The following is a 72,089-nucleotide window of genomic DNA, read 5'->3' as shown; positions in this document are numbered from 1 at the left end:
TGTGTCCTTATAAGAAAATTCTAATAGCAAATACTCTCATGGTACTTACCATGTGCACTGTACTTGCACTTTACATAGATTAACTTAATTCTCATGATACCCTTGTAAGGAAGAAAAGGCTAAGTTTTAAAAAATTAGGTTTCCTCTAAATGTGGGCTTCTGTTTCTGGCAATAATGGATTAGTACGTTTGACTAAGTTTCTTGTTTAGGACAACTGGAAAAGCTGAGCTAAAAAGTAATAATAATTCTTTTAAAATAACTATTTAAAGGCACCAGAAAATTATCCAAGCATTAGAGAAGGAAAGCCATAAAGAGAGGTGAGCCTGACATTTGGGGTTATTTTCCCTCTAAAGGTATCTGCCAATTCTGGAAGAGGTGAAAGACAGTAGAATTCTGAAAATGGGTTTAACAGAAGAATGCTCTTAAATATTCCAAAATGGAAGAACCCTAGTAAACAATTCAAATTTTGTATTGAAACTGTGAAAGGCTATCCTCTAAGAATGAGGATGAGCCAAAACATGACCAGCCTTCACAGATTCCAAAGCCCAGTTTCAAAAGAGCTCATCCCTGATTGGAAAATAGTAAACTGAAATTGCTAGTGTCCCCATCTGCCCACCAGAAGCAAAAAAAAATCTTCTGTGGAAGAAGATACTACCCTAGGCCTCGACTATTACTGTAATTTTTCATATACAATATCTAGTCCTCAATCAAAAATAAACAGGTGCAAGAGAAACAGAACAGCACACTTGAAAACCAAGGAAAATCAAGAGTATAGCAACAGAACCATAGGGAATAGAGTTATATGGTACAGATGTTAAGATAATTACGCGTAATATGTTTAAAGAAATGAGAATGATATTTCCAGCAGAAAATTGAAAGTTATTTTTTTAAAAAATACAAAAATTCTAGTACTGGAAAATACAATAATAAATCAATAACTCAATAGCAGATAATGCATGTAAAGCACTTAGCCCAAAATTTGGCACATAGTAAAAGCTTAATAAAGGTTACTCATTAAATTATTACATCCATACACAGGGTGTTTGAGAAAAACACACTACCCCATACATAAACACACCACCTAAGGCAACTTAAGACTAAATCTCCCATTACATGCCCCCCCTCCAAAAAAAAGAAAAAAAAAACAGAATTTATGCTTTTTTTTCCTTAAAATATTATAAAAATTCAAACATATAGAAAAAAACCTAACACTCCTACACAAATATCCAATTCTACTAAGTCCAAACATTATGCCACAAAAGGTTCATGGTAACAATGAAAATATTTCAGACATAAAGAAGTGTTCTATATGCTTACCTGACACTGGATTGCTTCTACCCGATAAGGGTTAAAACTCTTATGGCATTTGCAACAGAGTTGTTTGAAATAAACCTAAAGAGAAATTTGTATTTTTTTAAATCCAAGTTTATATGTACCCTAGGCTCCCAGTTTTTAAGTAACTCATTCCTTTCCTTTGTACCACCAATACACATAGTTTTAGGCTTTGTACATTTTCTCGTGCACACTTTCTCCCTGCCTTACTTGGTGAACTCCTATCTATCCTTTAAAATCCTGCTCAGATATCACAATGCCTTTCTCCTGACAAGGTTACTCATCCCCTTCTGTGTTATTTCTGTGCGATGTCCATGCCACAGGTGCCACTGATTGTCACCAAAGCACATTGTGTCTGCGTCACTGCTATCAGTATAAATATCTTGAGGATGAGTTCTATGTCTTTGTATCCTTGTGTCTTGGAGGGTTTGAATTAAATCCACTGTTTTTCTTCTGGCAAGAAAAGGAAAGTACTTTTAGTTTAGTTTAAAAATCTATCTACCTTCAGATATAGTAAATGACTAGTGTGAAAAGTCATGCTTTCATTCAGGCCTTAGCACACCTCTCCCTCTACAGTTAGGGACTCCAACTCAAATGCTCATAATAGTTGGTGACATAGACCAGCTATAGACTGTTACAAAATGAAGGGAAAGGAGAAAGAAGCTGCTTAGCCCCAGCCTACTGTTCTATGATGTGATTGTGCAAGAAAATCTGAAAACACAGACTGAAATCTTCCCCAGTCTGAATATGCTGACAACTAATTCAAAGTAAGGGAGGAACCTCCTTAGCCTAAAGTTCTCTTATTGCCCCACCTGTGGACAGACAGTGGAAATTCCTTAGCACTGATGCCCAAACTTGTTCAAAATACAACTGAAAAATGATTACACAAAATCCTAACGTACACAAGAACAAAAGTTCATCTAAATAACCTGAAATGTGGTCCAACACAAGTACCAAAACCAACAGAACAAACACCAGGACATGGGTCAGCAGCCTCAGGAAGTCATGTAGACTGTCCAATTCAGTTCAATTCATTTACTGAGCACCTATTATGTGCCTGGCATGGAGGGTGCCAAGATAAATGAGACAATATTAAGTTATGCTCCATTAAAAAGTACTTTCTTCCTCCACTTAATATCTGTACCTGCCCCCACCCTCATCCATGTCCCATACACTTTTACTCACCTTACTAGTTCCAGAAATGCACCACACATAAGCACTCTCCCATCTAGTCTTACAATCCTTACAGTGAAAATAGGCATATTTTCGTTCCAAAAACTGAAATAAAAGAAGTGTCTTTTATTATCCAGGAGGGAAAAAAGCCAGATCCTTCTTTGCTTGTGTCTTAGTATAAAAAATATAAAAAGCCTCCTTAACCTCACTCACAGCTGTTCTCAAGGTTATTACATTAATTTAGTGTCTCATATCTGAAGGTTTACTCTGGGATTCTTCTACCTGCTGCCTCTCACACTTTTTCAATCCATTTTCCACAATGCCATAATCACAGTCTCTCCAGAATGAGATTATGATCCTATATTTCACAGACTTGAAATCCTTCTTCATCTCCTCATTCCCAATTAATAATGGTTGCCAGACTTCTGGTTTGCACATACTTAAAGCTGGCACCATATTTCACCAGTAAGTTACAAAACACAGAAGCCATGTAAAACACCAGTTTACACACCTGGCCAGGTGGTTCAGTTGGTTGAAGTGTCATACCACACACCAATGGTTGTGGGTTTGATTTCTGGTCAGGGCACATAACTAGGTTTTGGGTTCAATCCCTGATTGGGCATTATGTGAGACAACCAATCGATGTTTCTCTCTCTCTCTCTCTCTCTCTCTCTCTCTCTCTCTCTCTCTCCCTCTCTAAAAATCAATAAACATATCCTTGGTAAGAATTTTTAAAATAACATTTTAAATACAGGTTTTCATCAAATAAAGGGAGGAAGCCAGGAAGATTTTGTTCTTGTTGCCCCAGAAATGGAAAAGAGGAAGGAGAGAAAGGGGCCAGCAGAGGGCTGAGGAGGGAAGACAAAGTTCACCTGGAAGTTGGGTTTCCTAAGAGGGTGGGCATCTCCCTTGGCCTGCTTGCTCCGCCCAGAACTAGAGGCATCTTCCTCCCCCAACTTGTCCTGCTGCCAGCGTTCCGCCTGCTTGTCCTCTTGTGATGTTGGCAATGGTGATGACTTCTGCTGCTGCTGCTGGCTTTCCTCTGCGGGACTGGAAAGAGCATCCCACTCCTCATCCTTTCCATCCTTCCGCAGCCGGATCAAGTCCCTAAGGTCCATTGCTGGTGAATAGAGGTCCCAGGCTGGTAGGGGTGCCTTGGGGCCCCTGCAGCCCCAAACAGAGCAGCTGCGCAGGGTGAGAGGGCCCAGCGAGCACTGCACAGACCTGTCCACACGCAGGCTCACCTGCACGCCTGCCTCCTTGGTGTTGGCCTTGCACAGCCTCAGGCCCAGGCTGGGGTTCATCTGGGAGAGAATGGCCTTAAGCTGTGCCCTCTTGTAAGGGTCAGTGCAGTAGGCCCAGGCATTCGTGGGCACCACCAGCCCCGTCCTGGCCAGGAAAGTGGGGGCACCAGTGTTTTGCCTCCAGTCAGGCTGTTGGTGGTCAGAGAGTCCAGGTTGGCCCAAAGGCAATGTGTTCCCATAGTGTGTTCCCTGGTACAGGCCCTGGGGAACTCGGACAAAGCGCTCCATCTGTTGTCCAAGCTTAGCGCAAAATATCCTGGTATAGTTTGCTTGTGTCCTTATTCTGCCTTCCACCTTCATCTGCCCCTTCTTTCTCCTGGTCAAGTTGGTTCAGGTTCATCCGAGCTTCTCCATTTATTTCAGAGCTGCTGCCTATTACCTTAATTGAAGGGGGTGGTGGGAGGAGAGCTACCTACCTTCAAAGGCCTAAATGCCACCTGATTTGAATTGCTCTTTCCTATCCAATTTGCTGCTCCTAAATCTCTTTTCAACTGTTTTTCATTACTGACTTATTCACACACATGCTGTAATTAGCCATTCATTTATTTATTCCCATGGTAATGTACCATTTCAAGATCCTTTTTAATGCATATGATAAAACAAATGCAAGAAGTAATTTGAGCAGCTTTATACTAGAATAGTGTAAGGAAAAAAAAAATCATATTATGACAGTAAAGGCCAGAGGAGCAGGGAGCATAACATTATGGAAGGGGAAGGGTGTATATAGTGAGAGAAATATATTTCAGAGGGTTATATGACATGCCAAAGGCTCCTAGTAACAACCACTACCCCTCCCCAAAAAAGGTGGGGGACGCAATTGTTCTGATATAGTTAGTGAATACAGATTTAATAAAATGATAGTGAAGTACCTGAGGTCAAACCCACTTATTATATTATTTTAAGATTAAATGTGAAGCACAAAGCAGACTCACACGTTGAGTAAGTGGCAGCTATCCTATCTAATAAAAGAGAAAGATGGTAATTAGCCGTACCTCCACTACCCTTCCCATTGGCTAATCAGGACAATATGCAAATTAACTGCCAGCCAAGATGGCAGCCGGCAGCCAGGCAGCTTGAAGCGAACATGAGGCTTGCTTGCTTCAGTGACGGAGGAAGCCAGTGACGTTCCCCACCTGCCGCTGCCGGCCTCTGAGCATGCAGTTTGAAACATTGTTACAAATATAGAAGCTAAACAAAACCCCAGACCTGCTTTCAGCCAGCCGGGATATCAGAGCTGGAGTTGGAACAGTGTTTCGATTATAGAACACAAACAAACCAGATACCTGCTTTCAGCAGCAGAGGCCTAAGAGCTGGAGCCAAGCCTCAGAGCTAAAGCTGGCCCAGAATTTTAAAAAAAAGAAAAAAAGGAGTGGTTGGGAGCTTCAGTCACCCGCCAGCCTGAAAACAACCCTCAGCCCCTCACCCAGACTGGCCAGGCACCCCAGCGGGGACCCCCACCCTGAAGGGTGTGTGACCAGCTGCAAACAGGCATCATCCCCTAACCCAGGCTGGCCAGGCACCCCAGTGGGGACCCCCACCCTGATCCAGGACACCCTTCAGGGCATACCAGCCGGCACCCTCACGTGCACCAGGCCTCTATAATATATAGTAAAAGGGTAATATGTCTCCCAGCACCGGGATCAGCGGAGCCGCGAGGCTTCCCGGCACCGGGATCAGCGTGACAGGGGGCAGCGCCCAAACCCCCTGATTGCCCTGTGGCTCCGTGTGTGACAGGGGGCGGGGCCACAACCTCCCTATCCGCCCTGCTCTGTTCGTGACAGGGGAAGGCGCCCCAAACCCTGATCAGCCCTGCTCTGTGCCTGATAGGGAGGAGCTCCCCAACCCCCTGATCACCCTGTGGCTCTGTGTGTGACAGGGTGCGGCACCCCAACCCCCCCCCCCCACGGGCCCTGCTCTGTGTGTGACAGGGTAGAGCCATAACCTCCCCATTGGCCCTGACCTGAGTGTGACAGGGTGCAGCACCCCAACCCCCTGATCCGCCCTGCTCTGTGTATGACAGGGGGCGGTGCCCCAACTCCCCTATAGGCCCTACTCTGTGAGTGACAGGGGGGAGCTCCCCAACCCCCTGATCGACCCTGCTCTGTGCGTAACAGGGGGCAGCGCCCCAACCCCCTGATAGGCCCTGCTCTGTGCATGACAGGGGGTGGTGCCGCAACCTCCCCATCGACCCTGCCTTGTGTGTGACAGGGGGTGGTGCCCCAACCCCCCAATCGGCTCTACCATGAGCGTGACTGAGGGTGTCATCGCAACCTCCCAATCCGCCCTGCTCTGTGCATGACAGGGGGCAGTGCCCCAACTCCCCAATCAGCCCTGCTCAGAGCCCGACCAGGGACTGCACCTCGGGATTGGGCCTGCCCTCTGCCACCCGGGAGCAGGCCTAAGCCAGCAGGTCGTTATCTCCCGAGGGGTCCCAGACTGCGAGAGGGCACAGGCCGGGCTGAGGGACCCTCCTCCCCCCCCGAGTGCACAAATTTTTGTGCACTGGGCCTCTAGTCCTATATAATAAAAGCCTGCTGAGACCGGTTTGGCTCAGTGGATAGAGCGTCGGCCTGCGGACTGAAAGGTCCCGGGTTCGATTCCGGTCGGGGGCATGTACCTGGTTTGCGGGCATATCCCCAATGGGGGATGTGCAGGAGGCAGCTGGTCGATGTTTCTCTCTCATCGATGTTTCTAACTCTCTATCTCTTTCCCTTCCTCTCTGTAAAAAATCAATAAAATATATTTTTTAAAAAAAAAGCCTAATATGCTATGTATCTGGTCATCCAGTCATCCGTTCAACCAATCAAAACATAATATGCTAATGATATGCTAAGGGAGCTCAACCTCTCTCTATGACAAGCACTGACCACCAGGGGGCAGACAGTCGACGCAGGAGCGCCACTCAGACAGAAGCCAGTCTCACAGCTGGTGAGCGCAGCAGCCTCTCCCACCTCTGTGGCAGTTGGACATCCCTTGAGGGCTCCCAGACTGCAAGAGGGTGCAGGCCAGGCTGAGGGATCTCCCCCAACCTTCGAGTGCACAAATTTCATGCACCAGGCCTCTAGCTGTTAGATAAGGATCCCAGGCCTGTGTTCTTTGCTGTTCAGACCTAGGTGATCATAAGCTTTCATATTTTTCTGTATTGGTCAGCTTCCTGCTACAGCTGAGGGTTATGATCAAACTGAAATGACATCTAAGGAACCAAGTAAAGCCCACCCTTTTCTAATCCAAGGCTGCTTCTACTGCTTACTGCTCAAGAGCCTTCCAGAAGCAGCAGGGCCCATGGGCAGCTCCCACCTCCAAAACCCAGTAAAAGGCTTTCTAGGTCATAGACAAACCCGAATTAAGCCTTGTGGGCATGTCAGACCCTGTGCATGATGAGGACAGGGTCCTGCCTTCCGGGGAAGTTTGAAGGGGATGACAGGCTCACACAGGGGTGGTCAGTACCCCAAGACTGTAAAGGGCTCTAGGGCATCCTGCAGAGGGGAGCAGCTGACACCACAGGAAGAGTTACAGTGGATTTCCCATTTCTCAGGCAGGGAGACAGGCAAGTTCTTGAACCTACTATCTAAGAGCATCACAGGACTAGAGCTTCACATGTCAGGCTACCCACTCCACAAGGAGCAACAGCCAGAAATAGGTCATCCTCCTGAAATTGGACAATGAATGGATTTGGGCTGCCAGTCACTACTTGAGCCAATTAAGCATGAGACAGGGTTGAATCTTGTATGAGCATTTACTCCAATAATACTGGCAGCATGGGAGAGCGGCAGGTCATTCTGAAAATCTGCTCTGCCACCCCTCCCACAAGCCAGCTGCTTATATTGGGTACAAGGACCAAGATTACATAGGGAAGTAGGTAAAAGGAATAAAAATGGGTATAATAGTTACACATTACAGGCAATGCCAGGCTGGGGGTTGCAAAGGGCAGGCACCTCTGGGGACTCCATTGTTTTGGCAACAAAGTTGTTAATCTTTCCATGATAATGAGAGGAAGAACCAAGATGGCAGTTAGATAAATGCAATACTCAACACCTTCCACAACCACATCAAAATTACAACTAAAATAGAGAACAACCATCATTCAGAACCACCTGAAATTTGACTGAATGGAAGTCCTGCAACTAGAGAAGTAAAGAAAAAAACACACTGAGACTGGCAGGAGGAGCAGAGGTGTGGAATAGGCTGGTCCAACACCACATGTGGCATTTTTTAAAAATGGGAGAGATATCTAGGCTGTGGAGGCCACCTGTGAGGGGTTCCAGCCCCAAACCAGACTCCTCAGCTCAGGGATCCAGAGCTGAGAAGAGAAGTGCCTGTAACTTCAGGCTATAAAAAAATAGTGGAGAGTGGCTGAGGAGAGCCAGACAATTCCTCTTGAAGGACTTGCACTCAGACTTGCTCAGATTCACTACCTCTGAGCTCCAGCACTGGGGCAGAAGCTTGGGGGGATCCAGCGACATATGGGGAGAAACTAGATTGTCTGACATTGGAGCAAAAACTCGGGGGGGGGGGCGGATTTCTCCCTGACAGGGGTGTTCACAGAAGTCATTGTCCCTATGCTGAGACCTCTCTGATCTTAGAGATGACTGGCACAGGTCATCTCTGAGTCTCCACCAACCTGTCCCACACTGTTCATTCCTCCCTGTGATTTCTTGAGACTCTGCCCCACCCAATTTGTAGCCCCACCCAAGCTGTTTGCAGTGGCTTTTCCATATAAATGGCCTGTCCTGGCTCAGACTTCAGACTTTCCTAAAATCTCTCAGACAAGCAGCAGAAGGCATCAGTGTGCTCCATACCACTCAACAAGAGGCCCCAGGCCCAGCACTAGCAGCAGACTGCCATGCTTCACAGCTTGACCTCTCCTGGGCACTTCCAAGCCCAATACAAGTAGCAGCTATCTACAGATGGCTCTGTAGCTTGTGCTCAGTGGCCCCAGGGCATAGGTAGTGGCTGACTTTGCACCTCCAGGGTGCCCAGGAGCCAGTGCAGCTGGTGGATAGCTTCAGACCACACCAGATTACAACTCTACACATCCATGACTGACAAACTCAAAGGGCAGAATCAGCGAGCACCAAAGCTCCACTGAAGCAAATCCTGCTCCATAGGGGTACCTCCTGAGCATGGGCTCTTCTGCTGTAGGCACAGCTGGTCCTCACAGCTAATTGGACTGGGGTTCAATCCCTCTCAGTGATGCCAATAGCAAGCAAGGCTCAACTATAACAATGCACACAGCCCACACAGGGGCACACCTAGAGTGCCCATCTCAGGTGACTGGGGAGGCTAAGCCACTGGGCCCTAAAGGAGGCTACTCTACCAATTCCAGGAGACATAACAGCTCTACCTAATACAAAAAAAACAAACACAGGGAAGCATCCAAAATACAGAGACAAAGAAACATGCCACAAATGAAAGAACAGTAGAAATATCAAAAACAAAAAACAAAAACAAAAACAAAAAACCCTAAATGAAATGGAAGCAAGCAAACTACAGATACAGAGTCCAAAACAAAGATTATGAGGATGCTCAAGGATCTTAATGAGAGCTTCAAGGGACTTAGTGAGAATTTCAAGGAACTTAGTGAGACCATCAAAGACATGAGAAAGGACCAGTCAGAAATGAAGGATACACTAACTAACATGAAGAATAATTTACAGGGAATCTACAGTAGAGTAGAGGATGCCAAGAATCAAATCAGCTATTGGAATATGAGGAAGCAAAAAACACGCAATCAGAAGAGCAAAAAGAAAAAAGAATCCAAAAATATGAACATGTTGTATGTGTGTTCCCCCACGTCCCTCGTGGTTCAGGGTTCAGGATCTGGAAGAGGAACCGCACACAAATGAAAGAGAAGAGACAAGAGATAATTTGGAAATACTGGGGGGCCAGGTGGGCAAGTCCAACTCAAGGGGAAGGACTTCCACTGGTGCCCAGGCTTCGCCAGCCTTTTATTCACTTTGGTTAAGCATAAAACCCTTAGTCAGGCAGGTAATTGCAGTAATAGACAGGCTATCATAAAAGTCAGTAAATATTAGAAGGATTTACTCTGAGACTATTTGTTCAGGAAATAGCTTGAGCCCCCATTGTCAGGACTAGACAATTGGTGCATAATTCAGGCCCTGCTGTGGATTCAAGGATCACCAGCATTCTGGGATCCTTGTTTGCACTTCTCTGCTAGTGAAGACAATGGGCCGCCTCCTGCAAAGATAGTGTAAGGAGCCCCTAGGATAACTTCAAGCAACCAACATTCAAATCATAGGGCTGCCAGAAGAAGAGAGAGAGCAAGAAATCAAAAAACTATTTGAAGAAATAATGACAGAAAACTTCCCCTACCTGCTGAAAGAAATAGACTTATAAGTTCCTGTAGCGTGCAGAGTCCCAAACAAGATGAACCCAAAGAGGCCCACACCAAGACACATCATAATTAAAATGGCAAAGTTTAAAGACAAAGAGAGAATTTTAAAAGCATCAAGAGAAAAACATGAGTGAATATCTTACAGGAACTTCTAAGACCACAACTCTTGCACAGCCCAGATACATGCTCCACGGAAGCCGCCTGAAGCATGGTCCAGATATGAATGTCAGCCGAAGCCTGCAGCTTTCCCTAGGCACATAAAAAGCCTGCTCCCTCCCCATTCCCCACTGACTCCTTTCCCAGATTCAGTCCACCTGCACCCAGGTGCCTTCAATAAATATCATTTTGATTACACTGAGCCTTTAGTCCAGTGGTTCTCAACCTTGGCTGCACATTAAAATCACCTGGGAATCTTTTTAAAATCCTGATTTCTGGGCCTCATCCTCTGGAAATTCTGTTTCTTTGTTATGGGGTGGGGCCACAACATTACAGTGGGGCCTTGACTTACCAGTGTCCCAACTAATGAGTTTTTTGAGATACCAGCTGTCTCTCGGCCGATTTTTTGCATTGAGTTGATAGAGTAATTTGAGTCAACGAGCTCCTTAACGAGCTCGGTCTCGGAACGAATTAAACTCATAAGTCAAGGCCCACAGTAGTAACAAAGAAACGGAATTTCCGGAGGATGAGGCCCAGAAATCAGGATTTTAAAAAGATTCCCAGGTGATTCTAATATGCAGCTAAGGTTGCGAACCACTGCTTTAGTCAGTTCTGTGCGACCCTGGCCCAACCCAGAACCTTTCAGTTGGTGCTGAAAACCCGGGAAGGTCTGGCAGTGGACCCCAGAACAGGCCCTGACTCCCAGCAACTAGGCATTTGCCACTCCGAGACTGTGATCAACCGACTCCAGAGCAGGCCTCTTGCCCATGGGAGACACCCAGCCATGCTTACACATGGCTGAACTCCTGTTGGTTGCCAGGTGCCTGCCTAGGTCCTGCGACCCTTCCCTCACCCTTTTGGGCTGTATTGGGTCACACAGACGACCAGATTAGGGAGCAACCATTTCTCTGCCCTCCAGACATCAACACCAGACACCGAATTGCCTAGTAAGTGGCTTTAGTCTGTTTTCCTCCATCTCTCCTGGACTGTCCTGTCATTTTGGGCTTGGAGCCCAAATGTACAGCCAGCCCCCCGAAAATCCAGTGCTGGTTGGGACAAGTCCTCCAGGGGAACCAGGTTCCCTTGCCCACTCTCCTGATGAGGATGCCTGTCATGGAGGGAGGGCTCCATCCATTTCTTGTGAAAGTTAGGGGGAGAAAGGGACACCTTTCTCAGCCTTAACTTCACAGAAAATAGGTCTTAAGCCACAGCCCATCACCATGGGGAATTCTTAATCAGTCATTCCCACACCACACCCCTGGGGTGTTTCTATTGCGATACCTCTTGGCTGCAATACAAATTAGACAATGGGTCCCAATGGCCCGAGAATGGTTCAAATTCTCACTGATCTTGGCAACTTTTGCTGCTGGCAGGGCAAATGGTCTGAGGTCCCATATATCCAGGCTTTCTTTGCACTCAGGACATGACCCTCACTTTGTAACAGCTGCTCTCCCTCACAGATTTTCCTCCTTCATTCTAAGCCCCATGAGGATCTCAAATCCTTCTCCTCCTTCACCACTTTTGATCCCACCAACCATCACCCGGTCCCCCAGCCTATGGCTCCTCCGTTTCAGCAGCCTGAGAAGGTAGCCCATAAGGCAGTTAATTATGAGAAGCTAGCAGAAATCACCCAGGACAAGTATGAGAATCCAGCTGTTTTCCAATCATGCCTGCCTCACCCAGTCAATGAGAAAATACACCAATTTAGACCCCATGAGTCCTGAAGGTACTATAATCCTCATGCTCCACTTTATATCTCAGTCCACCTCCGACACACGGAGGAAGCTCCAACAACTAGAGCACGGCCCTCAGAAGCCACAAAGAGACCTCTTAAATCTGACCTTTAAGGTCTTTAATAATAGAAACGGCGAGACCCAAATCCAAAAACAAAGGTGAGATCAGGCCAAGGCTGAGGCCCAGACGAAGGCCTTCCAGCTCTGCCACCACTCTCGTGAACCCCAAACCAAGTGCCAACCAAAGGTAAGTCAGGGGCTAAGCCTCCTCTGGCCCCGTGCTTCAAATGCAACAAGAGAGGACACTGGACCAAGTCCTGCCCAAGCCTAAGGCCCCCGCCGAGGCCCTACCCAAGGTGCAGAAGGGAAGGCCACTAGGAATCAGACTGTAGTCTGGCCCCTCCAGGTCAGATCTCAGCAAGGCTGCCCTCTGGATCCGGTTTGGAGCTCCCAGACCTCCTGGGACTGGCCACCAAAGACTGAAGCTGCCCAGGCCCTGACAGGGCCCCACAGACTTACATCACCAGGACAGAGCCTCGGGTAACGACTGTGGTGGCAGGTAAGCCGATCTCCTTTTCAATTGACACTGGGGCCACTTATTCTGCCCTCCCCAAATTCGCTGGGATCCTTGTCCACTCCTCAGTCCCTATTATGAGGGTTGAAAGATTCGTCTCAGTCATTAGCCACCTCACCTCTATACTGCATCTTACTAAATACCCCCATTCACTCTTTTCTAGTTCTACCTCAGTGCCCAACCCGAACTACTGCACATCCCCTCATAAACAACAGTCACCTACCTCAGTTTCACTCTCACCCCACAAAGCCACACCATTTCTTAGACTGTACCGTAAAAGCCTCATCTCCTCCATCACTGTCCCTTCCTCTAAACAAAACAAAACAAAACAAAAAGAATACTCTCTTTTCTTGGACTCACTAGATACTCTTGCTTCTCAGTTCCCAACTTCAGTCTTCTCGCAAAGCTCCTCTATGACATGACATGGTGAAAGGACCCCCTCACTGAGCCTTTAGATCTCAAGGCCAGCATTCTCACCCGGTTAATGCTCTGAAAACTGCTCTCACCTCAGTGCCTTCTCACCTCCCTTCCCCCTTCCCAAAGAACAACTTTCTTCACTACAAATGCTTACTTAACAGTCCAGCTACTCTCAGAAGCTGATCTCATTATCACCCAAACCTTAGCATGTTATCTCTAAGGAAAAATGTGGCAGTTTTAAATCCAAGTGGCTAGAGGCCTGGGAACAGGCTGCTGGGCCTGCTCTCACCTCCCCCTGCCTTTTCTCCAGCCTCATATGCCTATACATAATTTTCCAAAGTCTTTGGTAACTTCAAGGCTTTGGAGCATTGCTGGGTTAAATTATAAACCTCTAAATATTTTAAAATCGCATAAAATATTGAAACATTGATTGCTAGACAATTAATTCACCTGCTCTTAGTTTTATTACAGAGGTCTCTTGTACTTTGTTTAATGTATATATTCTTGAAAGTAAGAGTGCGTTTAAAGTGTGTTCATAAATGTAAATGCTGGTTGTTTACTTTTTGGCTAAAGGTGGTTATTTGTGAATGGGTATAAGGTTTGTGTTGTCCAGTGAGTCAGGACTTGATCACTCCTGACGTCTGAAGGGACCCCTTCTCTCCTAGTAAGCTAAAGCAGCCCCACCCAGGCTCTCTCCTGTTGCTTAAGTCCTTATACCTGAGCCTAGACTTTCTTTATTTCCACCGCTCATTCATAGTCCTTGACACTGTCATTGAAAGCCTCAACAGGTCTTCCTGCTTGGTATTTAGGAATCTCTCTCCCCCTTTCTAACCCTCTTAAAAGTCAGTCACTGCAAAGGACACCAAGTCAAGAATGAGCCCATAATACAGGGATATAACAAAGAAGGCCAAGACAGTGGCTCAGAGGAAGCCTCCATCTCCCCAACTCTTAGCTATACCCCATATTACGCTCTACTATCCTCCAGAGGAACTGCAGTCCCTACTAACTCTTGGAGCCACTCAGGAAGATCCATGGGAAAATATATCCTTCCCCAGGGATGGGCCCTGTGATATCTTACGGGCTATCCACAATTCCCTACATATAGGATACATTTACAACTCCTAAAACCCCTCATCACATGTCCTAGCTTAACCTTCTACTAAAAGATATCACCAAAACCTATTTTACCTATTACTCAGTATCTCCCCAAGAATAGGTTAGATTAAATCTCCTTCTTTCCCCACTCATCAGTCAAGGGGCCAAATCCCTGGACAAGACTGACAGATTGACTTCACTCACATGCCCCCTATTTAAAAACACACACACACAAATATCTCTTAATCTTAGTAGATACCTTCTCAGGCTGGGTAGAAGCATTCCCCACTAGGTCTGAAAAGTCCTCTGAGGTCACACAAGCTCTCATTCAGCATATCATTCCCAGATTCAGCCTCCCCACCTCATTACAATTAGATAATGGACCTGCTTTCATATTTCAAATAACTCAACAGGTCTCTTGCACTCTGAACATCCAGTGGAACTTACACCACCTACCACCCCAATCTTCAGGCAAGGTAGAAAAGGCAAATTCCTTAATTAAGTCTCACCTAACTAAATTAACTCACAAAACAAGAGAACCTTATACTACTCTCCTACCTCTAGCCCAGTAGTTCTCAACCTTCCTAATGCTGTGACCCTTTAATACAGTTCCTCATGTTGTGGTGACCCCCAATTTCATTGTTACAAATTGAACATAATTAAAGCATAGTGATTAATCACAAAAACAATATGCAATTATATATGTGTTTTCCGATGGTCTTAAGCGACCCCTGTGAAAGGATCGTTCGAACCCCAAAGGGGTCGCGACCCACAGGTTGAGAACCGCTGCTCTAGCCCTTATGCACATCCTCCTTTCTTAGTCCCTTTGAACTCATGTATGGAAGACCCTTCTTATTAGGAAACTTCCCTTCCACAGAGACCCCTCTCAGAGACTATGTCCACATTTTAAATCTCATTATACAATTACTGAAGAACATGCTGATCAGGTCTTCCCTCAACTTTTACAGGAGACATCCCCCCTACTCCTCCTAAAGGAAATACATCAATAATTTACAGCCCTGATGGCAAAGCCCTCAAGTACTCTTAACTGCCCCATCTGCAACTAAACTATCAGGGCATACCCCATGGTTCCACCTTTCCAGATTAAAACCCATCCCCAGAACACCTCCATCACATGAGCTGGAGTCCCCTAAGTATTACAGCCACCAGATTGGGCCCACCAGACTCCGCCTTAGCCATATCCCAGAGGAAGAGGACAAATGAGTGAGCACCCCTGCACATGCCCCCTATGTACTGACCCTACCAACCCTGGCTTCCTGGAAAGCCCATCTCCTCTCCCAGTACAAATCCTACAAGTCCTACTACTGCCTTTGCATCAGGATTCTCACCTTTCTAGGGGACTTCCTTCTACAAGGGGCCTTCAGTTACCCATGGGTCAAGATTTCCTTCTAAGTCCAGAAAATATCCTTCAGTCCACCTCTTCTCTCTATACTTTTCAGCTTGTCTCAATGATCAGGGAATTTTCTTCCTCTGTGAAGAAAACACATGCATCTGCCTCCTCATCAACTGTTATAGGAGCCTGTTCTCTCGTCTCTCTCTCACCCAATGTAGGCATAGCCCCCAATAATCAGTCTTTATCTGTCCCTGTAACCCATCATATCTGACACAAAAGAGCAGTCCAGATAATCCCTCTCCTCATAACCCTTGGCATCACAGCAGGGGTTGGAACTGCCATAGGGAGCTTAACCACTGCTCTACCTATTTTAAAATCCTGTCTCAGGACCTACAAGAAAGCTGTGGATGTCCAACAAAGGGAAAAACTTGGAAAACAAAAACCTCACCCCATTAGCTTATTAGGTTATTCCATCCCATTAGCCTTCCTGGAAAAAAGGATAGCCCCTCTTGCATATCAGCCAACTGACTAATAAGTTACATACCCAGGCTTCCACATTCCTGCAGATTGTCCAGTGACAGCATTCCCCCACTTGGTGCAGACTGTCCCATCTGAACAGTGTAAGATATTTTCAAACTTATTACAGACCTCTGGCTCCAGGGTAATTTACAGGATTTCTCTCCAGATCACATCTATTTGTTTATCTTCATAGTGCTTCTGAATTTTGCAAATCTCTTATATCCCTGAAGTGGTCCCCCAACTAGCCCTAGACCCGTGGTCGGCAAACTGCGGCTCACAAGCCACATGCAGCTCTTTGGCCCCTTGAGCGTGGCTCTTCCTAAGCCTTAGGAGTACCCTAATTAAGTTAATAACAATGTACCTACCTATATAGTTTAAGTTTTAAAAATTTGGCTCTCAAAAGAAATTTCAATCGTTGTACTGTTGATATTTGGCTCTGTTGACTAATGAGTTTGCCGACCACTGCCCTAGACTATCTTTTAGCCAAAGAAGGAGGGATTTGTTTAATTGCTAACACCTCCAGTTGTTTTTATCTAAACTCTACAGGTCAAATAAAAAAAAAAAAACCCACAACGCATTCTACAGAATACTCAATCGCTGAAGGAGATCAGTCAGGACAGCACATAGAACAATCCATATGGTCCAGCCTACAAGCAGCTCTGCCCAAATTAACCTGGCTTTTACCCCTAGTTAGACCCCTCTCGATGCTCTTCCTGGCACTTATCTCTGGCCCGTACATCCTACGAGCCTTTTCCTTCTTCCTCCAGAACCACATTCAGGCAATTACCAACAAGTCCATAGGGGAAATGAAGCTGCTCCAGACCTCTATCAGATATCATCCTCTCCCTCAATCGCCAACTAACTAGAGACAGCCCTGCCCCCACTCCTAAACATACAGCCACTGTCACTATGGCTGATACTTAAAATATGACTTAACAAAAATTCCCTCAATGCCTAATCTTTTTCTTTAATCAAGAGTCCACGACGTCCAAAATCCCACAGGAAGTAGACCAAAAGAAAAGCGCCCTTTATCCCTCTCTATATCCCTCTTCATAACTATAAAGACGGGAATGAAAGGGTTAACTGGAGACCACAAGGCTTGAGCCTTACAAAAATCTAACAAATGTCAAAGGGAAACTCATTCTGTAAGCCTGAGCCTTGTAAATGTTCCCCTTGAGTGAATATCTTACAGGAACTTTTAAGACTGCAACTCTTGCACAGCCCAGATAATGCATCAACAGAAGCCGCCCAAAACACGGTCCAGATATGAATGTTAGCCGAAGCCTGCAGCTTTCCCCAGGCACATAAAAAGCCTGCTCCCTCCCCATTCCCCACTGACTCCTTTCTCAGATTCAGTCCACCTGCACCCAGGTGCCTTCAATAAATATCATTTTGAGCCCTAACCGGTTTGGTCAGTGGATAGAGCGTCGACCTATGGACTCAAGGGTCCCAGGTTCGATTCCGGTCAAGGGCATGTACCTTGGTTGCGGGCACATACCCAGTAGGGAGTGTGCAGGAGGCAGCTGATTGGTGTTTCTCTCTCATCGATGTTTCTAACTCTCTATCCCACTCCCTTCCTATCTGTAAAAAATCAAATATATATAATTTTGATTACACTGAGCCTTGAGTCAGTTCTGTGTAACCCTGGCCCACCTGGAACCTTTCAGCAAGGACCTACAATGATTCCTCTACCCAGTAAAGCTATCATTTAGAATTGAAGGTCAAATAAAGAGCTTCACAGACAGAAAAAGTTAAAGGAGTTCATCACCATCAAACCAGTATTACATGAAATGTTGAAGAGTATTCTTGAAGAAGAAGAAGAATCAAAACTATGAATAATAAAATGGCAATAAATATATATCTATCAACACTTGAATCTAAAACTCAAAATAAACAAACGAGGAATCTAATGAACAAAGTAAACTAATGAATAAAATCAAACCAGAGGCATGGAAACATGTATCAGATTGATGAATCTCAGAGGGAAAGAGGGTAGAAAAAGATTAAACAAAGAACTTATATGCATACTAGCGGCCCAGTGTATGAGTTCATCATGGGTGGGGTCCCTAGCCTGGCCAGCAATGAGGGCCAATCGGGGCCATCTCGCCCAGTCGTGATCAGGGCCCATCGGGCTGGCTTGCCAGGGGGAGGGACCATGGGAGGTTGGCAGGGGGCAGTTGCTGTGTTGAGTGTCTGCCCTCTGGTGGTCAGTGTACATCATAGCTTTTATATACATACTAGTAGCCCGGTGCATGAAATTCGTGCACTGGGGTAGGGGGGGAAGGGGCCCCTCAGTCTGGCCTTCACCCTCTCCAATCTGAGACCCCTCAGGGAATGTCCAACTACCTGTTTGTGCCCACACTTTTAACAGATAACAGCTCCATTGTTGTTTCTTTCTTATGCTTAAAACCATTGGAATTAGTAGGTATTCAAAGTGTGTATACATTTTGGGGGGACACCCTGTTTATCTCTAGTCAGCAGTGAAAGAAACCAACAGCAGATTTGGAACCCCAAGACAGGGAACCTCGCTCACTCCCCACATGTCTCCCCACTTCACTTTCCACCTTCGTGGGCAGCAGGAGAATCAACGTTTTCTCTCATTAATTCGGAAAAGCACATCCAGTCACCCGCTGCCCGGCAGGAGTGCGCTAGGCCCCAAGCAAGCGAGGCTCAGTCAGGGCAGCCTTCACTCATGGGTGCTGGCACCCAAAGTGCACATTCCTCCTCTACAGTCGCCCCGACTATCCCACTGTTTCACTGAGAGGACGGAATTCCTCTCTGCCTCTGGGTTCTTGATCTTGAACGCTGACCAAAGGCGCCTCAGCGAGGGCCGCCCATGCCCACCAGGTGTGTCTGTCTGCACCTGCTCCTGCCTCAGCACCTGCATTAACCCCCCAGAGGTGATCTCGTAGCTGCACTGGCCTCTGTGGGAACAGGGCATCACCACTCCGCCCTCTCACTGTCATCTCACAGGCGCCCACCCTCAGCACCCAGAACACCTAGACACTCTCCAAAGGACGTGAGCGGGTCAGAGGGGATGTGTGCACATCCTGTGGGGGTGTTAGGCATGCTGGGTTGATGGAAGTGTGGTGGAGAGGTGGGGGGAACTTGTGCATGCCTTGGTTTGCAACTGTTGCAGGCGCGGGAGGGTGACAGTGTGCTGGGGGATGTTCGCACACCAGGGGGGGATGTGCACACCGGAGGCCTCTGGCTTTGCAGATCCGCAAACCCCCGTGGTGCGGCCAGGAGGACGTCAGTCTGGCCCTTCACGGTGGTTGTCCCTGCGATCTTGCACCTTCTGGGCCAGGAGGTGGATCTTGCGCAGCCACTCCTAGGTGCTGATGGCCTGCAGGTGCTACTTCAGCTCAGCCTGAAGGCTCCGCTTGGTGCGCTCACAGCTGTCACCACCGCCATGTGGGGAGTACAGGCCGCTCTCCATCGGCCTGCCTCCCCTGTCCAGAGACTCTCTGCGCTGCTACCTGCCCAGAGTGACTGGGGCTGGGCGGAAGCCAGGCGTCCTGTCCTGCCCAACCCCAGCCGATCTGCCCCTGTGCAAGCTGCTGTCCTGCCGGGAAGGGTCACGGATCCGGGTACTGGGACCGCGGACAGCCTCAAGCACTGCCCCCCCCCCCTCCTGCCAGGTCACAGATCCGGGTCCCAGACTGCGGATAGCCTCAAGCACTGCCCCTGCCCGCCAGGTCACAGATCCAGGTCCCAGACTGCGAAAAGCCTCAAGCACTGCCCCCCGCCCGGCAGGGTCACAGATCCGGTCCTGGACCGCGGACAGCCTTTCCCGCTGCTGCCTGCCTTCAGTATGCAAATTAGCCGCCATCTTGTTGCTTCAGGGTGAGGGTCCCCACTGGGGTACCTGGCCAGTCTGGGTGAGGGGATGATGGCTGTTTTCAGGCTGGCGGGCAACTGAGGCTCCGAACCTCTCCTTTTTTCCTTTTTTTTAAATTCTGGGATTTATTTATCTTCTATGGCTGTCACTGGAGCTGAGAGCCAGCTTTAGCTCTGCGGCTCGGCTCCAGCTCTGAGACCTCGGCTGCTGAAAGCAGGGATCTGGGTTTGTTTGGGTTCTATAATTGAAACACTGTTGCGATCCTGCTGGCTGAAGCCTGGCTGGCTGAAAGCAGGTTTCTGGGGATGGTTTAGCTTCTATAATTGCGACATTGTTTCTTAGAGTTGCAGCTCAGAGGCCAGCAGCGGCAGGCGGGGAACCTTGGCTTCCTCCGTCACTGGAGCAAGCAAGCCTCCTATTCACTTCAGCTTCCTGGCTGCTGGCCACCATCTTGGTTGGCAGTTAATCTGCATATATCCTGCTGATTAGCCAATGGGAAGGGTGTTGGGGTTATGGTCAATTTGCATGTTTCTCTTTTATTAGATAGGATAGACTAGAAGCCCAGTGCACAAAATTCATGCACGGAGGGGTCCCTCAGCCCAGCCTGCGCCTTCTCCAATCCGGGACCCCTTGGGGGATGTCCGACTGCCGGTTTAGGTTCAATCCCACAACCAGCAGTCAAACATTCCTCTCGCAATCCAGGACCGCTGGCTCCTAACTGCTCACCTGCCTGCCTGCCTGATCACCTCTAACCCCTCTGCCTGCCTGATCACGCCTAATCACTCTCCTCTGCTGGCCTGATCGCCCCTAACCACCTCTGTCTCGGCACCTGCCACTGTGGCTTTGTCTGGAAGGATGTCCGGTCTATCGGGTCTAATGAGCATATTACCCTTTTATTAGTATAGATACACATTGCCTATGGACACAAACAATAGGTTGGTGAAGACCTGGGGTGGGGCAGGAACCAGGAGGAGGGGAACAAAGCGGGGGAGGGGGGGGACATCTGTAATACTCTCAACAATAATTTTTTTAAAAAAACTTCAATGTATAAAACCAACACACTATACACCTCAAATATACACAATGTTATATGTAAATTATGTCTCAAATATTTTAAGGGGAAAAAAATGATCTTTCCATGATGCTAGGCAGTTCTTGGATAAAGAAAAAGGACATTTCAAGGTTAACTGCCAGATCCCAGGGCGGACAACTCCCAGTCGGGTGAGAATGAGCACGATTAATATTTCTTATAACTATAGTTAGTCCCAGTCCCCACTGTTCTATTTCTCCCTCAGGCTACCACTCTGCCAAGGGCCACACCGGGTTTCCAAGGTTGGCGGCTGCGGCCGGAACAGAGGCCTGTCAGAGACAGAGGCCGAGAGCCCCCAGCGCGAGACAAGCTCAGCTACGGGATCGGGACCGAGTCGCGGAGCGCTCACGGGCGGCCCTGGGGAGGCTCCAGAGAGGCCCCGCCTACACAGCCCCAGACCGACTCCCGTGCAGTCCCGCCAGGCCCCGCGGCTCGCCAGCCGAGTCGGGGGCGGGGCCTGCCGGGCTTCCGGGCGGCGCGCGGCGGGCGTCGTCGTGACGTCATCGGGAGGCGTGTGGCCGCGCGGCTTTGGCGCGAGCAGTTGAAAGCCCGGCGGGGAGCGGCTGCGGGCGCTCGGGGGGAGGCCGCCGCCGGGAGAGCCTGCGGAGTCCGAGGAGCGGCGTCTGGGGAGGCGGTCAGTGCTGCGGGGGGACGCGAGCGGCCACCGGCTGGCGGGGTCGCTGCCAGCCCCGCGCGGGTGGGGACGATGGACCGGCCTCTCGCTCGGCCCCGCTCCGGGGACTCGGCCGCGCCGCCCGCTCGGGGCGGGCTCTGGGCCGCAGCGGGGCCCCGTCTGAAACCTCCTGGCGCTCCGGCTCCTTTCCTGGCCGCTTCGGACTCGGTGTCGCTCCACTGCCCCCAGCTGGTGCTTGTGGATGGCGGCGTCCTGATTCCCATTGGCGTTTACCTCTAATGGGAGCCCTCGCAACACGTGACTAGTGAACGTAAATCATGTCAAAAATGCTGTTTTTGAGTTGCACTTGCCGCATGTCCAGAGCTTGCACACAGCTCACACACGCAATGCTCCCACCATCGCAGCGAGTCCCTTGTCCCAGAAGATGGGACCGAGATCAGTCAGTGTGAGCCCCCGAAGGACCGCACCCGCGAAGTGTGTTCTGTTCTCTTTTACAGACTCGTTTTCCAGGTGTCGGAGTAATATCGTCGAGAAAAATGCCTATTGGGTGCAAAGAGAGGCCAGCCTTTTTTGAAATTTTTGAGACGCGATGCAGCCAATGATAGATTTTATATAAATTGATCAATTGCAGTGAGCAATGTTTTCAGAAAATATGTAAATACGCATGCTTGCTGGGAAGAACCCAATACGTCACATTTTTGTTTATGCTATATGTAAACTGTTCTTTGTGGAGTCATAAATGCAGTTACGAGGATGAACATTTATAGTTTCCAAATGGTAAGAAATTAAAGTTCAGACCTTCCAGCAAATGAGAATCATTGGCAATGTTACTTTGTAGCAAAAGTTGTCAAATATTTTTGTCCCCGTACTCCTTACACTCTTAAAAATGGAGAGCCTCCAAGGGTTTTACTTTATGTAAGTTGCCATAAATAACCTTTAAGATAGTTAGTGATTCACTTTAAAGTAAAAATAATCCCAATGCATATTAATATGCATAACATTGTTATGAAAAGTAACTAAAGAAAAAAGCGTGGCATTGTTTGCCATTCTCTTTAATATCTGGCATAATAGAAGATGGTTGGATTCTCATACCTGTTTCTGTATCCTATCTGTTGTAATATGTTGCTTTGGTAGAGGTCTGTGAAGAAAACCCAGCTCACACAACAATGTAGTTGGAGAAATAAGGAGTGTTTTAATAGTCTTCAGTTAATTGTGGGTATTTTTCTCTCATACTGTACCAAAACTTAAGTGGTAGTTTCTTAAAATTCGCAATGTGGAATCTGAAACCATGTAATGAAATGTTCATACTTTTGTTACATAGTCTTCCTTTCACTCTGAATAAAGCTTTCACCCACATTGTAACATCATGCATTGATTATTTGGAAAATGCCTTTGTTCTGAATTACACAGATATTCCATATATTGACACATTGCATTAAGCAATATTAAAAATAATCATATTTGTTAGTTCACCAATGTTAAGGATGTCAAGCTGACAACATGGCAAAATTTAACAAAATTCTAATTCTCATTTTAAAGCTCACGTAGTTTCATTGGCTGTTGTTTTCCCTCAGTGACAGGCTCACTTCATTCATTTTCGAAAAAATGTCTCCCAAATCATCCAGCTCAGAATGATTTAGTTTGTCAGTCATTCTTTCTAGTAAAAATGGCTCTCTATGGAAAAAAAGTGCTCACTTACCTCACACTCATCACATGAGTGCTTTTATAAATTACTGTAGTTAAATATGCAGAAATGCTTTGTGCATACTTTTCGTTTTGTCACAGGGAATATTAAAAACATGTTTTTAATATTAATACTGGGCTTTAATAAAACTAATCGTCACTGCGTCATTACAGACATTTCAGTTAAGCTGGCATTTTGGGTGTGTGTGTGTGTTTGGTTGGTTTGCATGGTGATGCTACTACTAGTAGTTTCTTGCCACTGCCTTGGCTCATGCAAAGTGTCATCAGTTTCACTCACCAGAGGTGCAGTGTCAGCATTGTGAAAAAGACAAATTATGCTTTAATATTATTTTGAAAATAGTTTTGACCTTATGAACCTCTTGAAACAGTCTTAGGTACCCTCCCCTAATTGGGCCATAGACCACACTTTCAGAATTGCTAGTTTAAGAGTGAATAGATCAGCGTCGAACTTTTGTCATTTCTCTTTAACAGACAATCTTTTCGTTCTCTTTTATTTGAGAATCTACATGTTCCTTATATCTATAGATTTATCTCATCCACTTAAGTAGTGTCTATAAACATTTGAATTGTGTCTGAAATGCATTCTCACTATGGTTTTTGTTTCTGAATCGTGAATATAAAATAAAGAAAACTTTAGTAGAGCTAATATAGTTAAGAGTTCTCTCTTTGTAACTTTTGTAAACTTGTTATACCTTACTACAGATTTATAAGAGAACAAACAAGTGATCCTGTTTAATTAATATGCTTTAACAAAAGTTATCCATAGTCCAAGTTTCAAGCATCCTTTTTATTATGATCTTTACTGGCTCACAAATTTTTCTGTCTCTGATTAAAACCAAGATGAGATTTTTATTTTTCTTATAGATTTAGACCAATAAGTATTATTTGGTTCGATGAACTTTCTTCAGAAGGTACACCATATAATTCTGAAACTGCAGAAGAATCTGAATATGAAACCATCAGTTATGAACCAAACCTATTTAAAACACCTTAAAGGAAACCTTATCATCAGTTGCCTTCAACTCCAGTAATATGCAAAGAGCAAGGTCTAACTCTACCACTGTATCAGTCTACTTTAAAAGAATTAGATAAAGACAGATTAGGTTTAGGTAAGTAAGATGTAAACTAGGGGGAAATATGAAGTAGGAATTCAGACAAACTTGTATTAAGAATCCTTCTCTGTCATCAACTGTGTCATGTTGGTCAAATCAACCTCTCTGGCTTTACTTTCCCCACCTAAAAATATGGAGATGATGAAAATAATACCTGGTAATTTTGGATTAAATAAAAATAATGTAGGTACTTAATAAATTTCTTTTCACGCAGCCAGTATGGCTTAGTGAACCAGGAGATCACAGTTCAATTCCCAGTTGTGCCACACCAGCACGACCAAGAGTGATCCCGATACTGAGCCCAACAGAGCCTGAGATGAACCCAGCGGTGTGTCCTCAAAGTTGGGGTCCTAGCTGCACCCAGGTTTCCTCAGGGGACTCTGGGAAAGGATCTGCTGGTGGAATCATACACAGACATGGAGAGGCATGGGGGAGATGGGGGGCATTCAGCATGTCAGCATTTGGCCAGTATTTGTCTGAAAAAGAGCCCAGAGTTGGAACCGCATGCATGCACCTCTGTCCAATACCCACCCAGGGTGGAGGGAGCTGGGCCCCTTTGTTCTGAGCTCAGGCTTATGCAGTTCTGAACCCAACCCTCAATGGAAAATTGGGAAACTGATGTCCATAGAGTAGCAGATATTATCCAATGTCCACGACATTCAGAGCCCAGAGTTCAGGAATGTTCAGACCTTCCAGGCCAAGGCTCCCACCTCTCCCACAGAGTTGGTCTGGACATGAGACATCCTGACAAACTGGGAAGCTCCTGCCTGTTCCTCCGTATCTAGGGGTCAAAGGGTGCTTTGTGCTGGGACCCAAAAAGAGCACTAGCTCTCTTTTTTTTTTTTTTAATAAGAGAAATATTTGTATTATTTAATTTTATTATGGTTTAAAGTATAACATGTTTCCTTTTTTCCCCATGGACCACTCCCCAGCCACACCCACCCCGCAGCACATGCCCCTACCCCCTCAATGTCTGTGTTCATTGATTATGCTTATATGCATGCATTCAAGACCTTTGCTTGATCTCTTACTCTCTCCCCCACTCTCCCCTGCCTTCCCGCTGAGGTTTGAGGGTCTGTTTGACAGCCTGTTTGATGCTTCTCTGTCTCTAGATCTATTTTTGTTCATCAGTTTATGTTATTCATTATATTCCACATTGAATGAGACCGTGTGATATTTATTTTTATCTGACTGGCTTATTTCACTTAGCATAATGCTCTCCATGTCCATCCAAGCTGTTGTGAATGGTAAGAGTTCTTTCTTTTTTACAGCAGCATAGTATTCCATTGTGTAGATGTACCACAGTTTTTTCCACTCATCTGCTGATGGGCACTTAGGCTGATGGGCATTTAGGCTGTTTCCAAATCTTAGCTATTGTGCTGCTATGAACATAGGGGTGCATATGTCCTTTCTGATTGGTGTTTCTTATTTCTTGGGATATATTCCTAGAAGTGGAATTACTGGGTCAAATGGGAGTTCCATTTTTAATTTTTCAAAGAAGCTCCATACTGTTTTCCACAGTGGCTGCACCAGTCTACGTTCCCACCAGCAGTGCACAAGGGTTCCTTTTTTTCCACATAATCACCAGCATTTGTCCTTTCTTGATTTGTTGATGATAGCCATTCTGACAGGTGTGAGATGGTATCTCATTGTGTTTTTTAAAAATATATTTTTATTGATTTCAGAGACAGAGAGAAACATAAATAATGACAGAATCATTGATTGGCTGACTCCTGCATGCCCCCTACTGGGGATCATTGCCCAAAACTGGGCATGTGCCCTTGACTGGAATCAAACCTGGGACCTTTCAGTCCGCAGGCCAACACTCTGTCCACTGACCAAACCGGCTAGGGCCCTCGTTGTTGTTTTGATTTGCATCTCTCACATGATTAGTGACTTTGAGCATGTTTTCATAAGGCCATGAAACATATGAAAACAGAATTTTTTTTTTTCTTGTGACTAATAAAAAGAATTTACTAAACTCACTGAAGTCACATGTCCACGTACAATCATCATCACTGTGACAAGGCCACTGAGATGTGCTGATACCTCCACTCTGGGGCCTTGACCAACACTACCCAGACCACCTGGATATGGAAATTGGCAGCTGGTTAGAAAGGGGGAAATGGAAGTCATGTCCCCCACAGGCCATTGTCAAATAAAATGTCAACTTCTGGTTTCCACTCTGACATATGAGCTTGGAAGTTCTTACTCTCATCCTAACAAGAAGAAAAAAGATGAACAATCCAAAAAAATAGGAACTCCTTTTAGATCCATCAGATCATTGAAGTCATATGGCTATGAAATTAACCTTTGCTGCTACAAACCACTGGCTTTGTTCAGGCTTTGTTAACACAATACAACCTAGCACTTGCATTTGTGTGTGCATGCACACAATATCTCTCTCTCTCTCTCTCTCTCTCTCTCTCTCTCTCTCTCTCTCTCTCTTTCTCTCTCTCTCTCACACACACACACACACTAGGTCAAATGACTCTTGGTGGAATTAGAAGAAAAGCAGACACCAAGGAGGTGACAATAGGAAGAAAAGGAGGTTGGAGGCACTTTTGCCTGTGACAGTCCTCCTCTATAGCCACTACCCCTCCTGAGCCTGAATATCGCTAAAAGCACATGCTGCAATAATCCATTGTGCAGGCAAGAGGAGACAGGCTCTAACAGGCACAATGACTTATCCAGGATCAAGAAGAGGTAAGAATGAGAGGTTGAGTCTGGCCCAGGTCTGTCTCCTCAAATCTAGTACCCTGGCTGCAGCTAGACCTTGTGGAGAGGGTGTGTTGGTGTCACTGTGTACACTGTGGGTGTTCCATGGAGAAGGTGGGTGAGCAGTCAGCAGCCCACAGCACTGTCTATAACTGTTATTAGGTGAGGGGAGTCAGAGAGGGCAATCCCAGGAAGTGAGGTCACTTCCTAATAGAACTTGGAACCCCCGTAACCAGGCACCCACTTTCTAGCAACTGCCCAACCGCCACTCACTTGGCAAGAGACAGTTGACAGTTCAACATGTTCTCTTGTTGCGTTCCCAGTTATCGGGGCTCTGCTTCCCGGAGACCCTGCAGGGAGAGTTGTTACAGACTCTGTAGACGGTTCAACTCTCGTGCCCGACATCTCTGGCCGTTTTCAAGACGATCCCCTCAGGTAAGAGAAGGTGCCCTGGGTCAGACCCATTCAGTCCAGGCCAGCCTCCTCTGTGGGCCATCCCTGTGCAGCGCACATCCCTACCCTTCATGTGGTGGGAAGAGGAACCTGAAAGGAGAACCGAGGGGGAGCAACAGTTTTCAGGGCAGTGGATAACCTAGAGGTCCTGCTGTGATCACACCCCAGGGCAGGGTAGGCAGGTGGAGATGGGCTTCCAGAGGGCTCCCTTATCTGTGCCAATGGGAGTCCTAGCCCTCAGACTGTCCCGCCTTTACCTCCAGTGGAGCTCTCAGCAGATCACACAGTGTGCATGTCTGGAGTGGAGGGTCACAGGGTCAGAGAACCTACAAAAACAGGGCTCTGAGGCTTTCCCCCTGGTGACTGGGAACTGTCTTTACAGAGCTCTGCACAGGAGACTGGACCGGAGCCGACAGATGGGGTCCTCAACTCCATGCCCCTACAAGAGGCACAGATACCTGATACATCCACAAGTATGCAGCATGACCTCAGGGTGAGTGTAGGGGCCCAGTTGACCCAAACTCCAGAACCCCAGGGAGTCAACGGGACCTGGGTTCCAGAAGGCTCCCTGCTACTCCCCTGAGATCCCTCCTAGTGTCCAGTTTTCAAAGGAATCTGTGTCCCCATCTCCTCCAGGTCAGGAGCTAGGGTCTCCCTGGGCTGCACAACATACCAAGAGGGGGACCTGTTATCAGGGCTGGCGATCCATCTCTTCACTGCTGTGGGACCTGGATTTTATAACCTTCTGTTGCAATGACAACGGTGCCACCCTGAACATACCACATGTCCTAATGTCCAGACCCTCCACCCCAGAAAAAGCCTCTGTGTCTCATCTTACATTGGGATGTTCTGTCAGAAATCACACGGGTGACACTGTTAATGCAAGCATGTGCTGTCTGTCCTCTGCTAAGAAAATGACCTAAGATACTAATGTGTTTCCTATTCCTCACCTGCAATTCTACTTTCCCTGCCAAGAACCTTTTCTCTTATCAATGTGAAAAACTTTCAAAGCTGTGAAAAATTATTGCGTGTTTTTTTGAACCAAAATGTCAATAATTGCGGGCAAGAAAATCTCAATGGGTTGAGAGAATGCTCTGGACAATGACAATTTTTCATCTTATTTTATAAGTTACAAGCAAAGTGCAGACTTATGTGTGTTCCATGAAATCCATGGGTAATAGATTAGGGAGAGAGGATAAAGCAAAGTGGGGAAACTTCTGTGATTGGATAAACGGTAAAATGATAGGCACATACTTCTTTTACAGTGGTAGATGTAGGATAGTTTCAAGTCAACAATGAACTCAATAACAACAAAGGGATCTCTGATCTCTCCCAGAGCACAGAAGGGTGCCTGTGCACGAGGTGTCCAAAATAAGAAAAATTCCTTTGATAATCCAAAGCTATGTTATCATAGATGCAAAAGGCCGTACACAGGCTCAGTTAAGGTAAAGATTGACCTTTGTCAGGGAAGAGCCAGACTAGGACATGACTACCCACCACGAGCTCCTTTCAGTTAGTGTTTTATTTCAGACCGTCCTTTGTAGTTACTTAAAGTCTCTGAGTGTGCAAGGCCTCCACGCAGGACTTCCCTAAGCTCGTCAGGTTAGCATGGGGCTCCTTTTTTCGTCCATACATAGTCCTTTTGTTCATAAATTAATACAAATTATGCATTGATGATCCTTGTTAGTGTTTTGTCTTGCTGAACAATGGACCATTGGGGATGGTGCAAGACTATAACCTTAAATGGCATTCAAGGTGGAATTTTTATTATTCTTCAAAATAAAAAGGCAGGTGAATGGGAGGCTATGAGATCTTATCTGTCCTTGTTAAAAAATATTCTGTATCAATTTTAAATGTTGAGCTACCAGGTGCAGAGTCCTCTTTCTGCTTGTCTTAGTTTTGGTATTTGGCATCTAGTATAACTTTTACAAACCAGGAACAAAAGCAACAGCATTAAAGCAGTAACACGGTTTAGGAATAAAAAATGTCTAGTGCTAGACTGAGGGGAATAAGCATCCCAACCAACCAAAATCACTTTCCATGTATTATCATAATTGTTTATTAAGCTAATTATATGTTTCCCTTCTTCATCCGTGTCTCTAGTACTTATGCTATGATTGGCCAGATGAATTAAGACTCTCTACTCTTTCGTTATCATAACTGATCATCAGAATGTCATTGTCTAGTAGGTGGGAAAAAGTAGCAGGTATCCAAATTCAACTTTTCATATTTAATAAGGGAGGGGTCTGGGGAGATAGTTATTGTTTCCATTAGAAAACCGTAAGGAAGGTAATAACTATATCAAATCATTTGATGTATATTTAATCATAACAATGAAGTGATGTAAGAGCAAGGTTGGAGCAGCAGTAATTTGTCAGCATCCAGGCCTTGCTGACTTCTTGGGAAAGCTGTCAGCCCCCATGGCCAGTGGTTTCTCATCCTTGAAAAGTCTTCAGTCTCCATGGTGGATGGAGGCCAGTGTCAGAGACAGGTGTCCATTTGTGGTTCGGCCTCTGATAAGGTAAGGTCCTTTTTAACACGTTGGAGAGAGTCTTTAATTAATGTGTTTCCATAAACAAAAATCTCCTGGTTGTAAGTTTTGGTCTTTGAAGTCTTTGTCTCTTGGGAGTATGTGAAATGAATGTCACTAATTGATCATTCCCGATAACCTTAGTGAGTCATGGAGAGTAATGTGGGATGTCTGCTTCTAGTTTTCCTTATATTTTGAAAACAAAAAATTTTAAAAATCAGCAGTATTTTAAACTGAGTCATAACAACAATAATCATCTTCACTTCATTTAGTCCCATACCCATTTTTTTGTTTATCCTGGTTATTTGCCAGGATTTTCATATATTCACTTATTCCTTAGAGTTCTACGCTTCTTAATTCAGTTCAGAGATGGGACCTGCTTAGAAACCTTAATTTAGAGTAAGTCAGAGTTCTTTTCATGGATTTTTCTAAAGATGTAACTTATTTGAAAATGCAGTAGAGTAAAACAATAACTGTCTATGAGTGACAAAACAAAGTGGCATGGTTATAGATTTGATTATAATGCAATTGATAAAAAAAAAACTTTGCTTGTTTAGTAAGCTTTAACATTTTAAGTCAATAATTTTTGGAAAATAATAACTACTGTAAAATGAGAGAGAATAATATAAAATATATATAAGTACATGTATATTTAGATTCAATACATAATTTCAATATAGAAGAACAAATAATATGTAAGATTTTAAAAACATTGTCCATGGCTTCTTGTATTGAGCATTGGAAATAATTCATAAACTTCCAATGTTTGTGCCACAAATATCTGGAGTCCCACTGCCAGACGCCCTCAGAGGGAACCATCCCTCTTGGCTGGACTGGTGTCGCTGACAAGTGAACTGTTACACCTGAGAGCTTCCTATTTGAACTTCTCTTTGAATCTTGGTAGGTCCCTCATACAGCAGGTTGAAATCTTTAGAACATCCTTTGTAATAAAAGCATATGTACACAAGTAGATCAGCCATTTTTATTTTTTAATTTAGCTAAGCTTCCCATGTAATTCCAAGCATGTAAAACAGGCCTAATTTAGTTTAAAAACATTGCTTCAATAAGGATAGAGAATAAAACCTTGAAGTATTCCAGGGCCCATTGGAATTAACTCAAAGTCATTCTTTTGTTTAAAACAGTGGTTCTCAACCTTCTGGCCCTTTAAATACAGTTCCTCATGTTGTGACCCAACCATAAAATTATTTTCGTTGCTACTTCATAACTGTAATGTTGCTACTGTTATGAATCGTGATGTAAATGTCTGATATGCAGGATGGTCTTAGGCCACCCCTGTGAAAGGGTTGTTCGACCGCCAAAGGGGTCGAGACCCACAGGTTGAGAACCGCTGGTTTAAACCACTGGTTTCAAAAGTCTCTTAAAATGGAAACTTTGTGAAGGTTGCAAATATACATACACAAAACTTACAACCTGGACTTTTTGTATATCAAAGTAAAGCAAACACAGACTTGTGGTAATAACTCTAAAAGACATTAATCACACTTAGAAACAGTTTTAATATTAAATATTTTGTCCAGACTACATAAGCATTTAATCTTTTTAGGCCAATAAAAGACTATATGCTAGTAATGCCATCTGGAGGCTGAAAATTCACCATACATATCCCATAGATGAACACATCACATACACACCATACACATAATTTGAATTACTAATTTTTACAGAGAAAATGCAAGAACTTTTTTATAAAGTTAAAACTTTCGCAGAATTTTATAGCCTGTACCCCCTTTTACAAACCTTTTCTCAACTTTCACAAACCTCCTTACCCATTCAGACATAAGTCTCCTTACAGAAACTTACATTTGTCCTTTTCCTTCAAATATGACTCTCCCTACCTCAAGCCTTTCATTATCACAACTATATAATTTCTCCAACTTAACTGGAACTTTTAACTCTTAGGAGCCTTAATTTCCCCAATGATAAGCACAAAAGTGAACAACCAGCATCCCTTAGATTGATGTTGATGAACATATTTTAATCACACTCTCACTTCCAAGAAACACACCTTCAACAAAACACAAGTCATTATATCAACAGCTGCAAATCCATTTTATAAACCTCCCATATTAAAAAAAAACCCAAAAGCAGGTGAACTTGTTTAGCAATCAATGTTTCAGTATTTCATGTTATTTCAAAATATCTAGATGTTTAATAACTTTCATTAAAACTTACTAAGTTAGAAAGAAATAGTGGAAATAAAATAAAGTGATTTGTGTAGGTGGATGAGGTATGTTTTTTCTATTGGGATAAGACATACCTTTGAGAGATTTGTATTTTTATTTTAAAAAATGAACTCAGGTATTTTCACTTCAAAGGTTCTGGGACTTTGGTTGCATGAAGCCAATCCTATATAATATAAAGGTAATATGCAAATCAACCTAACGACAGAACAGTCACTATGATGCACACTGACGACAAAGGGGCAGACACTCAATCCAGGAGCTGCCCCATGGTGGTCAGTGCACTGGGGGGGGGGGGGGGGGCGCGAGGAGGCGAGGAGCAGGCCTAAGCCGGGAGTTGGACAGCCCCGAGGACTCCCGGACTGCTAAAGGCTGCAGGCCTGGCTAAGGGGAACCCCGCCCCCCAAAGTGCACGAATGTCGTGCATTGTGCCTCTAGTTATCTATAAGTCTCTGAAATGAATTAGGGGGGTGGTTTGGGGAAGGTAAAAGGATTTGGTGGGCTCTGAATTGCTTCTGCAGCCAAACCTCTGGCCCCTTGAAAACAAGGATAGTCATTTTCAATACCCCAGGAACTGGGTTGCCACCCAAGGGACTGGCAAGGGATGACAAATTCATTCACCCATTTTTGGAATGTTTCTTTCTATTTGGGAACATTTTTCTAGCTTCCAGAAAGCACACCTCGGAGAGGTGTAAAGGCTTTCAGGTGTGTGAAACCTCTGTCCCTCTCCCTCGGGAATGAAAAGCAGGTTGTAGCTGCATGATAGTCTTAAAATTAATGGCGCCAGACCTCTCTGTTACACACTTCATATTGCGACCAGGTAGGTGGTGTAACAAAGGAAGACTGGCTTCTTTCTTGAGTTTCTCAGGGTCAAGTTTCTCCCACTTGGTGAATATATACTCCATAAGAGGACTCTCAAGTCACTGTGGGCTGGTTCCGCATCTATAGAGAGACATATGAGCAAGCCCAGTGTTAGAGACATGTCTGCATGTCTCTGAGCTGTCTGGAGACATTCTGAGTAGGGTGGCTACCCTGTTAAGCCATCTCTCAGGCTCTCGTGGAAGATACTAATAAAGAAAAGATGATTTCCAAACCTTCGGTCAGTCTCAAGGTTAGTTTCCTCCTGGAAGGTTCCTTTAAAATCATTACTTTCCATTTTGGTTCAGTATCTTGGTTCATTTATTCTAAATATATAACTATTCTGGGAAAAGATATGTCGGCATCACTGATTTCATATAAAAAAAAAATCCTCACCTATCAGGTGAATTGGGAAAGATTTGATTAGCAAACTATGTATATATATGGTTCCATAGCAATCCCTAGTTGAAAGGAAACAGGTTTTGATTAAAAAGCAGACATTTTTGGACAGAAGGTTTAGTCCCATGCAGAAAGCAATTAGTAGGTTCGGTTAAGAAAAATAAGATAGCGCCAGTATCTACAGGAGCCTTAGTAGCTTCCCTTTTTATGATAATTTCAAGTTCTCCCAAACTAACAGTGAGAAGGGGAAACACCCTTTGTGCAACCCTATGCTTCTTTTGTTGGTTTCCTTTTTCTAAATCCTATTTCAGTTTCCTATAATCCCTAAAGTGGGCAGACTTCTCTATAGGAGTTTTCTTACAAACTTACTTAGTAATTCTCTTCCTTTTGCTCCCAGAAACCAGGAGTATGTTAATTGCAATAGGTTAGAATAGCCAGGATTACATGTTCTAACAGTTAAATTTCTCTGTGAGCCAATCAGGGCCATAGAGAAAATGGAGAACAATTGCTGGTTCCTCTCTGGCTGAGAGCAGCTTTTCTCCAAAGGGAGCTGGTAGAATTCCTATTCTCATTTTCCTTAAATCAGTAGGGAGGGGTAGTGGAGGAGACAGAAGGGGAAGGAAAAGGGAAGGGAAAGAACACGTCTGGACAAGGAAGCTCAGAGAGCAAAAGATGTGGTGGACGTGCTACAGAAGGGGGAGAATGGGGTGTTAGCATTTATTCGCTTCAGGAGAGTTCAGAGATAGTCTCTACAATTTCTCATTAATTTATTTTTTAAAAGAATTTTCTGTGCTTCTCCTTAGAAGCTTCTAATTTCCAAATCAAGATATGCTTCCTATTCAGTCATTTTCATTTTGGGGCCAGCATATTTCTAGTTTCCTTTTTTTTCCTGCAAAAAAATTTATTTATCTTGGCCATTTTTCAGTTGATATTTTCAAGTTAAATCTTCCCATTTCTGTAAAGCACTTGCAAGAAAAGGCTTCCTATCAGGAGTTAATGAGGGCTGGAGTCTGGGAGGTCCCAGCCCTGGGGGCACAACTTCCCATGTTAATTATAGGTGTGTTTGTTTTTATTGTTATTGTTGTTATTTTATTTTTGCAGAATCTGAGCAAGTTTTCTAGGGATGTTATGGAGTGGTTCAAAGTGTGCTGCTCTGGGTTGAGCTCCATTATGCTCACACCCCTCTTATGTGCCTTCAGCTTATCTCCCAATTATCTAAAGCGACCTGAAGGCCTCTAGCCAGTTTGGCTCCATGGGTAGAATGCAGGCCCTGAGAGGTCCTGGGTTTGATTCAAGGTGAAGGGCATGTACCTGGGTTGCAGCTTGATCCCTGGCCCTTACTGGAGCGCCTGGGGGAGGCAACCAATCTATGTCTCTCTCATTCTCTCTCTCTGTATCTCCCCCTCTCTTCCTCTCTCTCTAAACCCATGGGGAAAATATACTCAAGTGAGAATAAATAAATAAATAAAAATAAAAACCACAGGAAGGGCTAGGAACACTGGCAGACCAAGCCTTATGGGCTCTCCCCTGGAGGAGCCAGTCAGTTGAATTACAGTTGAGTTGGAATTTCCCTGTGGGGCTCCTGCTTGGCCTGAGGAATGACCTCTGACACCTCCACAAAGATTCTTAGTTGCTTAAGGACAACCGAGATTCAGGTCAGAAGGAGGATGTGTCCCTTCGGAGCTGAGCAAGTTCAGCTCTCACTTATACAGTGAAGGTTTTTTGCTCAGACTCTCAGAAAGCAAATCCAAATGAAACCCAGAGTCAAAAACCAGCCACCCGTGTTTCCTCTTGTCTCTCCTTAGCCTTGATTCTGTCAACTCTTAACCTTAGTTGCACCTTGGGGATTTAAAAATACAGCTTAACTAAAGTCGAACCCTCTATCACAAGCAAAGGAAGGTTCTGGATTCAAGAGACAACTTAGCCCAATTCACCTGACAGGCAGGGAACTGGTGGCACAACGGGCCCTTTGCTGGATCCCAGCACCGGGTCTGGGTCTGCAGGGCGGTCCTGTGTGACCTTTGGAATCCTGCCGCAGTAAGCCAAGTAAATAGCAATGTAAGCAGCATTCAACCCTGTGCAGAATTTTTGTGAGTTTACTGGAGCCCCTGTCAACAGTGGCCGGAAAACAAAATCTCACTGTATTAAGGTAGTGCTCCAAGAATGGCAGTATTGCGCCTGCTTTTACACATACAATCTAAAGTGGAGATGTATGTGGGTCACATGAAATACATTGCTTAAGGAGGCAGGAGAAAGCAAAGCGGGGAAATCTCTGGGATTAGATAAAAAGTAAAATGAGAGACACATAGCTCTCTTATACAGGTGCACACAGGATAGTTAGCAATGAACTCAATAGCAATGAGCAGCTTTGTGGTCTCTGCCGAGCACGGAGCAGCGCCTGTGCTCCTAGGTGACGAGAAAAAGGAAAATTGCTTTAACATTCCAAAGGTATGTTATCACAGATGCCAAAAGACAACAGACAGGCTCTGTTGAGGTAAAGATTGACCTTTGTCAGGGAAGACACTGGCCTAGCACATGACTACACACCATAAACTGCGTTTAGGTAACAAGTTTTAATTTCAGGCTAACTTTGTGGTTAATTTAGGCCTCTGAGTTTGAAAGGCCACCATGCAGGCCTTACCTGTGCTAGTCACAGATGAGCGTGTGACTATTTGTCATTTACTCTCTCCTTCGATCACCTGTGCCCCACCTCTTGCCACCAATCATGTCCCTCCTCTGTCCCACCACAGGGGGAGAAACCAAGTACCTGTACGTTGGAAGCAGCTGCAGCTTCCTCGCCACCTGCGGGCCTGGCCCGCTCGCCCACTGTGCTCAACACGCCAGTGCCCATGACTTTCTTCTCTACCTGGGAGGTGGACTGCTCCAGACCTAGCTGCGTGCCCAGATTGTGCAGCTTCACTTTAAAGAAGCTGGTGGTCTTGAAGGAGCTGGAGAAGGGGCTCATCTCCTTGGTGATAGCAGTGCAGATGCAGGGCTCCAAGGGCATCTTGAGATCCCATGAGATTGTGCTGCCCAGCAGCGGACCAGTGGGGACTGACCTGGCGCTGACCTTCTCCCTGGAGTACCCCCACTTCCTCAAGAGAAAAGGCAACAAGCTGCAGATCATGCTGCAGCAGAGGAAGTGCAGTAACAACCGGACCATCCTGGGCTATAAGACACTGGCCACAGGTGCCGTCCATATGGCTGAGCTGATGCAGCGACCACCTGAGGGTGGCCAGGTGCTGAGCCTCAGCAGCAGGATCCAGGGGTCCTCCATCACGGTGGCTGAGATCTGGATCTCCTCCCTGTCCAGTCAGCCCATCGACGACGAGGATGGCAGCATGCAGGCCAGCCCCAAGGCCAAGTCCATGGATAGCGACATGGAGGGGAAATCTGAAAGCTTCACTGAGCTGGACGCCAGCTACAATCTCACACACAGGCAGGACCTGGAAGAAGCTGACTTTGACCTGGGGCAGCCCAAGAAGCAGCAGCGATGCATGCAACAAAACTTGAAGCAGAAAGTCATGGCACTGCTTCCCAGATCCAACATGTCAGAAGAGGCCCTGGACTCAGATCGGGACCCTAAGGAGCATGTCCCTGAGGTGGAGGAGGACCTGGACCTTCTCTATGACACCCTTAAGAATCCCAGCAACAGTGGCCCGGACATGGAGGACGATAGCAGCATCCTCAGCAACACCAAGCCCAAGACAGGACAATACTTTGAAGGCCTGGCACACTCCAGCTGGCAGACGGAGACGAGGAGCTTACACAGTGCCCGGAGCCAGAAGGAGCCTCCTCAGCTGGCCGACATGCCCGTGAAGACCCAGGGCCCGGGCGGCAAGCTGTTCAGTGGCAGTGTCTCTGACTCGATGGCCTACAGCACCCCACCCACCAAGGTGGTCAAGAGCTGGATCTTCTCCCAATCGAGCCAGACCATCAACCACCTGGACAACGCCATGCCGGCCAGCACCGAGGTGGAGGCCACGCATAACTTGTCTGAGGGACAGCCTGAGATCGTCTTCTCTGAGCTGGAGGTCAGCTACAATGCCGCCTACAGGCATGACCTGGACGAGGATGACTTGGACCTGGAGAAACCGATAGGAAGGAGGAGGTCCACAATGAAGCAACAGAACTACCAGCAGAGAGTCGCAGAGTGGCTGCACAGGTACCAAATGACGCTGGAGGTCCCGGACTCGGAGCAGGAGTCTGAGGAGGAAGTCCCCGATGTGGACAAGGACCTGGTCTTTCTGTTTGAGAGCGTGGTGTGCCCCATCGACAGTGGCTCAGACATGGAGGATGATGACCGTCTCCCAACCCCTCCCATGCCTGAGCTCATGTCATATTCTGAAAGCCTGTCCAGCCCAGATATGGAGGAGGACGACAGAGTCCTCAGGACCCACAGGCCCAGATTATACTGTGAAAGCCTTTCAAGCGACAGTGGCTCCGACTGGGTGGCCCACAGCATGCCCAACCCTGGGGAGCAGCCGGCACAGCCTGGGGACAGCCCGGAGGCAGGGACCTCTGCCCAGGACATGCTCACTACGAGGCGCACCACCAAGACCCAGTCTCTGGTCATCCCTTCCACCAGCTCCAAGGGGAAGCAGCCCGCCCGCCGGGGCTGGAGCAGGTCCCTGAATGAGTCGGCCAACAGCCTGATCAAGGAGCTCTGCCCAGTCCCACAGAGCCAACTGCAGGTCCCCAGGAACACTATGTTCGACCAACTGAACCACAGCCTCATCTCCAACGACTATCTGCCCAAGAACATCATCCTCATCAACACCTCCGACAGGCAGGGGCAGTCCCTGTCGGACGTCCTGCAGCAGCACACGCTGCCCGTCGTGTGCACCGGCTCCATGGTGGATGTCCAGGAGGCCTTCAGCTCCATCATCTCCTGGATACAAAGATACCGCAACTGCAATACCGAGGCCACCATGCCAGTGAAGATCGCGGTGGCGGGGGATCAGCACTACTTCAGCACCGTGCTGCGGGTCTTTGAGGAGCAGCTGTCCCACAAGGCCCCGGACTGGCTGGACTACATGCGCTTCCTGGTCATCCCGCTGGGTTCCCACCCCTTGGCCAGGTACCTGGGCTCCGTGGATTGCCGCTACCACAAACTCTTACAGGACCTGGCCTGGTGGGAACTGTTCTACCACCTGGAGGCCCAGGATGCTGTGCAGAACATTGTGTTGAAAATCAGAGAGTACCTCACAGGGGCCAACCGTGTCCTCCAGCTGCCCATCGCAGAGGCCATGCTCATCTCTAAGCCGAAGAGCCCGGACGACCTGTCCTCGCAGAAGTTCATTCCCTTTGTGGGGGCAGTGAAAGTTGGAAGAGTGGAGCCAATTTCAGCCACGTCAGGAGACTCAGCTGAAGCCGTCCCCTCGTGCTCCAATGTGCTTCTGTCCACCGCCAGGGAGGCCACACACAAGCTCATTTCCTTGTCGTCAGTGAGTGGGGGCGTGTCCTCCCCCGGCCAGAGTGTGGGTGCTGAGCTGATGGAGCTGCAGGTGGATTACTGGAAGGCAGCCCAGCCCACAAACAGGAAGAGGAGCGGGGAGAAGGAAGACCTGCCTGCCACCAAAAACACACTCCGGTGCACCTTCCGGTCTCTCCAGGTCAGCAGGCTGCCCAGCAGCGGCGACGCTGCAGCCACGCCCACAATGTCCATGACTGTGATCACCAAGGAGCAGGAAAAGAAGGGGATGTTTTCGTCCAAGAAAGACAAGGGCAAGGACTTGGAGTCCAACAACCAGTGCATCCAGGGCATCGGCCGCTTGGTCTGCTCAGCCCAGAATCAGGAGCACAGGCAGCGGGTCCTCATTGACGGCGTGGAGTGGAACGACGTGATGTTCTTCCAGCTGGCAGCCCAGTGGTCCTCCCACGTCAAGCACTTCCCCGTCTGCATCTTCCAACACAACAATTCCACCTTCTAGCCCCGCCCCTCCCCCTGCCCTTCACTCTGCCTGGGCCAAGCCCGGAGGACCCAGCTGCTTTTCTGCAACAGTTCAGTTTACTATAGACACAGACCCTGGAAACACAGAGAAACTGTTTTGAGTTTGAATACACTCACAGCCTGGAACCTCAGGGGGTTGCCCTCACTGAGACCCCCAAATGCTCTGTTCAATAACCAGAACACTCTAGCAGGTGGGAGGTCAGGAGATCATAGTTGAGATGGAGCACCATGGACGGTGTGTTTTGGCGTCAGGATCCCCAGCACTGTCAGTGAGAAGGGTTCTGGCCTTGGAGACCTGCCCTTCCTGGAAACCAGAGCTCAGCTTAACCCTGGGAGCCGGCACCAGCCTGTGCCCAGACTCAGAGCTGGGCGGCCAGAGGCAAAGGGCTGGCCTCCCACTGGGGCATCCGGAGCACAACACGGAGGCCAGCCAGCCCAGCCTTGGACCCCAGCTGCCAACCAACCAAGTGGCCCCAGCAACATCCACTTATGGGTCCCAATGAACTCCCGTCTCACAGGGTGAAATAACAAAAAAATGCTGTACGGTGCAGATCACACAGGCACACGGGCTGGACAAACCAGTGCCCTCCTTGCTGGGCAGCGACCCACCTTCATCCCTACCTCTTCAGGTTATCACAGACCATTTGCTGCCACCCAACAGTTGTACCAACTATTTACAAGGTGAGCAACCTGCCCCCCATAGCACAGTGGTCATTTGGCCCCTTGCTGGCTGTGAACTCTCAGATCACTGCATCCCTCTGAGTGTTTGTTTCTAAGAACATGAGGTGAATCAAGGAGCGACCTCATAGGGTTTTTGTAGGGACCCTGTAGGGTGCTCCCATAAAGCTTTCTCTGGGTGCCCGGACAGGGGATAGGTCAGCAGCAGGGACTGTGGTTGTGCTAACGGGTCCTTTTTCTTCCTCATATGTGATGCTTTCGGGGCCCAGGGCTAAGCTCTTTTCTCATGTCATAAAGAGACTGGAGATTCTGTTATGGGTCCCTGTCCTGGCTGAAGCCAGAGCAGAAACCCCAGGGGTGAGCAGTGGGGCCCAGGGTCACCCAACTATCAGTGATGGGGCTGGTTTGGGCTCATTCATTCAGCAAATATATCAGAATCTTCCAGAAACGTCTCTAAGCACTGACCATAATCCAGTGCACAGAGCAGACCCCAAGCCTGTACTGTAGAGCTTCCCTCTAGTAGGGAGCGATTCAGTCACACTAGGCTGCACAGGCTCCTAGTGTCCACAAGACAGCCGCTGTGACATCCTCCGGGCCTCCTCTACCTATGGCTGCATCTTCCCGTATTGTGAAGAGGAAGGTGAACCTCTGTTCCAGCAGAAAACGTGAGTCGGTTTTGGATCAGAGCCATGAGGGGCGTATGGGGACTGTGAATTCAAGGTTCTGGCAGAACCCTGTATCCCACACATGGTGGGATTTCTGCAAGAGGACAGAGGTCTGAGGGCTCCTCCTAGAAAAAGGACAAGAGTCAGAGAGCTGTGCATGTGGATTTGGGTGGTGTGGGAGAGCAGTGGGAGCTCAGTGGTGAGTCAGCCTCTCAGAAAATTCATGGTCGTCCAATCCGAATCCAAGTCTGCCTGCACCCCTATCAGGGATCATGCTCACTAATTTGGTAGAACCTCCTCAGGGCCAGCTTGGCAAGTGTACCCAGCCCTGAGGGAGTTGAGTTTCAGTGGGAGGCGAAGATCCCCACAGGGAGGCTAGTGAATTAGGCAGCATGCAGGTGCAGGAGCCAAAGTTTGAGGTGATAGGAAGGCCCTGGGAAGTCAAGGATGGAGACAGAGTTCATTTGTTTGCTCCTTGCTCAGCTATTTCTGGAGCACCTACTGTGTGCTAATGAGTGACATAAACAGAGTGGACACCAGCCCTCCCTGTCCTGATGGAGTTGACATTTCGGTGGGAAGGTATCAAAGGGGACAGGAACACTGAGAGAGCATGTCAGGTTCCCCTAAAGAAGAGGACAGGTGGTTCCCTCATTGATCCAGACTCTCAGTTAGGAGGGCTTTCTGCCAGCCCCTCTTGGGTGACCAGGCACGTCTCTGCCAGGACTGCCAGGTTGAAGGTGGACAAGGAGTAGGTCTGGCTTCTGGATGAGCAGGAGCAGCAGGCACAAGACCCCAGAGTCTCTGAGTGGTGCTCTGGGAGGGCCGTGTGGAAGGAAAGGCCAGGCCTCAGACTCTGCTTCCAACTTATCTCTCTCCCCAGGGCCATCTCCTGCATCCTGGGCATCGGACTGGACCAGCACCGCCAGAATTCCCCAGCCTGATGATGCTGTTGGCTTCCATACAGCTCAACTTTCCAGTCTCCTACCTGCCAAAGCAGGCCCAGTGCCTCCATTCACAGCGGGAGCACCTGAGCCCACTGAGGCCGAGACATGAGGAGGAGGAGGCCTCCGGGGGGTGGTGTGGGTGAGTGTGCCTTTGGAAGGCACACAAAAGGCAGTGAGGTTGGTAACATGTCCTCTTCTTGGATCTACAGAACCAGCTGCAGAGCAACATGAGGAAACCCTTCAAGCGGCAACGCCTCCCTAGTGGCCTCTCCAGAGCCAGTCTCGGATCCAGGCCCAGCTTTCACTGAATTTCAAGAGGCAGAAGAACCACCTGCAGCATCGGAGCAACTCACCCCAGTTCCTGCGCGGCCTGTGGTGCCAGATCCCGGGACACAGCGCGTGTCAGCGGCCACGGCAGAGAGGGCACCTCCCTACCCCAACCCTATTTAGATGCAGTGTTAGAAGTTTTCTGTTCATGTTAAACAGGCTTATAATTTTACTATATTTTTATAATATTTAATAACATACAGTGTACTGTAGAGAACATTTACTGAAATACTCCCAAATATTACCTTAATTTTGATTCTATAAAATTTAACCCTATAAACCCTCAGAGCTTTGAGCAAGTCTGTTTTTCTGGACCCTGACCCATCCAGGGAAAACTGTCCTCACCTTCTCCACCTGCCCTTCCCGGAAAAAAGACTCTGCTTCCCAGGGAGCTGGCTTCACCCTGTGCCCAGACTCAGAGCTGGGTGGCCAGTGGCCAAGGGCTGGCCTCCCATTGGGGGCATCCTATGCCCATGATGGAGGCCTGTCAACCCAGCCCTGAGCCTCAGCTCTCAACCAGCCAAGTGGCCCCAGCACCGCTCACTCTGGATTCCAAATAAACTTGACCCTCAGAAGGCAAATTATATATATATATATATTTACTATACAAACACCCGGGAACATGGATTAGATAAACTGGTCAAATCCTTGGTGACTAGCTTCCTGGGCAGCGTCCCCACCTTGGTCCCACCCACCGTTCTGTGTTAATACAGAACATGTGCTACTAACCAACGTGTGTGGGACCAACCATGTACCAGGTGAGCCCTGCCCCCTCCACAGAACAGTGGTCACTCAGCCACCTGCTTGCTGTGAGTCTTCAGGCCACTGTACCTCTCTGAGTATTTGTTTCTCTGAACATGGGGAGAGCCTAGGCCCAGCCTCATAGGGTTATTGGGGGGGAGGTCCCCCTGGGAAAAGGCCCGCTGGGAATCTGGACCCTGGAGAGGTGTGCTGGAGGGGCTGTGGTTGTTCCTATTGGCCATTTTCTCTTCTTAACGAAGCTTCTGCTGTATTTGTGTTTCTCAGGCCTTAGGCTAAGCTATTTTCTCCTTTGATAAAGACATTGGAGATTCCATTAGGGGTCCCTGTCCTGGGTAAAGCCAGATTAGAAATCCCAGGGGTGAGCAGGGGGACCCCGGGCTCACCCAGCTACCTGAGATGGGGGTGGTTTGGGCTCATTCATTTAGCTAATGCCCTGCCCCCAGGACTGCACTCCAGCGCTTCCTTCTAGTCAGGAGGGATTCAGTCACACTGGGCTGCACAGGCAGGAGCATCCACAGGACAATCGATGTGACTTCTTCCTCAAAGTATCGCTGATCTACAAGTATTGTGAAGCAGAAAGTGGATCTCTGGACCAGCAGAAAAAGTGAATGGGCTTTGGATCAGAGCCCTAAGGGGAGTATGGGGACTGTGACTTGGAGAAGGTGGCCACACTCAGGATCCCACATATGGTGTGATGTCTGCAAGGGGGCAGTGGTCTGAGGGCTTCTGCTAGAAAAAAGGGCAGGAGTCAGAGAGCTGTGCATGTGGAGTGGGTGGTGTGGGTGAGGGGGAGGGGATGTGGCTGGACCACACGGAGAAGACCTCCCAGAGGCTGGGCTTAGGCAGGAGTACAGATCCGCTCAGGTCAGTGCCCATGGCCTGCAGTCTGGAGGATTTCCTGGGGTGGGGGCTTGAACTGGGACTTCAGTGATGGAGATGGGAGGTTGCTTCCTTGGAAGGCACACAAAGGCAGTCATGGTGGTAACATGTTCTTTTCCTGGATCTACAGAAGCAGCTCCAGAGCAAGACCCAGAAACACCTAAAGAGGAAACGCCAATCTGGTCCCCTCTCTTAAGCCAGAGCAGGCTCCAGGCACAGCTGTCACTGAACTTCCAGATGTGGACCCACCTGCAGCTTGTGAGCCACTCACCTCAGCTCCTTCGGAACTTGTGGTCCTAGATCCTGGGCCACAGCGTGTGTCTGCTGCCAGGACAGAGAGTGCTCCCTCCCCTCCTATATATGAAGTTTTAAAATATTTGTGTTTATCATATACATGTTTATAACTTTACTGTATTTTTCTCATACTATTCAGTAACCTAGAGTCTATTTTTTAAAAAAATATAGTTAAAAACTCTTAAATACAAACTTAATTTAAATTCTATAAAATTTAACTCTACAATCCTTCAGAGCCTTGAGCAAGTCTGTTTCTTCTACGCCTGTGTCGTGTTACTATGAGTCATAGGTTGGGAAGAATTAGTCTCTCAGGAGCCATCTGCTCCACGAATGTGACGTTTTTGAGGCCCAGGACAATGGGACTTTGGGGGAAATTGACTGACGAGCTTTGGAGCAAGGACCCTTTATGTCAGGGCTGCCCCTGGGAACCCACATTTCATTTAACTTCATCTCCCACCAGCAAGTGGACAAAGCACGGCGTTACGCGCCCCCTGGCGTCCACGTTGCAGAATGCTGTACGGTTTAACCAGCAGCAGGCAGTTCCTGAACCCTGACTGCCACCTGCACCTGGACAGAAACTCCACCTGCTCCACGCGCACTGAGCAGCATTCGGAGCATCTCCTCTGTTCGCCCACAGCACTGAAGAGGGGACAGGGAATGTCCCAGGGCCCGGGGTCCACACTCATCTCCTCCACAGGCACCACTTCCAAATCTCTGGGGTCAGAGCCTCCCTCTGCCCTCAGACCCTAGGCTCTGGTTCAGCTGGGCTTTTTCCTGAGGCTCTTCTGTCTCACCAGAGCCCAGCAGCCATTCTTTCTGATGCCCGAAGGCTGAATAAGGTTGTGGAGACGGCCTGGCTTCTCCTTTTACATCAGTCCTCTTCGGTGCTCTGAACCCCCCTGGTGAGGATGGACTACAGCCCTGTACGGCACCCGCCATGGCACAAGCGACACTGTCTCAGGACAAATGGGTATTCACTGTGGCCCACACCCAGGGTCCCTGCTCTCAAGGAGATCAGCCCTGTTGGCTGACACGGAGAGAAAGGAAATTTGAATGGAGTCTGATGAGACCTACCACTGACCCTGAGGGCCATAAGCACTGAGAACATGAGCCCATCCTGGGCATTGCACAGGCTCTCTTTAGGATGAGATTTCTAAACCAGAAAGATGAATAAGTACTTGCCTACCCTCTTCATCCTGATTTCACAATGGCAGCCGATGAAGGCTTGTGAAATTAAATGAGGTCTGGAAATCAGGGGGGCAGGTCTACCTTAGAGGTCCATGGTGACGGCAGTGCACTTGCGCACACTACAATGGGCCTGGAGGGGCAGCCGCCTGCCTTGCATGGAGCGTCTCCTTACCTTGGAAGCTCAGAACTGTGTTTTCAACAGAAGCTGTTTCCTATTTCAAATTACACTTTTCAGTTTGGCTCTACTTAGCAGGGTCCTTCCTAAGTTTCACAGCCATCCTCCAAACTGGAGGCAGAGGGTGTTAGAAGTGAGGGGTGGGGGCTGGAGGGAACTTGGAAGAGAAAAACCAGGGAGATAGGAGGGCAGGGCCAGGGCCTGGTGTGGGACGACTGTGCTAGTGACCTATTGCTGAGAGTCACCCCACACTAGAGACTTAACCAACACACACTTATCAGCTCACACGTCTGTGACGAGGAATCCCGCAGGCTCAGCTGGGACTTCTGTGGTCTCACCTGAGGCAGGATCTGCGTCACTGAGGGTCTGAGCTCACTCGGGGGCGGGGGGTCTTTAGGATTCAGTTTGGATGGAAGGCCTCACTTCCTCTCTGTCTGTTGGTCTCATTCAGTGCCAGGCCATGTGGGTCTCTCCAGATAGCAACTCACAGCACAGAGGCTTATTCCTCAGTAGAGAGAGAGAGAGAGAGAGAGAGAGAGAGAGAGAGAGAGAGGGAGAGAGAGAGAGAGAGAGAACACACGTCAGAGTGAGCAATTGGGTAGGCACTGAATATTTAAAAAATTTTTCAGGATGGGAAGAGACCAACCAAATACTTGTACGCATATATGCGTAACCCTGGGACACAGTGAGTAGGGTAGTGAGGGCCTTTTGTCTTCACCAATAGGGTGGGGGGCAGGGATTGGATAGAAGTGGTCAACAGGGAAAAAAGGGGACATATGTAACACTTTCAACAATAAAGATTAAAAAAAGAAATAAAATGAATTTGCTTTAAAATTGTTAATTTCCCCCCCAAAATTGACTTGAGTCGGAGAGAGGGAGAGAGAAAGAGAGAGAGAGAATCAATGTGTGAGAGAAGCATCAATTGGTAGCCTCCTGTATGCACCCCAATAGGGTTCAAACCCACAACCTAGGTTTGTGCCCTGAGAGGATCCGAACAGCAATCCTTCAATGCACAGGATGATGCTCAACCACTCTGGCTGGACCAGGCACTGACTTTTAGAACCAAATCATGGAGGTCATGTTGGATCCCTTTGCCGTCTTCTGTGGAGTCACTACTGACACCCACACTTACGGGGAGGGCACACATTCACACCACACGAGGAAGGTGCAGACCATGGGGAGTCACTGAGGAGGGAACCGGGGACCCGAGAGGTCCATGCTTTGCCCTGGATCACAGATGGTCAGAATGCGGAGCCTGAGATAAACCCTGCTGTGTCCTCAAAGGGGGGTCCTAAGTGCCCCCAGGTTTCCTCAGGGCTCTGGAAAAGGCTGTGCTGGTGGAACCCTGTACAGCCATGGGGATGGCATGGGGGAGACGGTGGGCACTCGGCAGACTAGACAGTATTTCCTTGAAAAGGCGCCCAGATCTGGAATCACGAAGGGGCACCTCTGTCCACAAACCACCTGCAGTGGAGAAAGCCGGGCCCCTTATGCTGAGCTCATGCTTAAGTAGTTGTGGATCACACCCTCATTGGATAATGGGGAAACTAAAACCCATAGTCAGGCAGGGATTGGCCAGGGTACATGACATTCAGAGTCCAGAGTTCAGGAATGCTCAGGCCTTCCAGGCCAAGGCTCCCACCTCCCACAGAGTTGGTCTGGAAATTAGAAATCCTGACACACTGGGCAGCTTCTGCCTGTTCCTCCCTGTGTGGAGGCCGTTTTCTTCTGGGATCCAGAAAGCGGGCACTGGCACGTACACACACACACACACACACACACACACACACTCTAGATGTGATGACCTTGGGTGGGATTGGAAGAAAAGCAGACACAGAGGAGGTGACAACAGGAAGGAAAAGAGGTTGGAGGCACTACCTACATGTGACTGTTCTCCTCCTACTTTACAGCTCCTCCCCCACAGGAGCCTGAACAGCCCTAAGAAGCACTTGCTCCATAACCCATTGTGCAGGCAGGAGAGAGACGGGCCCTGACAGGCACAATGACTTATCCAGGAACAAGAACAGGTAAGAATGAGGGTTTGAGTCTGTACCCAGGTCGGCTTCCTCAAGTCTGGGACCCTGGCTGCACCCAGAGCTTCTAGGGAGCTGGGCAGAGAGGTGTGCTGGTGCCACTGTGTACAGATAAAGTGTTTCATGGAGAAGAGGGTCTGCAGACAGCAGCCCACAGGACTACTTGCATAGCTGTCATGAGATGAGGGACTCAGGGATGACAATCCCAGGTATGAGGTCACTATCCAATAGGACTTGCAACCCCTGTAACCAGGCAACCACATCTAGCCCACCAGGCAGCTCACTTGCCAAGAGGCATTTGCCGGAGCAAGATGTTTTCTTGCTGTGTTCCCCGTGATTGGTTCTCTCGCTTCCGGAGACCCCGCAGTGAGAGCTTTTTCGGACGGCTTCGACATTTGCTCAACCGTCGTCCCCGACGTGTCTATCCACTTCCTAGCTTTTGGTCTCAGGTAACACAAGGTGCCCTGGGTCAGAACCATTCAGGCCAGGCCACCTCTGTGCGTCATCCCTGTGCAGCCCACATCCCCTCCCCTTCATGTGTTGGGAAGAGGGAGCAGAAGGGAGAAGCCTGGGGCGGGAACAGCTTTCGGGGCAGTGGATCACCTAGAGCTCCTGCTGTGATCAGACCCCAGGACAGGGCAGGCAGGTGGAGGTGGGGTTCCAGAGGGGTCCCTTATCTGTGCCAATGGGAACCCGAGCCCTCAGAGTGTCACACCTTTTCCTCCACAGTGGAGGTCTGAGTGCATCACGGTGTGTGTGTCTGGAATAGAGGGTCACTTGGGTCACAGAACCAGCAAAACAGGGCTCAGAGGCTTTTCTCCTGGTGACTGGGAACTGTCTTTACAGTTCCCATTTTCAGTCCTGAGCTCCGAACAGGAGAACAGAGAGGAGCTGACTGATGGAGTCCTCAACTGCATGCCCCTGGAGGAGGCACAGTGGCCCCATACACCTTCCAGCGTGCAGCACGGCCGCAGGGTGAGTGCAGGTGCTGAAGTGACCCAGACTCCAGGGTCCATGTAGTCAAAGGGAGCCCTGGGTTCCAGAAGCAGCCCTGCTACTCCCTAGGTCCCTCATAGGGTCCAATTTCCAAAGGAATCTAGATCCCGTATTCTCCCCACAACCCACTCTCCCTGTCCAGCCCCTTTCAGATGAGATGCAAAGTCACTGCCCACAAAGTTTTAGGAATATCAGAAGAGAGACTTTGCTCCATTTCACGTCATGCTCAGTAAGAGTATTTTTACCTTTTTCTATAGACTCCACTCCCCCCCCTTTTTTTAATATATACATCATTGATTTTTTTCCCAGAGAAGAAGGGAGAGGGATAGAGAGCCAGAAACATCGATGAGAGAGAAACATCGATCAGCTACCTCCTGCACACTCCCCACTGGGGACGTGCCCGCAACCAAGGCACATTCTCGGGCCAGAATCGAACCTAGGACCCTTCAGTCCACAGGCCGACGCTCCATCCACTGAGCCAAACTGGCCAGGGCCAGACTTTCCCTTTCTAATGCCCATCTCCATATGTCCATGTTGGCTTGACAATCCTTACACACCTTCTCCCACTCTTACAATCATCATGATTAATAGGGATGCTTTTCCCAAAAGGACATGGCGCTCAAGGTACCAAGTCTGTTGCTTTGCCATTTGCTGCCCTGAGGACCACATCCCTGTGGCCCCTCCAAGTCAGGGGTTGGGGCCTCCCTGGTCTGCACAACATACCAGGAGGGGGGCCTGTTATCGGGGCTGGCTATCTAGCTGTTCACTGCTGTGGGACCTGATGTGATCCCCTCCTGTTGTCATGTCAACAGTGCTGCCCTGAACACCCCACTTGTCCTCATATCCAGACCCTCTCACCCCAGGAAAAGCCTCCGTGTTCTCATCTTAGAATGGGATGTTCTGTCAGAAATCCCGGGGTGACCTTGTTAACACAGGGAGGTGTTGTCCATCCTCTGCTAAGAAATGACTAAGACACCAATGTGTCTCATCACAACTCACCTCCAAGTCTACGCTGCCTGTCGAGAACCTTTTCTCTTGTCCATGTAGAAAACATGGAAACCTGTGCAGAACTTTTATGAGTTTATTTGAGCCAAAGTGTAGACAATTGCGGTGAAGCAAAATCTCAACCGAAGGAGATAATAATGCTCCGGGGAATGGCAGCTGTGCACCTCATTTTATACATTACAATCAAAAGTGGACACTTGTGTGGGTCCCATGAAATGCATTGTTGATAGATGAGGGAAGCAGGAGAAAGCACAGCAGGGAAACTTCTGTCATTGGATAAAAGGTAAAATGATAGACACGCACTTCTTTCACTTAGGTGTGTGCAGGGTAGTTAACAGTCAACAGTGAACTCGGTAACAATGAGGGGATGTGTGGTCTCTGCAGAGAGCAGAGTGGTGCCTGTGCTTTGAGGGGTCTGAATAAAAAGGAAAATTACTTTGACATTCCAAAAATATGTTGTTACTAGTGGCCTGGTGCACGAAATTCATGCATATTAAGAGGGAATTAATTAGAGGAAATGTTTTAATATTGCTATTTGACCTTTCTCTATAATAGAAGTGTCAGAAATGAAAGAAGATTAGTAAAATGTATATGAAAATCTCCCTTCTATCACAGTCTGGGGTGTGCCGCGGGACCCAGAGTCAAGTCCCTGCCCACCCAAGTCAAGTGCAAGCCTCCAAATTGTGTAAGACCCAGACCCAACTGGCCCTACTCCTGTCAAGCCCCACAGGGCAGGGGGTGCAACCTTAGGTCCCCTATAAAACCCCATCAGGTTGGGGAGCATGTCCTCAGGTCCCCTGGTGCAGCCTCAGGTTCCCCAGCACGATGGCGTTAGCGCACAAGGGCATGACTACCATTAGCATATTAGCTCTTTATTTATAGGATAGATTCAAAAAGACAATAGACAGGCTCAGTTAAGATAAAGATTGACCTTTTTCATGGAAGATGACAGCCTAGGACACCACTGCTTTGAGTTAAAAAACAACCAAACACTTTAATTTCACACCATCCTTTGTGGTTACTTTAGGTCTCTAAGTATGCAAGGCCGCCAGGTTAGCATGAGGTCGCTGCAATCACTCCTGTCCCATCTCTTGCACCAATCACTGAGTGCTTGGGGTTCGGTCTGAGCTGCAGCCCCAAACCCACCTGGCAGTTTATGAGCTGCCTCTGATGGCATGCGCCCCCTCTTCCTTCACAGGATAGAAATCAGACCCCCATCTCGGCACCCGTGGGCCTGGACAGCATGCCCGCCGCACTCAACACACAGGTGCCCATGAACTTGTTTTCCACCTGGGAGGTGGAATGCTCCAGCCCCACCTGCCTGCCCAGGCTGTGTAGCCTCAGCTTAACCAAGCTGCTCATCTACAAGAAGCTGGAGAAGGAGCTCAGCGCTGTGGTTATCAGTGTAAAAATACAGGGCTCCAAAAAGATCTTGAGGTCAGACGAGATTCTGCTGCCCCCTAGTGGTCATGTGAAGACCGACCTGGCGCTGACCTTCTCCTTTCAGTATCCTCACAACCTAAACAGATCAAGAAACAAGCTGCAGATCATGCTGCAGAAGAAGCAGCGTCTTAACAACCAGACTATCCCGGGTTACCAGACGCTCGCCATGGGCACCATCGAAATGGCTGAGGTAATGCAGCGACCCCTCGAGAGTGGCCGGATGCTGAGCCTCCATAGCACCATCACGGAGGCACCTGCCCACGTGGCTGAGGTCAACATCGCCTCCCTGTCCAGCCAGCCCATCGACCCCGAGGACAGCACCCAGCGGGCCGGCCCCAAGGCCAAGTCCCGGCTTCTTTACTCCGAGATGGAGTATGAAGTATTCTTGGATGAGCAGGGCAACGCTGATCCCGAGCACGGGCAGGACCAAGAGGAGGAGGACTTGGACTTTGAGGAGCCCAAAATGCAGCGCCAAAGGGTAGGAAGATCGCCACTCACCATCAGGCAGCAAGATGCCAACGATAAAGTTGGGGCGTGGCTGCGCAGGTTCCAAGAGTGGGAGGAAGACCTGGACCTGCAGCAGGAATCTTCGGAGAAGGTCTTTGAGGTGGAGGACTTGGATCTGCTGTACGATTCAATACAGAACAGTGACAGTGGCCCATGAGAGTGTCCTCAGGACCCCAAAACTGCTATTGAGCAAGGCTCTCACCATCAACACCTGCCCTTCCTGGAAGACAGGACTCAGCTTCCCGGGGAGTCCACTTCCGTATGTGCCCGACTCAGCGCTGGCCTCCCATGGGGGCACCTGACAGAACACGGAGTCCGGTCAGCCAGCCCTGGCCCCAGCTGCCAACCAGCCCAGCGGTGCCAGCACTACCCTCTCGAGGTGTCCAATAAACTCCATCCTCACAAGGCAGAACAGAAGAGAAAAACCAAGGGCCGGTGTGGTACTGACCACCTGGGCTCACTGACTGGAAAGACTAGGCCGATACCAGCTGCCTACCTTCCTGGGCAGGGACTCCGCATTTGTCCCCACCTTCCCGTGTTGTTATAGAGCATTTGGTACAACAGGTGTGGGACCAGCCATGTACCAGGTGAGTCCCTGCCCCCGCACAGCACAGTGGTCATTCGGCCACCTGTTCGCTGTGAATCTTCAGGTCACTGCATGTCTCTAAGGGATTGTTCCCCAGAATGTGAGGCCCAATAGGGTTATTGTAGGGTCTCAGTGGGGTGCCTCTCGGTGCCTGGATAGTGGAGAGGTCTGCTGGAGGGGCTGTGTTTGAGCCAATTGGTCATTTTCTCTTGCTGTGACAAAGTCTCTGCCAAATTTGTGATTCTCCTCCGGGCCCAGGGCTAAGCACTCTTCTCATTAGATAAAGAGATTGGAGATTCCATTATGGGTCCCGGTCCTGGGTGAAGCCATATCAGAAACCCCAGGGTTGAGCGGTGGAGTTCAGACTCACCCAGCTATCTGAGATGGGGCTGGTTTCACTCAGCAAATATATGAGAAGCCTTGCCAGGTACAGACATATCTCTAGGCACTGACCATAATCCAGTGCTCAGAGCAGACCCCAACCCTGACTCCAGAGCTTCCTTCTAGTCGGCAGCTATTCAGTCACACTAGGCTGCACAGGCTCGTAGTGTCCACAGGAAAGCTGATGTGACGTCCTCCTGGCCTCTAACGATGGCTGCATCTTCCCGTATTGTGAAGAGGATGGTGGACCTCTGCTCCAGCAGAAAATGTGATTTGGCTTTGGATCAGAGCCGTGAGGGGAGTATGGGGCCTGAATTCAAGGTGCTGGCAGAACCCTGGATCCCACTCATGGTGGGATCTCTGCAAGAGGGCAGAGGTCTGAGGGCTTCTCCTAGGAAAAAGGGCAGGACTCAGAGAGCTGTGCATGTGGATATGGGTGGTGTGGGCGAGTGGGGAGGTCAGTGGACAGAGTGAGCCCCTCAGAAAATTCATACCTTTCTGCTTCTAATCCCAGCCAAGTCTTCACCCCTATTCAGGGACCTTGCTCTCTAATCGGGTAGAACCTCCTCAGTGGCAGCTTGTCTGTTGCTCTCTTCCCATGGGAGTTAAATGTCAATGGAGGAGAAGAACCCCACAGGGCAGCTAGTGAATTAGGCAGCACGTAGGTGTAGCAGCCAAAGTTTGAGGTGTTAGGAGGTCTCTGGGCAGCCAGAGGTGCAGACGGATTATCTTTGTTCACTCATTGGTCAGCTATTCCTGGAGCACCTACTGTGTGCCAATGAGTGACATGAACAGAGGAGACACCAGCCCTCCTTGTCCTCATGGAGTTGTCATTTGGGGGAGAGGGTAGTGGGAGGGGACAGGGACCCTGAGAGAGCATGTCAGGTTCCCCTGAAGAAGGGGACAGGTGGTTCCCTCATTGATCCAGAGCTGTCAGTTAGGAGGTCTTTCTGCCAGCCCCTCCTGGGTGACCAGGCGCGTCTCTGCCAGGACTGGCAGACTGAAGGTGGACAAGGAGTAGCTCTGGCTTCAGGATGGGCAGGAGCAGCAGGCACAGGACCCCAGGCTCTCTGAGTGGTGCTCTGGGAGGGCTGTGGGAAGGGAAGGTCAGGACTCAGACCCTGCTCTCTACCTCTCTCTCTCCCCAGGGCCATCTCCTGCATCCTGGGCATCTGGCTGGACCAGTACCCTGAAGATTTTTATTGGCTGCCAGAATTTCCCAGCCTGATTTGGCCTCCATAGATCTCACCTTTCCAGTCCCAGAGCTGCCAAACCAGGCCCAGCATCTCCACTCACAGCTGGAATACCTGAGCCCACTGGGGCGGAGACACAGGAGGAGGAGAAGTGGGTGGTGTGTGTGAGGGGAGGGCACGTGGCTGGGCCACAAAGAGAAGAGCTCCCAGAGGCTGGGCTTCGGCAGGAGCACAGAGCTGCTCAGGTCAGTGCCCAGTGGCCTGCAGTCTGGAGGACTTCCTGGGGTGGGGGCTTGAACTGGGACTTCAGTGATGGAGATGGGAGGGTCCTTCCTTGGAAGGCACACAAAAGGCAGTCATAGTGGTAACATGGTCTCTTCCTGGATCTACAGAAGCAGCTCCAGAGCAAGATGAAGAAATATCTACAGAGGAAGCGCCAACTCTGGTGCCCTCTCCTGAGCCAGAGCAGGCTCCAGGCACAGCTGTCCCGGAGCTCCCAGATGTGGACCCACCTGCAGCTTGTGAGCCACTCTCATCAGCTCCTGGGAGGCCTATGGTCCCAGGTCCTGGGCGGCAGCCTGTGTCAGCTACCTCAGCAGAGAGGACTTCCCCTCCCCAATAATAGCAATTAAAAAAATTGTGTTTATCTTGCATTGTGGATAAAATTCTAAGAATTTTTAAAATACAATTAGAATTTTGGTGTATTTTTCTTACAGTATTGAGTAAAATAAAATGTATTTTAAATAAAATGTAGTAATATTATATTAAAAATAAATTTATATAAATTTTAACTCTGGTTCTTCAAAGTGTAAATTCCAACATTGAGAATATTCACAATTTTTGCAACTGTTCCATAACATCACACTCTCCAGTTCCAGAACATTTTCAGAACCCACATCCGAGGTATGTGTCCTGACCAGGAATCAAACCTGCAACCTTTTGGTGTATGGGTGGCTCTCAAACCAACTGATGAGGCACCTGTCCAGGGCGAGAAATAGCAATATTTTCATTTAATTTTTCATTTTGATTTAAACTGCAGTTGGGTATCTTTCACATCCTTTTGGCTGATTTCAGTTTGAGGCCTTTTGCCCTCTGTTCCATTGTATTGTTAGCAAATCTGAATTGTCATGGATGTCAGCTTTTTGCCATGTAGGTTGCAAATGGTTTCTCTAGCTTGCCTTTTGATGTGTGTTTTGCCAAACAGATGCATTACATTTTAATGTGGTCAAATCTGTCTTCTCTTATCATGCTTTTTGATCTTGTCTCTCACTTTGAGTGGAAAAGATGTTTTCCATCTTATCAGGAAGATAGGCTAGGTTGTATTGTTCTAACGAAGCCCTAAATCTCCGTGGTTTGCAGCAGCAAAGGTTAATTTCATAGTCATAGTTAATTTCAGATGGACTGAAAAAGAGTTCCTGTGTTTTGGGTTGTTCATCTTTTTTTTCTTGTAAGGATAGCAGTAAGGACTTCCAAGCTCTTATATGTCACAGTGGAAAGCAGAAGTCAAATATTTATTTAACAATGGCCTGTGGTGGACACGACTTCCATTTCCCCCTTTCTAGCAGCTGCCAGTTTCCACATCCAGCTGGTTCTGGGGGGTGAGGTCAGGGCCCCAGAGTGGAGGTATCAGCACATCTAACTGGCCAGACCACAGTGATGATGGTTGTATGTGGACATGTGACTTCAGTGAGTTTAATAAGATTCTTTATACTAGTGACCAAAATAAAATTCTGGATGTTTTCAATGAAATTAGAGCAGCCTGTGAGTGAGAGAACGAGACAGAGCTGTTAGCCTGGAATAGTTGGGAACCAGTGGACTGAAAGGTCTTGGGTTTGATTCCAGTCAAGGGTACATACCTCAGTTGGAGGTTAGATCCTTGGTCCTGGTCTGGGTAAGGGAAGCTTATCCATGGGTATGACTAACAGAAACATTTTAGTGAGAAGAATGGCACTGCCACTTGCATTAACACCTCAGGCATGTTAGCTGAGTTCTTTAAGACTTGTTCTTTTCACGTGAAAAATGAGTTGCAAGGATAATATTGAGTAATAAAGTGCTTAACATAAGAGTTGGCATGTGGTGGGCACTCAATATATATTGCCCATTACTATTATAAATACACTAGAGGCCCGGTGCACAAAAATTTGTGCACTTGGGCGGGAAGGGGGGGTCCCTCAGCCTGGCCTGTGCCCTCTCGCAGTCTGGGACCCCTTGGGAGATAACGACCTTCTGGCTTAGGCCTGCTCCCTGGTGGCAGAGGGCAGGCCCAATCCCTAGGTGCAGCCCCCGGTCGGGCTCAGAGCAGGGCTGATTGGGGGGTTGGGGCACCGCCCCTTGTCACACTCAAGGCAGAGTCGATGGGGAGGTTGTGGCACCACCCCCTGTCACGCACAGAGCAGGGCCGATCAGGGGTTTGGGGCGCCGCCCTCTATCACCCACAGAGCAGGGCTGATCAGAGGGTTGGGGTGCCCCCACTGTCACACTCAGGGCAGGGATGATGGGGAGGTTATGGCTCTACCACATCACACACAGAGCAGGGCCCGTGGGGGGGTGGGGGAGGGGGTGGGGCGCCGCCCTCTATCACCCACAGAGCAGGGCCAATCAGGGGGTTGGGACACCTTCACCTGTCACTATCAGAGCAAGGCCGATAGGGAGGTTGTGGCCCTGCCCCCTGTCACACACAGAGCCACAGGGAGATCAGAGGGTTTGGGCGCTGCCCCCTGTCACGCTGATCCCGGTGCCGGGAGGCCTCGTGGCTCCGCTGATCCCAGTGCTGGGAGGCATATTACCCTTTTTCTATATAGAATAGAGGCCTGGTGCACGGGTGGGGGCCGGCTGGTATGCCCTGAAGGGTGTCCTGGATCAGGGTGGGGGTCCCCACTGGGGTGCCTGGCCAGCCTGGATGAGGGGCTGAGGGCTGTTTGCAGCTGGTCACACACCCTTCAGGGTGGGGGTCCCCACTGGGGCACCTGGCCAGTCTGGGTGAGGGGCTGAGGGCTGTTTTCAGGCTGGGACTGAAGCTCCCAACTGCTCCTTTTTTTCTTTTTTCTTTTTTTTATTCTGGGCCAGCTTTAGCTCTGAGGCTCCAGCTCTGAGGTCTCTGCTCCTGAAAGCAGGTATCTGGTTTGTTTCGGTTCTCAAAACTCTGTATCAACTCCAGCTCTGAGATCCCAGCTTGCTGAGGTTTTGTTTAGCGTCTATATTTGTTACAATGTTTGAAACTGCAGGCTCAGAGGCCTGCAGCAGCCATCGGGGAACGTTGAAGTAATCCGTCACTGAAGCAAGCAAGCCTCATGTTAGTTTCACCGGCCACCATCTTGGCTGACAGTTAATTTCCATATTGCTCTGATTAGCCAATGGGAAGGGTAGCGGTCATACGCCAATTACCATGTTTCTCTTTTATTAGTGTACATATGTATGTCAACAATCATCAGGTGGAAATACAAAATGTAACATCAACAAAATAATCTAAAGCAGTAAGATGTTAATAGGAATTGCCCAGGGCCTTTCAACGCTCTATTTCCCCATTTAATCATAAATCATGGACTTACTCATTTCTGGATAGAAAGATAAACTATTGCAAAGGCACATATTCTTCAGAATTAATCTAAAATGTGCGTATCTATCTATCTATCAATAAATAAAAAGAGGTAATATGCAAATTAGGCTGGGATGCCATAACAGGTCACAGCCAGACAGAAGGAGGTTGCATGCGCAGGTGAGTCCCAGAGCGGAGACAGAGACAGACATGGGGGGCCTGCCCAAGCCAGAGCAGACACAGGCAGGGGGGCCAGGGAGGCCTGGTGCTGGCGGAGCCACTGCGCCGGCTTGGGCAGCCCCAGAGTGGGCACAGGCAGGGGGGCAGGGGGGGCCTGGGGCAGAATTCAGGTGCGGGTACTGGCAGCCTGTGACATGGGCCTGGCCCAGCTCCCGCGGTGGCCCGCAGGGTGCCTCTTCGCATGGCGCGAGGAGGGGCGCCATCTCCTTCGATTTCAATCATGCACTGGAAATCTAGTTTGAAGTAAAAATCATAACAGGATTTTGGGGAAACAAACACTGTTCTGAATTTTATATAAAAATAAATATGCAAACAGATCTGGAAAAGTTGAAAAATATAAGAAGGGGACTTGCTCTGTCAATTGGGAAGGACTCTCAAGCAGCGCGGTCTGGGTGCCTGAGTGAGCAGGTCACGGCAGCTGGGCAGCGACATCAGGAACACGGCTGAGCACATGTGGGATTGCATAGATCATTAAAGGCCCTTTGGCAACAAATAGCTCTGGGACAGCCGTTTAATTATTGAGAGGAAAACTTTAGGTCAATATTTCAGATCTTACCAAAGACATTTTAAATGTCTAAGATTAATACATTTTACTGTGTCTTTTTCCTTTTGAAAGGTGGAATGAAAATTTTAAAAATAAAAAATGAGAGAATATAAATAAACTCTCTTTAATTCCATGATATAGAGAACACTTTCCACATTTGATGTCTTTTTTGGGTGAGATGTAAAGGAGAAAAAGGTCAGTCCTATCAAGTCCTGAGCAAAGAGCCTTGCAGACAGAGAGGTGTGTGTGCAAAGGCCTGAGGTGGGAAAGAGCTCACTGGGTTGAAGGAATGAAATACGGGCCAGTGTGGCTGGAGTAAAGAGGAGAGTGTGAGATACGTTGTGCAGACCAATGGGATCCCGAGCCTGCAGGGTCTTGTTCAGGCTGTGAAATTTATTCCAAGTGCAATGAGGACTTTTAGAGGATTTTAAGTGAACGACATTTAGCAATTATCTTTCTGTTTGTATTTGACAATAGTACTTTAATAATCACATTTGGCTGTTGCATTTTTGATCAGATGCTTTTTCAGTGCCTAGAACATTTTATTAACTTTTATAAAGATACGTTTTTTATTTTAGAATATTCATTCCTAGGTTTAACTTTCTAAAAAACCTACAGCATCTGAGAAAATTTTTTTTATTTTTAATTTAAGTATAGTTGCTATACAATCTTATATGGTTATATTGTTTCTGGTGTATGATATAGTGAATTGACAATTTTATCACCTCACCAATTCTTATAGCCATCTGTCACCATGCGAACTTATCACAATATTATTGACTATATTTCCCTTCTCCTTTTCACCCATCCATCACACCCTCCCTTCTGGTAACCATCTCTTTTGTCTCCTTTTTTATGAGTCTGTTTTTGTTTTGTTTTGTTTTGTTTTTTTGATTCCACATATAAATAAAACTCTATGGTAATTATCTTTTGCTGCCTGACTTAGTTCACTTAGCATAATACCCTCTAGAGTCTCTAGACCCATCAATGTTGTTTTAAATGGTAAGATCCTTCTTATTTATGGTCCAGTAATATTCCATTGTACATATGCACCACATCATCTTTATCCATTCATCTGTTGATGGACACCTAGGATACTTCCGTATCTTGGCTATAGTAAATAATGCTGCAGTGAACATAGGGGTAGAGCATAGGGGTAGAGCTTTTAAAAGCTCTCCTAATATTAAACCATATTTGTGTTCCAGTACAAACTAATGAAGTAGATATGCTAATGTTTAATTAGTCTTTTGTAGTCATATTTATTAATAAGTTGGTCCACAGCTGGTTTTTTGTATGTGCCAAACTTACTTTTTATTATGATATCTCCTGCATTAACTTCCATATTAAATTTGCATCCACATATGTTTATTTTCTATTATTTGGATTTTGTTGAAATTTTTTTAATATCATTAAATATAAAATGTAAAGGAAGTAAAAATCACCCCAGGTATTGTTAACAAAATTTTTCCAATTTTGTTTTCTTACTAAATTATTTTTATTCACTCAATGTGCTGGTGAACATACTTGTAAATATTTTCATCATTTTTAATGGCTGCATGCTATTACATTTTGTGATTGCATCATCTATATTTTTAATCAATATTGTGATGATATTTAGCTTTTTTTCCTGTCTTCCCTATTACAGACAATGAATCAGTAAATGTCTTTGTACATCACTTTTGGACACATTTCCAGGTGCATTCAAAGGGAAGCACACTTCATTGTTATACATATTGCCAGAGTGTCCTCCTGGGAGAGAGTTTCAACTTGCATTCCCCAAGTTGATGGAAACTGTCAGGTTTATGCAGCCCTGCCAATCTGATCTGTGAAACAGGTTTAATTCTTACAGCACGCGTTACTGGTAAATCAAGGTGAAGCTAAACAAGTTGTTTTTTTTAAAAATGAACTCAATACCTTAAGGAAATAGCAAAAGGAACTTTTTGGAGCTAAATCACAAATACTGAGAAAGGTATCTCTCCAAGATGCAAAGATAACAATTATAAATTATACTGATTATTATTGCAGATATGTGAGACCCAGAAACTGTGCTTTTATGCTAGAAACTAGAGGCCTGATGCATGAAATTCTTGCAAGAGTAGACCTTCCTGAGACGGAAGATGGCAGCGATATAGGCAGACGCGTCCCAGGTCGTGTCCCGGAGCAAATGGAGTGAGCAGCTGAAACTAATAACATCCACCCCGAATTGGCAAAATTGCTCAGCTGGTGAGACGGTTTGCAGCCGGGAAGAGCAGAACTCCCCTGGAAAGAGGACTGAGCCTAAAGGGGACAGCCTGAAGAGCTGACCAGACCATGCAGTCCCGGTAAGAGAAGAAGCTTACAGAAACCAAGCCTGCCCCGTTTCCGCGGCCGGCGTTTGTTTGTTTGTTTTCACTGAATCCTGTTCATGGGACATTTCGGATACAGACACTCACCTGTGCTGAAGAGAGGGAGAGGGTGCGGAGGAGTGGAATCTGGGGAGAGACTGAGGAGAAAAGGGGGCCCGGGAGAGGTGGCAGCGAATTGAGTGCTGAGACACCCCTGAGCCCAGGACTGGGGCAGCCATTCTCTCCGGAGAGTGAGACTCCTCCCCCCAACCCTCAGGCAAGGAGCACAGCCACACCCAGATTCCACCTTGTATGAGATCAAGGATTAAAATAACCTGATCAGTCCTTGGGAGTTAACAGGGTCTGGCCTATAGAGGGATTTTCAATCCCAGCAACAACACAGCGCCAGTAACTAACTATTACGCAGCCAGTTCTGGGCAGTGAACTTCCACTGGACAGAGAGGCCCTATAGCCTCAGAGGCCAACCCCAGAACACTGCCACCCAGAGGCTGACCCACAAACTGACTCTTTGCTAAACACAAAATAAGGCAGTCTGGGAAACAAATGCGGCCTGCTTTAAAATAAGGACTGTGGTTTACAACACAGAAGAACAGTGTATCGCAGGGAAACTCAACACTCTCCTGAATACCTGGCAGGTCTAAGGCGAGCCACACTGAAGAATAGAAGAACCGAAGGACCTTCACTACTGCAATTTTTTTTTTCTTTTTTCACCTTTTAACTAAGAAACCATTTTTTTTTATTTTTTTCTTCTTTTTTTTCTTTTATTTTTTCTTCTTCTTTTTCCATCACCTGATTTTACCCTTTTAATTACTACCTTCTTATTTTTAACCAGTATTATTACTGCTACCATTTTACCATTTTTTAAAGTGCCATTTTATTTTCTCTTTATTTTATTTTGGGATTAGTGTTCTCCATTCTATTTTCATCGTTATATTATTGGTTGTTTCTAGTTTGCATTCATCTCCAGGGAGCTGTTGCTGGAATTTGTTGGGATTAATGGCTGTTCTATAGGAGTATTCTCCTCATATAAAAAGTCTCTTCCCCTCTTCCACTTCATTCTCTCTTTTCGCTCTTTCTTTTCTTTTCTTTTCTTTTCTTTTCTTTTCTTTTCTCGCTTTTATTTTCCCCCCTCCTTTTTCCCAATTTCATTTTTGCACTCCTTTTTTTGGTCCCTACTTTTCTTTTCTTTTTTCTCTTTTATCTTTTTCTCTTCCTTCTTCCTTATCCCGTAATTCTCTAAATTTGGGTGGTCACCTTTATTTGGGGTTATTAATATCATGAATATATTTGTGTATAGTGCCTGGTACGTGGTGCCTTGTTGTGTTGTATTTTGTGCCTTTAAATCAACGCAGCAGATCCAAGCAACAGCAACCTCCTGAGCACCACACCCTCTGCTGAGGAACAGCAGCTGTACATGAAACCTCGCTCCACCAGCCAGAAGAGCCACCACAGCTGTGTACAGCACCCACCAGAGGAGCTGCTGCCAACTGAAGAGCAGCTGCTACCGCAACCGCCCGAAGAGCAACCACAGACCAAGGAGTCACTGCCACAAAGGGAGCAACCACTGAATGACTCAACGTCTAGATATGTCAGTGAGATCAAACATGGGTAGACAAAGAAACCCCCAAAGGAAAGAGAAGGAGGACTCTTCCAGAAAAGCAGCTAAGTAATACAGAGGCATGCAACATGACAGAAAAAGAATTCAGAATAAGGGTTCTAGAGTGCATAAACCGGATGGAGGAAAAAATCGACAACCTCTGCAAGAAGCAAGAAGAAACAGATGAAAAAATCGATAACATATGGAAGAAGCTAGAAGAAACAGATGAAAAAATCAACAACTTAAGTAAGACCCAAGAAGAAATGAAGAGTGATATAGCTGCAGTGAAAAACTCCACTGAAAGTATCAACAGTAGACTAGGAGAAGCGGAGGACCGAATTAGTGAATTAGAAGACAAGGAAGCAAAACACACCCAAAATGTACTGCAATTGGAGAAAAAAATTAAAAGACAGGAGTAGAGCCTAAGGGAGCTTTGGGACAACATGAAACGAAACAACATACGAATAATAGGGGTACCAGAACAACAGAAGGATGAACAAGGATTAGAAAACCTATTCGAAGAAATAATATCAGAAAACTTCCCTGAGGTGGGGAAGAAAAAAGTCACACAAGCCCAGAGAGTCCCAAACAAGGTGAACCCGAAAAGACCCACACCAAGACACATCATAATTACCATGGCAAATGTTCAGGACAAAGAGAGAATCTTACAGGCTGCAAGAGAGAGACGGAAAGTTACATACAAGGGATCTCCCATTAGATTGTCAAATGATTTCTCAACAGAAACACATCAGGCCAGAAAAGAATGGACAGAAATTTACAAAGTGATGCAAAGCAAAGGACTGAATCCAAGAATACTCTATCCAGCAAGGTTATCATTCAAACTTGAAGGGGAAATAAGAAGCTTCACAGACAAAAAAAAGGCTAAGGGAGTTTATCACCACCAAGCCAGCAATGCAAGGAATGCTAAAGGGACTGGTATAAAAAGAAGAAATAAAAAGCTCAGAAAGAAAACAGCCACACAAAAAAAAAGAAATGGCTACAAACAAGTACCTTTCAATAATAACTTTAAACGTAAACGGACTAAATGCTCCAAACAAAAGACATCAAGTGGCTGAATGGATAAAAAAAAAACATGACCCATACATCTGCTGTCTACAAGAAACCCACCTCATTAGAAGGAACTCACACAGACTGAAAGTGAAAGGATGGAAAAATATCTTTCAGGCAAATGGAAAGGAAAAGAAAGCTGGGGTAGCAATACTTATATCAGACAAAATAGACCTCAAAGTGAAGGCCATAACAAGAGATAAGGAAGGCCACTTCATAATACTAAAGGGATCAATACAACAAGAAGATATAACCCTGGTAAACATATATGCACCCAATGCAGGAGCACCCAAATTCATAAAAAAAAACTCCTGGAAGATATCAAAGGAGAGATCGACAACAATACAATCATAGTAGGGGACTTTAATACACCACTGACAGCACTGGATAAGTCCTCTAGACAAACAATCAGCAAAGATACAGCAATCCTAAATGACTCACTAGATCAGATGGACTTAATAGACATCTTCAGAACACTTCACCCCAATGCCACGGAATATACATTCTACTCAAGTGCTCATAACACATATTCAAAAATAGACCATATATTGGGTCACAAGCAAAGTATCCCCAAATTCAAGAAGATTGAAATCATAAAAAGCATCTTCGCAGACCACGATGGCATAATATTAGAAATAAACTACAATAAAAACAACCCAAAATACTCAAACACCTAGAAGCTGAATAGCATGCTATTAAATATTGATTGGGTTACCAATGAAATCAAAGAAGAAATTAAAAACACCCTGGAAACTAATGACAATGAAAACACAACAATCCAAAACCTATGGGACACACTGAAAGCAGTCCTGAGAGGGAAGTTTATAGCTCTACAGGCCTATCTCAAAAAACAAGAAAAAATGGTAGTAAATCATCTAACTCTACAACTCAAAGAATTAGAAAGAGAGCAACAAGAAAACCCCAGAGTGAGCAGAAGGAAGGAGACAATAAAGATTAGAGCAGAAATAAATGACATAGAGACCAAAAAAACAATACAGAAAATCAATGAAACCAAGAGCTGGTTCTTTGAAAGGATAAACAAGATTGACAAACCTCTAGCCAGGTTCACCAAGAAGCAAAGAGAGAGGACCCAAATAAACAAAATCAGAAACGATAGAGGCGAAATAACAACAGACCCCACAGAAATACAAATGATTGTTAAAAAATACTATGGACAGCTCTACTCCAACAAACTAGACAACCTGGAGGAAATGAACAAATTCCTAGAAAAATACAACATTCCAAAACTCAATCAGGAAGAATCTAAAAATCTCAACAGGCCAATAACTATGAAGAAATTGAAGCAGTCATCAAAAAGCTCCCAGCAAACAAAAGCCTGGGGCCAGACAGCTTCACAGGGGAGTTTTACCAAACATTCAAGGAAGAACTAAAACCTATCCTCCTCAGACTACTACAAAAAATTCAAGAGGAAGGAACACTTCCAAGCTCATTCTATGAAGCACGCATCACCCTAATACCAAAACCAGGTAAAGACAACACAATGAAAGAGAATTGCAGGCCAATATCCCTCATGAACATAGATGCCAAAATCCTCAACAAAATCTTAGCAAATCGGATCCAGCAGTACATCAGAAAGATCATACACCATGACCAAGTAGGATTTATCCCAGGGATGCAAGGATGGTGCAATATCCCCAAATCAATAAACGTGATACATCTCATAAACAAATTGAAAGAAAAAAACCACATGGTCATATCAATTGATGCAGAAAAAGCATTTGACAAAATTCAACAGCCATTTTTGATAAAAGCTCTCAGCAAGGTGGGAGTAGAAGGATCATACCTCAACATAATAAAAGCCATATATGACAGGCCCACAGCCAACATCATACTCAATGGACAAAAACTAACACCATTTCCCCTAAGAACAGGAACAAGACAGGGATGCCCCCTCTCACCACTCCTGTTCAACATAGTACTGGAAGTGTTAGCCATTGCAATTCGGCAAGAAGAAGAAATAAAAGGCATCCAAATTGGAAAAGAGGAAGTAAAACTGTCCTTATTTGCAGACGACATGATATTATACATACAAAACCCTAGAGACTCCATCAAAAAGCTACTAGACTTAATACATGAATTTGGCAATGTAGCAGGATACAAAATTAACACCAAGAAATCTGAGGCATTTCTATACACCAATAGTGAACTTTCAGAAAGAGAGATTATAAAAACAATCCCGTTTACCATCGCACCAAAAAAATTAAGCTACCTAGGAATAAACTTAACTAAAGAGGTAAAAGACCTCTACTCAGAAAACTACAGGACGTTGAAAAAAGATATAGAGGAAGACATAAACAGATGGAAGAACATACCGTGCTCATGGATTGGTAGAATCAACATCATTAAAATGTCCATACTACCCAAAGCAATCTATAAATTCAACGCACTTCCCATTAAAATACCAACGGCATACTTCAGAGATCTAGAACGAACTCTCCAAAAATTCATCTGGAATAAAAAAAGACCCCGAATAGCTGCAGCAATCCTGAAAAAGAACAAAGTAGGTGGGATCTCAATACCAGATATCAAGTTGTATTACAAAGCCACTGTTCTCAAAACTGCCTGGTACTGGCACAAGAATAGGCATATAGATCAATGGAATAGAATAGAGAGCCCAGAAATCCGCCCGAACCAATATGCTCAATTAATATTTGACAAAGGAGGCAAGAACATACAATGGAGCCAAGATAGTCTCTTCAATAAATGGTGTTGGGAAAATTGGACGGATATATGCAAGAAAATGAAACTAGACCACCAACTTACACCATACACAAAAATAAACTCAAAATGGATAAAGGACTTAAATGTACGACAGGAAACCATAAAAATTCTAGAGGAATCCAAAGGCAACAAAATCTCAGACATATGCCGAAGCAATTTCTTCACTGATACAGCTCCTAGGGCACTTGAAACTAAAGAGAAAATGAACAAATGGGACTACATCAAAATAAAAAGCTTCCGCACAGCAAAAGAAACCATCAACAAAACAACGAGAAAACCCACTGTGTGGGAAAACATATTTGCCAATGTCATATCTGATAAGGGCCTAATCTCCAAAATTTATAGGGAACTCATACAACTTAACAAAAGGAAGATAAACAATCCAATCAAAAAATGGGCAAAGGACCTAAATAGACACCTTTCAAAAGAGGACATTCAGAAAGCCAAGAGACATATGAAAACATGCTCAAGTCACTAATCATCCGAGAGATGCAAATCAAAACAACAATGAGGTACCATCTCACACCTGTCAGACTGGCTATCATCAACAAATCAGCAAACGACAAGTGCTGGAGAGGATGTGGAGAAAAAGGAACACTTGTGCACTGCTTGTGGGAATGCAGACTGGTGCAGCCACTATGGAAGACAGTATGGAGTTTCCTCAAAAAACTGAAAATGGAACTCCCATTTGACCCTGTGATCCCACTTCTAGGAATATATCCCAAGAAACCAGAAACACCCATCAGAAAGGATATATGCACCCCTATGTTCATAGCAGCACAATTCACCATAGCTAAGATCTGGAAACAGCCTAAGTGCCCATCAGTAGATGAATGGATTAGAAAACTGTGGTACATCTACACGATGGAATACTATGCTGCTCTAAAAAGGAAGGAACTCTTACCATTTGCAACGTCATGGATGGAACTGGAGAGCATTATGCTAAGTGAAATAAGCCAGTCAATGAAGGAAAAATACCACATGATCTCACTCATTCATGGATAATAGAGACCATTATAAACTTTTGAACAATAATAGATACAGAGGCAGAGCTGCCTCAAACAGATTGTCAAACTGCAGCGGGAAGGCCGGGGAGGGTTGGGGGGCAGGAGGTAGGGGGGTAAGAGATCAACGAAAGGACTTGTATGCATGCATATAAGCATAACCAATGGACATAAGACACTGGGGGATAGGGGAGGCTAGGGGACTGTCTAGGGCGGGGGGATAAAATGGACACATATGTAATACCCTTTGTAATACTTTAAGCAATAAAAAAAAAAGAAAAAAAAAGGTTGTGGGTTCAAATATCTACAATTACAGCCTAAACAATGTCTGGGGAATGATTAGCACTAGCACGTAATCACACCGCATCTGGCCCAGTAATTAGTTCTGTTGTCCCATGGTGTGGTTTTCGCAGCATTTTTAAATGTTCCGACCTGCACTAAGCCATGCCCCAGCTGTGTGCATTCCTTTACTCAAGGTGACTGGTAATGCAGAGTACTAACAAAACAAACCCTCCTGATGGTAGAAAATATACCACAAGGAGGCACCATTGAGCTACATTTCTCCAATCACCTGGAAAGCGTAGTAGTAGCTAACAAGTGCACATCAAGCACTATTGTAAATGCTTTGAGTGTATACTGTGGGAAGCAGTATGGAGTTACCTCAAAAAATTAAAAATAGACCTGCCTTATGACCCAGCAATTCCACTTCTGGGCATTTATCCATAGAAACCCGAAATACTAAATTGAAAGAATTTATACATCCTATGTTCATTGCAGGATTATTTACATTAGCCAAGATTTGGAAGCAATCCAAGTGTCCATCAGTAGATGAATGAATAAAAATGTTATGGTACACCCTGCCCGGGTGGCTCAGTTGGTTGGAGTGTCATCTGTTCTCTCTCTCTCTCTCTCTCTCTCTCTCTCTCTCTCTCTCTCTCTCTCTCATAGATCCTCAGTGAGGATTTAAAAAAAAAAAAAAGCTGTGATACATTTACACAATGGAATACTACTTGGCATAAAAAAGAAGGACATTTTACCCTTTGTGACAACATGCATGGACCTGGAGAGCATTATGCTAAGTGAAATAAGCCAGTCAGAGAAAGTACCATATGACTTCACTTATATGTGGAATCTAGATGGGGCGGGGGCGGGCCGGGGGCCCTTCGCCCAGGCCAGGAAGGCGCCGGGGCGGGAGTGTGGGGCGAAGTCTTTCAAAAATAAAGAAAGACCCTCCGGCGCTCTGAGGCACCTCCGGGCCCTGGCCCCTCGCCCCCGCCCCCACCCCGCGCCCAGCCCCAGGCTGAGCGTCTCAGGCGGGTGTGGGCCGCTGGGCCTCGGCCCCGGGCCATGGGGGTGGAGAGGTTCGGCCCCAGCCGGTGTAGCGACTCCTGGGGGGGTGGGGGTGGGGGCGGCGGGGCTCCTGCGAGTTCGGGGTTGGCCTGTTTGTGCCGGACCCGGGTGCGCGGCCGCACACACGCGGTGGGCATGTGCTGGGAGCCGGGAGCCGGCGCAGGCGTCATATAGACGTTTGTGCGTGAAAAGGTGTGCAGACACCTTTGTGTGCATAAATACATCTGTTTCCCAGAAGCGTACCTGGAAAGGTGCTTTATCTGTAATAGGCAGTTTTCAAAATGTAATCCAGAGCAAGGGATCTATAGCGAAAACACGCACACAAGGAAAGGTTTTTGATACTAAACACAAAGCTGTAATTGAAGTGTTTATGCCCAAATGTGCTGTGACTCAAACATATGGTGATATTTATCGTCTGGTGGGTGTGTTTGAAAGGTTTGGTCGATCAGTTCTCATTTCACAAAAATAAAATGTAACTAAGTGATTACTAAATATGTACTTCGAAGGCAAAGTGGTTTACCCACTTTGTGTACTTTTTGCACGTCTGTAGCACATCAAGGCTGTTTATAAAGTGTAACTTGTATGATGAAACACTATGGTTGAGGAAGGGGGTGTGGCCGGTTGTTTTTAAAAACTAGGCACCTCACAGTTTTTAAGACAAACACGTTAACCTAAAATCTTCAGAAGGCAGGGTCAGGGGTCTTTGAAGACCTTTGTATAGGCCTAAGACATAAAAAAGCAGCTGCCTTTTTAGGATGTGGCCTGAAATAAACCTGTTATTTTCAGTTATTATTGTCTTCAAAGTAAAATTACATTTTTGCAGCCTTTTTATGTGAGGGTTTCTTTTTCATACTTTCATTACAATATTTGAAATAGGTGTTGTCATTATTTTAAAGCAATAGTTTTTTCCTCTCAATATCAGAGACCTAAATTTTCACACACCACAAAAATGTTTATTTGACTCTGGGTGGCCTAATAAGCTCAGTGATTAGACAGGTGCTTTTACAGCCAAAGTCAAAGGCTCCTTCCCCTGATTAGCCCTTGAGGGGGGAGCAGCCAGAGGCTTTCCTGACCAACACAGGGAAAGAGGGGAGGGGCAGGAAAACCATTAAGAGCAGTGGTTCTCAACCTTGGCTGCACATTAGAATCACCTGGGAATCTTTTTAAAATCCTGATTTCTGGGCCTCATCCTCCGGAAATTCTGTTTCTTTGTTATGGGGTGGGGTCACAACATTAGTAACAAAGAAACAGAATTTCCAGAGGATGAGGCCCAGAAATCAGGATTTTAAAAAGATTCCCAGGTGATTCTAATGTGCAGCCAAGGTTGAGAACCACTGCCTTAGAGGAAAAGGAGTGGGATTGGAAACTCCCTCCCAATCACCCTTAAGAGAGTTCAAACGCTGCAAGCAGCTTCGGGCGGTGGGTGGGGATGCAGATTATCCGGAGTGATTTCTCATGCTGGGCCTCTAGTTTTACTCTGAGGAAACTGGGACACAAAGCACTTGCCGGAGGTTACACAGCCAGTGAGCAGTGGAGCCAGGGTGCAACGTGGACTGTCTGGCTCTAAAATCTGCTCTTTCAGCCACTATATGACACTGTCTCTCTAATATTACTCATTTTTCTTGCATGAATGGCCATTACATCAAAGTCAAACTGAAAGCATTCCTTCATCATTATATTTGAAAACCAATTATAAATGTTTCCTAGTTTGTCTGGCTTTAACTTTAAATATAACATTTAAATTATATTATCAGAAGTAAATAAAATTACATTTATTAAATAGGTATGGACAGAGTTTATTTCACAAGGTAGTAAACACCATCATGTTAAAATTAAATTTAACAGAATGCAAAATGTAAAGAAGTGTGTAAGATCTGGGGCTGGGAAAATAGGATCTTTCCTGATCCCACCCACTGGGCTGGAACAAAACAACCCAGAACTGCCGAGCCACATCCTGCTGGATAATAGTTGCCATCCTGGGACCCACCAGAGCATCCTGTTGTGCTGATGGCCAATAAATAACCACCGGAGACTTCTCAAGATGGCCAGGGTGCAGCTGCACCAACTTCCCGCTCATCAATCACCCGCCACAAGCTACCTCAGATAAACCTGATTGGCCCAACAGCAGCATAAAAATCTCTGCCAGGCGTAGGCGGGTGTGACTCCCCGGCCTGCACCTCCAGCCCGTGGGACCTCACCAGAGAGCTTCCAATAAATGCGATATTTTGCTTTTACCCTGCTTGTCTTGGTCAATTTATTGGCTTTGGTCAGATTAAACCTTACATTAAACCTAACAAAGTGGACATCAAAAAATGGGCAGAATTTATTTTGAGTTTGAAGTTATAATTTTTTAGTAAAATCAGACACTGGCATTAAACAAACAAGTGGATAATGCTGCCATGAGACAGACATTAAATCCCATTACAAAGGCAAATATTACCTCCTAATGTGACATTTCCATGTAGAAATCATCCTTGATAAATAAGTCATAGAATATTTGGGCTGCTAATTGCTCTTCTTCCCAGTCTAAAAAGAACCATGAACTTGTTAGGTGTATTTCAACACAAAATTAAAATACTACTGCATTATTCTAAACTTCTGATCAAAACAGGTAGAATACATCAAGAAAGACACTTGGAGCTTCCACTTCAGTAAAAGCAGGCACTACTCATGCAATCATTGCAGTCTCGTTTCTTGCTAGTCTTCTCCTTAAATAGTCAGAGCTGCGGAAAGACTAGTTTTTGCTTTTTAAGAAAACTAACATGTGCCAAAATAGAGTCCTGAAGTTAAAAAAAAAAAAAAAAGAGCTGTGAAAAAGTCTAATCCTAGGTAAAAAGAAGTATCATTTGAAAATTAATTCCAATTATTAGTAATTAACAGAGTATATTATAATATTCCAATATTAAAATATACATCAGTAAAACTAGAGAACAAAAATTTTAAAAAGAGAATTTTTAAAAATTGTGTTGACTTTTGGACAATGGTGACTTATTACTTTATTGTCTTTTTGAAGCCATTTGATAAACATTACAGAAGACACAACTTTAATTCACTTTACCCAAAATACTCAGGAGAAATCTGAAAAAACAAACCAACCATATATTAGAAGGTACTATGGAAGCTAGGGAAGTGCACAAGGAAAGTCAAAAGACGAACTGGTGGGCAGGATGAGGAACAGAATAGTTCGTTTTGAAACACTACTTAAGAAACTCATGAAACACTGCTCTGTTAACATGATGGTGTGAGGACACTGGCGTGTGAGAGGCTATGGGGTCAGTAATGTTCTCTAGCTTGTCGATATAATTAAGCTCTGATTCTGATAGAGATTTGAGATTTCCATCATTATCTTTCTCAACAATTCTAGTATGATGTGTTTGTTTCTTACAGAAGCTCCTATTATCAGATGATAACTCTCAACACATACACTAGTTTAAAATATCCCAAAGAGGAAGTGATAGAAGAGAAAGCGAATAACCATTTTGCCTTTTGTGTGTGTGTGTGTGTGTGTGCTTAAAATAATGAATATGAATTTTATAAAACCAGTGCCTCTCAGTGACTCAGCACAACAAACTGCGTAGTGAAAAAGTGAATGTAATTTCTCCCACCTCCCTTCCCCCTCCACCTCCCCTAGACTCCTCCAGCTTTTTCTCCTGTCCCTCTTCCCTCCCCGAGCAAGCCTTCACTCCGTCTGACTCTAGAGTTCCTAGATCCCTCCTCTTCTAGAAGAAAGGTCAAATAAGCCTTGAACCCTTTTGTATGAATTACTCTGAATTCATCACACCCAAAATTATGGTTTATTAGAATATTTCTGGCCAAGATGTAAGTGTTTCATAGATATAAAAACAAATGACAGTGATTATCTAATTCACAGGTAAAAATAATCCAAAAACATTTAAAGTATTTTTTGAACTGCAGAAACTTGAAGCCACATATTTGATTATCTACACAGAGTGTCCTGATTTCTGCATACACCACTGATTTAATATGCTAACTCCCTATCCCTCTCAGAGGATCTGAAATTTAGAGAACTACAGGAGAACAATGCTTCAAAGAGCAATTTCAGCTCAGCTCCCAATAACATATATGTAGTAAGTTACATTTTG

The 72,089-nt window shown here is 46.5% G+C and overlaps 2 protein-coding genes across 2 annotated transcripts in view; one reads left to right on the top strand and one right to left on the bottom strand.

Moving 5' to 3' along the window:
- The window catches only part of ZAR1L (zygote arrest 1 like), a gene marked incomplete at both ends in the record, with an annotated part of 5,115 nt that extends 966 nt beyond the window's left edge, over positions 1-4,149 (bottom strand). Inside the window, 4 exon segments of the mRNA XM_081083591.1 lie at positions 1,318-1,392; positions 2,518-2,610; positions 3,378-4,086; positions 4,088-4,149. Coding sequence (XP_080939717.1) covers positions 1,318-1,392; positions 2,518-2,610; positions 3,378-4,086; positions 4,088-4,149 — 939 coding nt within the window.
- Positions 4,150-36,389: 32,240 nt separating this feature from the next.
- LOC308513818 (phosphofurin acidic cluster sorting protein 2-like) lies at positions 36,390-39,485 on the top strand (the record flags this gene model as incomplete). The annotated part of the gene is made up of 1 exon (XM_081083930.1): positions 36,390-39,485. The coding sequence occupies exon 1, from the start codon at positions 36,402-36,404 to the stop codon at positions 39,483-39,485; it is 3,084 nt and encodes a 1,027-aa protein (XP_080940056.1). The 5' UTR covers positions 36,390-36,401.
- Positions 39,486-72,089: the final 32,604 nt, after the last annotated feature.

The sequence above is a fragment of the Myotis nattereri genome (assembly GCF_964212035.1).
Source record: "Myotis nattereri genome assembly, chromosome: 2".
NCBI classification, from domain to species: domain Eukaryota; kingdom Metazoa; phylum Chordata; class Mammalia; order Chiroptera; family Vespertilionidae; genus Myotis; species Myotis nattereri.
This window is presented reverse-complemented; position numbering and strand designations above follow the sequence as displayed.